We start from the raw sequence: 72,089 nt of genomic DNA, 5'->3' as shown, positions 1-72,089 counted from the left end.
ATCGATCGATAATTTTACAAATAATAGTAATTGATTAATTATGTGATATGGCTAAAATTCTTAGCAAATTCCTGCTCGACAGCGATGAATATAAATATAGTATTTAGCAAATTAATGTCGGTATCGATCGCCTATTCGATAACCCGATAGTAAATGCTTATTGTATTGTCGTTTTGTTGAAAGCCTATTTAAAGCATTGGGCTGAGCATATCGGTAACTGAAAGTTCGATAACTGCGTGGCAACTGAATGTTAATCAAACATGAAAATATATACATATATATACTATATAGGTATGCATGTGTGTGTGTGTGTGTGTGTGTGTGTGGAGATGTGTATATGTATTTGGCAAATGTCACCTGACTGCGACTACAAATGGAACCTTTTGCTGGCTGTCTAGCGATCTCGTGCACTGCTCTGCCCTCCAGCTTAGGTTGTGGCATGCCCACGGACATGCTCTGACTGCCCACTCATTCAAGAGTGCCGTTGCCGTTCCCAATCCCTCCCCCTGCCCCTCCCCACCATCCCTGCCTTTGTCGTCGCTGCCGTTTGTCTGCAAGTTCATGTCGATAAGCATCAAGTTCTCACGAACTTTTATTGTCCTCTAGGTAGGTACGACTAGCGCAAACTGTTAAAGCTTAAGTCTAAGTCTAAGTTGCAGTCGCCGTCTCAGTCTCAGTCTTGGCCTCTTAAGTGCTGTTAGAAAGCTGCCTCTGAGTTTTGCACCCATTGGTGCAGTCGCCGTCGCAGATGCTGTCACGTTGCTTTATTGGTAGCGGCAGCGACATTGTGGGCTGTGGGCCTGCACCGATTTGCCCCATCTGCTTCACAACAGCGCCCCCTCCCCCCACCATTCATACCAATACCTTGTGAAAATTTACGTGGGCACTGCACGAGCTGAGCGTCCATACAAGCGCCCCAAAAAGTAAAGTCGCCCCGCAAGTCAAATCGGGGGCTAGAGCGTCGACATTTCAAGCAATTAATGCCAAATTTAGACAAACGTTGTCTCTATAGTAGTAGTACCTATGTATGTACGTATGTACGTGTGTATGTATGTATTCATGTATCTGCGATTCGGTCTCGCATTGCGAGCAAACAAGATGAAGACGACAATTTTATTACGTTCGGCCAGAGGCAGATTCGAGACTGAGACTGAGACTGCGACTTAGACACATGCCCAGACCCAGAGACCAGGGTCCGGTTCGCTCGCTTGTTTTGGGACACGCATTGAGCCGTGAAATATGAGCGCCAATTAGGCGTTGGTGACGATGGAGATGACGACAATAACATCGGCGCACACCCAAAAAACCAAAAAAAAACAGAACTCCAAGCCCCTGCTCGCCGGAAACGCTGACGCTGACGCCAGCGCTGATGGCACTGGCGCTGCCCCTGAGCAATCAGCCAAGCCAGCCATCAGTCCATCAGTTTACTGGTTAGTCAGTAAGTCGACTAGAGAGGTAGAGGTGCCGACTTGCTCCACTTCACTTTTTCTGGGCTTTTTGGGTTGTCTTTATGGTTGCCGCGCACCCTGACCCAATTAACTTGGCGGGTGACTGCCTAGCTGGCTGACTGGCTGGCTGGCTGGCTGGCTGGCTGGCTGGTTTGTGACAAATTCGCCGGCTGAATCATTTGGCAGATAAGCTATCAGGCGGTGCCCGCGTTGCCGGCGCTGCCGTGCGTTTAAATTCATGGCGCATGCGCGGCAATATAATTTTGTTGCCGCCGCACAAACAAACACACGCATGCGGGACATGTGGAAAAATCCAAACTAATTAAATTGTAAAACAAAATTAATAAAAATTTTGTTGGCAACCCTTTTGCCTTAGCCCGCATGCGTCACCCTCTCTCTCTCTCTCTCTCTCTCTCCCTCGCTATCTCTCTGACCTAATAATGCATCAAATGGAGTTCAAATTCGTTATGCATCGAAATGCATTTCGATTTCCCATTCCTCCCCAGCAAGGCAGTTGCAAATAATTTGATTAATGATTGCGTCGCACATGTCAGCTTCGATAGACGATTTTCATGCTTTCATTGATTGAGAGCTGAACCGCAATGGCATCGGGTATTGGAGGGATTCTATATGTAGATATGGTGTCGAGTTAAGCGTTTTTGTGTTGGCAAACAATCGCGAAGATTCCAAGAAGTGTTCACTACAGCGAAGAAATTTTATTTTCCAATCAGACAAAGTCTGTTCTATGAATAAGAAGAAGAACTTATGAACTTAGAAACATTTTAGAACATTTTAAATATATTGCATGTTTCTTGTTTTCACTAAAAATGTTTACAAACATAGAAATCTCAGATAAGCCACAAAAGCTGTTCAAGAAAATCGAGAAAAAAAATTAAATTAAATATTTGTTTTGCTTTCAATTTTCAAAAACATTAAACATTAAAAAAATCGAAAATTTTCAATCATTTTTAATTTTTGAAAGTTTCATTAACTATTTTAAAATAAAATGTAATTTTGTAATTTGTTTAATTTCTCATCTAGAGTTCATTACTTATTTGCATAAAAGTAAAACCTTGTAAATATTTGCTCTATTTTTAAAAAAACACTATGTTTTTGTGACTTTCTGATTTTCAAAATATACATTTCCAAAACTTATGTAAGCTGATTTAAGTTCATAGGGAACAAAGTTTATATTTCCTGAGACATATATAAAAATATTATATTCGTGTCTATTTAACTAGAAACACTAGTCCGTAGTTGATTTGACTTTGAAAAAATATTTGAAGCCTTCCAGAAATCAATTCTGCCTCTGTTCACATTTCCAAATTCTATTCTAAATGAAGTTACAAGTTTTCCAGTAGTTAGTCGCGCTTTTCCGACAACCTGCAACTTACTAAGTGCTTACTACCTGATGATACCTTTTTAGAGGACTACTAGCGAAGGCACTTGTGCGATTCATTGCCAGTTAGGGGCCAACGACAAGAGCCCAACAAAGTCCAGTGGCGGCTTCCATTTTAATGGTCACGTTGTGGTCGTGTCCCCGCGTGCAATTTATTTACGATGATGCTCGCCGACTATGTTTTGACTTTACCTTTCGCCTTCGCCCTCGCGCTCACCTTCACCCTCGACCATCGACCATCTAGACCATCGACCGTCAACAGAAAAGGGGCAGGCAGTTGGACAAACGAGCCGCTACCGTTGTCTTGGGCGTTGCTGCTCTTCTTCTGATACGGCTGTTGTTGTTGCTGTTGTTGCTGTTCTGGTCAACATCACGTCCTAAAAACAAATAAGCGCGCCCACAAGTGCCGCAACAGTTTGCACATTGTCTGCGACCCGAACCTCTCCTCTCTCCATGAACATCCATCGGAATAATACTTGTACGAATAAGTGAGTGTGTTTCTTTGACATCCTTTCGTGTAGTTTCTCTCTACCGTTTGTTATTATGGTTGTTGTTTCTGCCTTTGATTTTATTGCTTATAAATCATTGATTGAAGATGTTAGATTGCGGCGAAGCCACACACACACATGCACACCCATGGGTGGGCAGCACATGTTGCGATGCGTTTGAAATTAAAGCAACAGGTCAAGCAGTGGATAAATATAGAAACCGAATACTACAAGTTATACCGATAGACAATTTAAAAAGTAATTGCAAACATATTCACATTATATAAAATTCACCGATCGAATATACGATGAATGGCATTAAAATTAATATTCCTTAATTTATATTTTCAAACAACTCATGGCTTCAAAAGTTTTTAATTCATCATCTTCTTCTTCAGTCTATTAATTCGATCAATTAATCGAATATACTATAAGATATAAGTATGATATCTAACAATCGAACATACGATGAATGGCATTCAAATTAATATTCCTTTATTTATATTTTCAAACAACTCATGGCTTCAAAAGTTTTAAATTCATTGTCTCCTTCTTGAACCAATCAATTCGATAAATTAATCGAATATTATATAATAATATATAAGTATGATATTTACCAATCGAATATATGATGAATGGCATTTAAAATTAATATTCCTTAATTTATATTTTCAAACAACTTAGGTTTCAAAAGTCTTAAATTCATCGCCTTCTTCTTCAGTCTATTAGTTCGATAAATTAATCGAATATAATATAATAATATAAAAGTATGAAATTTACCAATCGAATATGAATGGCATTAAAATTAATATTCCTTAATTTATATTTTCAAACAACTCATGGCTTCAAAAGTTTTAAATTCATCATCTTCGTCTTCAGTCTATTAGCTCGATCAATCAATCGAATATTTGCTGATATATCAAATGTATATATTTAAAAGAAATAAATAAATAATTTTACAAAAGTTTATTGAATGCATATCCTATAGTTTATTTCAAAAGTAGCTTGAAATTCAAAGCCTCTAAATGAAAGCCTATTAATACGGTAAATTAAGCGAATGTTTGCTCGAATAATAATACAATAACATCAACCATAAAGTCGTTAAACATTTAATGGTTTTACGAATAATTGAAAAGTCTATGTTTTATACTTTCATTTAAAAGAAATGCGTAATAGTATGAAATTATTTAGGCTGAATTAAATGATTAATTGATGAAAAAGTGCAGCTTTCAAACAGAAAAATGTACAAAACTACTTACATATTTCAATTACAATTGCATATTTTTTTGTCTTTGAAAAATTGAATATGAATGAATCGAATATGTTGTTTTGACGACTGATTTCTTTCTTTTTTCTTTCTTTCTTTCTTGTTAGCTAAATAATTTATCTATTTAATGTGTTAAGTTATCTAATATGTGTTTAAAGACTGTTTTCATTTTCAAGCATAAGTTTTATGTATTTTTTAAAATTTATATGAACATAATTTTTATAATAATAAAAAAAAAAAAATTAGACACGCCCGGTCTTTCTTGGGCAACAATAGCGTTTGGTCGTCTTTCTTTCTTCTGCCCAGCCATTAGACCGTTCATCCGTTCAGTCCGTTCAGTCCGTCTGGTCAGAGTTATATATTCAATATGCCGTACACGTACGATGGCCGCATTGAGGCTGCGAAGACCGCGAACGCGTCGCGCCCAGTTGTGCGTATAAATCGAATGACACGTCCGCGGAGAAGACTGCCCCAAACGCGTTCGAGAGATCTGTTGATGGAGATGTCATTTGAGTAATTGTCAACGTCATATGCTGTGGGCTTTAGTTCCCTATCTACTACGACTATATACTATAGTACGTCCGTCCATACATAATTTCATTTTCAGTTGTCGTTTTTGTCTTGCCCAGCCGTCCCAGCAGCAAAAGCCGTTGTCGAAGAAAGTAGTATTTTGTTTTGTTTTGAAAGGCAAAGATGCCGAAGTTGCAGGTTGAGGATGATGATTATGATGAAGATGGTGATGATGATGAAGATGATGAGGTTGAGGGGCACTTTCGTTGGCGTTGGCGTTTTCAGTGCCGTTGGACATGTGCAGCAAGCGCCTTTGTTTGTCGCATTGGGTCGCTCGCCCCCGTCCAGCAGTAGTTGCACAATCTGCGTGTCAATGCGTCGCTTGATCCCATCACAACAACAACAACGGTCAGGCAACAGCAACACCCGAAGGCGGCAGCGACGCTCCCAAGAGACCAAAGCCAAGCAGCCAGCGAGCAAGCAAACAAACCAAGTTGTCTGTCTAACTACACAATCATATAAATGCACACATATGTGCGAGTATGTACAGATATATATGTATGTATATGTATATACATATGTGTGTGTGTGTGTGTGAGTGTGCAATTGTTTGGCATGTCCAAAACGCTGGACGCAACTTAACGTGCAGCTATTTAGGCACTTTGTCACCGCAGCCGCCCGTCTCTTGGCCCGTTACTGAACATCAGTGTAACCATGTATCTTTGCATCTGTATCTGTATCTGTATCGGTGCGTGTTTTGTATCTGATTGTGCTGCACTGCATACGTGAGCCGCAACATTTGTCCATGCCCAGGCCCAGGGCCCAGGCCGAGACCAAGACCGAGCCGACCTGTGTCCACGTCCAAAGACAACATTTCATCATCGTCATCATCGTTTGTTGTTAATTTTTTGTTCTCTACTTCTCCCTCTCCCTCTCACTCTTGCTGTGCAGTCGAAGATGATGAGCAGTAGAGGAAGAGAAAAAAGGAGCACCTTAACAATAATTGTCAAAAAGATATTTGACGAGCCCTGAATGGACAGCATTTTTTCATTTTTATTTCTTTCAGTTTATTATGCATGAGCCTCATATATTATATGTATGTATGTATATATGTATGTATGTGTGTGTGTGTGTGTGTGTGTGTGTACTTATGTATGACATATTTTTCTTATTTTTGGGAATTAGCAAAGCACCCACAACCAACGTCCCGGTTGTAGCCACTCAAGCTGATTGATTTGGCCCGACAACGAGATGCGTTAAAATTACAAGAGCCGGCCGGCCTGTCTGTCTGTCTGCCCGTCGGTTGACACATACTCGTCGAAGTGTGGGCGTAAAAGGAGCAGAATCCTGTGAGGATGCGCTCATTAAACAACATACACAACCATGAACATACCCATGACATCACTTATATTTCGATATTGCTCTGAGTTTTGGACTCTCTGGAATACTGTGATCATGAACTGATGGAATCTTTTTTACTAGAATTCTTTAATTCTATTCTATTCTGCTATATCCAGTCGACTATTAGCGAGATATACTACATTATAGTCTTCAGCCCGACCATAGGCATTGCTGAATATGGAGCTCTGTTAAAAAGAATTTATTTTGCTGACAATCCGAGTACCCTTTAAGCAAGCTTCTTGAGACAATTTTCGCGTAGTTCTTTTTCCTTCTTCTAATATGGATATGATACAAAGGCGCATTGATGTTAAATGGGAAAGATTGCTAAGACGCAGTTGATTAATTTGTTAAGCAAACACTTTCATAAACATTATTATCTTTAGCTAACTATCTAAAATAAACTAACTTTTGTTTCTAAAGCTAAGAGATTTGAAGCATGCTTCCTATATCTATTGAAAGAAAAGCGATGTTAATCAACTTTAATCAATTTTTTAACCCAACTTGATCAAATTATATTAATTGTTTGCGTGAATTTAATCGTTTTATCCACTACTACAATATAATTTTTAAAAAAACGCGTATTGCTATGAAAACAAAGTTAAAATCAATAAACAGTTAATATTTTAATCAAGAAGATAAATCATACTCATATTATTTTTTAAATAATTGTAGTTAACTGTTCAAAGATTCACATTTGCAATTAAAATTGCATGGATGATGGAAAAACAGAATTTTAATCTCTTTCTCCTATCTCGTATTAAACTGAACTATTCAAAGATGAACTATTTTAGATGAAAGTGATGAGCAAAGTTCAGTTTAAACTGTTATTAATATTACAGTAAATCCTTAAAGTTTTACATTCGCAAAAGTAAACGTGAACAATGTAAATTTAAATCTCTTTCTGCCTTTAATGTAAGCTTGTATAGATTAACTTTTTGTTCAATATATCTAATCTGCTGCAGTTCTTATTCCAGCACTTTCCTAATAGAAATCTTTGCTCATTTGCATGACCGTTACTTTGAAAATGTTACCCACCGTGATCGAATTTCTATGGCACGTTTTTTATTTTGATAATTTTTATATTGTTTCCACTCTTCTTCTGCCAGTATTTCTTGCTCCGAAATACGTTACCTTTCTTTCAAATGCGCAACTCCCGACCATTGCGAGTTGGCCACAGGATTTCTATCTGCAACACGCAACTCTAATCATGCTACCAGAAAATTATGCAAAACCCCGACACATTTTTTTCGGAAAAAAGGGGTTGAGCCTTTTCTGTGCCATAAATTTTCCGTTAAAAACTCATGCATTTGCTCATTTAAACGAAAACTTTTGAAATAAAATTAAATATCTGCCCAAAATAGATGTGTGGCAAGAAATGCTGGAGATTGAAAAAAAAACGCGCCAAAGGACAAAAAATCAGAGACGACAATTACCCGTCTTGTCGAGGCAGGGTGGCGTTTTTTTCTTACGCATATACATATTTTTTTTTCTTTCTTGCTGGGCTTCCTTTTTATCACATTGAATTGAATTGAATTAAAAAAGCGGTGGTAATCAATGCAATGCGCTACCCCCGAGCAGCATCCTGAGGAGCATCCCAAATAGCTATCCTGACTATTTTGAGCAGCCGGCGCAGCAGCAGCTTTGCCGCCTTGCCGCTTTTTTGCATTTCCACTGAGGGTCCTATCTGTAGAGTTAGTTCCCTGGGTGGGTCGCTCCCTAAATCAAATGCAAAACCTTGCCGCTGTCTGCCTGTCTGTCCTGGATGCTTCGCATGTGACAGTTGTCGCCGCGCCGGTTCCCTGCCCTCCCCCTTTTGGTAACTACATTTCATATCTTGGGAAAATCTTACAACACCCCAAGACGGGCAACTGACAGCAAGAAAAACAATAAAAAAAAAAAAACAAGGGCGCATTCACACACACACAGACACACATGCTGGGCGACGTGAGCATAAAAAATTAATATATAAAAAATTTGCATAGAAAAAACGCCGTTACACACACGGTCTGGCTACCTGGATGCCAGGACACAGTACACAGTATACAGGACACAGGGCGAAGGCATACACAAAAAACTAATTCGTTTACTTTTGCAACGAAGGGACAAAAAATGAGGAGGCAGCTCGGGCAGCCCGAGCAGCCGTCGATCCACAGCGGCACCCTCGAAGACGCAGGACCTCGGGAGGGTTGCAAATCTGAGCGCCGCGGGCCACGTGCAAAAAACTCGCACACACACACACACGGCTAGAAAAGTTTCTGAGTAGAGCGAAGAATAAGAAAAGGAAATTTAAGAAAAAACAGACGTCGATCGGCAAATTGCATAAAAAATTGCAAGCAGGCAGGACACGCAGGATATGGGATATGCAGGCTCGCCTCGTTCTCCGTGCCCGGCCCATGAATTGCGTTTGATTAAACGCACAAAGCACGAAACGAAAGAAAACAAGCAACGACGATTATGTGTTATTGTCGTTGTTGTTGCCTGCCAGCAAGGACATTAGCAGCATCCTTTTACATGCTGTCAGCTACATTCCCATTGTTGTTGTTGTTGCGCTAAGGCGCCTGCGCGAAAGGCTGCGGCTACGTCCCAGCCTTAGGGGTAAGCCCGAGCAGCAGAAATGCGCGCGCAAAAAAATTTACCCCCTAAAGGATTAAGAGCAGAAGAAGAAAAAAAAGACAAGAAAAGAAAGAAGAAAAAAAAAACGCACAACAAACAAAAGAAAATTCTTACGGCATCCGCTCGTGCGCATCTCTCCATCGCTCCCTTTCCCTCTCTCCCTTTATATTTCGCTCTCTCTGTCCCACTCACATTGGCGAAGCAGTCACTTGTATGCCCCGCTATTTGGCTCCGCACATTGCGTTAGGTTAGGCCTCGCTGGTTCTATTATTAGGCGCATGTTTATGGCGGACCCGGAGTGGTGGACGTGAAACGGGGCCGGTCGGTCGCCACACACTTCTTATTGCGCAGCATCCGCGTCTTCGATACGAGCTCTCTTTCAAAGGAGGGCCGCGGCTGCTGCGCACATCCGTTGGAGCGATGGTGACTGAAACTGAGACTGAGAGAGGGCAACAAACTCGAGAGCATCTGTGTATGTTTTTTTTCGAGAGATACAGTACTGTCCAAGAGTGTCCGAAAGCAATGCGCAAATGATTCAAATCTTCACATAGAAATACATCTCAATACTATGCACCCATAGCTGGTCCTATCTATGTATATCTAAGATTCCCCATGCCAATTTCATTAAACAACTGAATCCTTTCTTAGGTAGATGACACGGAACAACCGTTTGGTTTTTCGAATTTCAGACAACACGATGCAGTCCGAAACTGAACTCTTCACAACTATTTTAAAACGATAGATTAACTTTATTTAAATAGCTCCAAAGCTATAGCTACTTTGGAAGGTTTTCTGAAATGATTTCAAGCTATCTGCTGAGAGTGCTGATCAAGAAAATGTTCAGAAAGTCGAATTCATTGAGCTTTTTATTTTTGTTCATTCGATTGGAATTGATATCCAAAAACATTCAATTCAATGAGGTTCCGTATTTATTGAGAAAGTATTCAGTGTTGGAGGCTTTTGTCTAAATACCTCTTGCTTGTGTCGCTCATACAACTAAATGACTGTAATTATGCAATTACTGGGTATTCATAGTTTCAAAACGTTTCTCGATTCATTTGCATATTCTCTTTGTTTTTTCAAGTTTTGCTTGCTTGTTTCCTGGGTTTAATTATTCGCATTCACTGTAAAGTAGAATGAATGTGGGGAATGTTTATGTGGAAGGTGTATTGAGAATTATACATGGATGAAAGCATTTATAGATTCGATAACTGCATTTATCTAACAACGAGCTTAGCAGAAAGGTAGGCTAGGGAGCTCAACAGCTCTAGCTCTTGCAAGGCTATCGTTTAGATAAGTCTAGTCTAAGGTGTAGATTGTATTTTTGATTGTATTTTTGAGATTGATTGCAAATATGAGTTTCATTTTATTAAATAGATTCCGAATTTTCTGATAGATAGCTACTTAAAGAGCATGGTCAGGCTTGAGAGAGCGCTTTAGCTAGAGAAGCTAATGGATAGTCTCAATCCGCTCACTACTCATCTAGTCCTATCTAGTCTTAGATTGTATTCCATTGTCTATTGTCCATTGCCATAGCTAGGGTATTCCTTAAACAACTCAATCTGAATCGGGCACGCATGTGCATCGACCAGAGAGGTTGCGTCGGCGTCGTGGGGCAGCGCGACCCATTGGTCCAATTGCCAAGTGAGATGAGAAGAGAGCGGCGCGCATCGAACGTCGAACGTCGAGCTGGCAGCGGACAACGGACAGCGGACAGCGACGCTAGCGCCAACTTAGGCAGCGACGTACACATGTATGTCCACGGGAGCAGTACGCTCTGCTTGGATGAGAAGACGATTTCATCCCCCTGTTTCTTAGAGCGACGGCGCGCGCACTCACACACACACACACACACACATAGAGTTGGCAACAACAACTACCCTGGCTTGCCACTCGTATGTGTAGTGGTGACTACACACATTTTTTTTCCTATAGTCCGACTCGAGCGACCGTCGTCCGTTCGCCGCTCACACACGCACGCACACGCATAGAAAAGACGAAACAGAGAAAAAAACGTTGCTGTCGCTGTCGACGGCCGCGTCACAGCCTCAGTAGGCGTCGACGTCAGCGCCAGCCTCAGGACCAGCGACGGTCACAGGAAGACTTTGAATTGTCAGTTCACGTGAAACCTCTGTGGGGTCAACAACACACGCGCTCTGCCCAGGACATTAAGAACTACTTACCCTGGTCCGATCCAAAAAAAAATAAAAACGAACAACAAAAACGAGCGAGAACGTGTAAAGAAAGTGATAAACAGTTACAGTTATGCACAGTTTGACAAGCACTCATCAATTTATGGATTACCCGTGAGCGCCGCTCTACTGTGCACGTGTGTGCGGTTTCGTGTGCCTTGGAGAGATTTCCAAAAAAAAGAAGAATAAGAAATAAATAAAAAAGAAGCTAATTTTTTTTTTGAAAAAAAACCCAAGCAACCCAAGTTTTTTTTGTCAAAACCCATGTGATGTGCTAAAAGTTGCAAAACTATACAATAAATTTTTTTTTCAACAAACAACTCGTATGTGCCACAAAAATGTACAATAAAATGCTGTCGATCAGTGAGGATCATGGATTCCGTTCGCTGAGTCGTAAGTGTTCCAATATATATATAAATATATATAAGAGAAACCAAAGCTTTTGAGAATTGTGGCCAATTGTGTGTCTTATCGTGTCGGCATATAATTTTTTGTGTTTTTTACCAATGTACTACCAGGTAGTATGTCTTTCTATCTGGTTGGTTGACAGATAATACAGATAGAATTTCTTAGAATTGTTCGCTTTCTTAACTTTTCCGCTTGTCGCTCAGGCTAGGAAGTTCAACTGCTCGCTTTAATCATTCGCCGGCGTTTGTGTGTTTTATGGAAGCAGAAGTGGGGGGGAGTGGGGCTCTATGTATAGAGAGGTCTAGCACCAAAATCGAGTCACATCTGAAGAGTAGAAACGGACAGAAGAGCAGAAAAGCACACACAGTGTGTGTGAGTGTGTGTGTGAAGGAAAATGTGCAGACAATTTGTGTTTCAGTTATTTTTCTTCTTCTTTTTTGTTGATAAGCGCTTGTGTTAAATACCAAGAAAACCACAACAGCAACAACAACAACAACAACAACAACTAATAAGCAAACGCCCGCCCGCGCAATGCACACACACACACATACACTTACTCGCATAGGATCGCACACTTTGTGCTTATTTACATACACACATACATACATACAGATATATATATATATGTATGTACACGGTCTGCTGTCGCGTCCAATGTTTCAGTTTTATTTTATTTTATTTTTGTTGTTGTTATTTTGTCGTCTGTCTTTGACTTTCGGGAAATAAAACAAACTCCTCACCTCAAAATACAAACACAAATACAAATATTTTAGCACAAAAAAATGAAAAAACATCAACAATAACAAGAACTGAGGCGACCTGAATATAAATACACACAACTACAAATGCATGTAAAACATGTCTTATCAAGAGCAACAATACCAACAGCAACAACAACAACAATAGTTACGTTTCATGTGAGTGGGCAAACAGCGGGCGCTGCAGTTGGCCTTTCTAGCCCAGTCGGTCGCCCAATGCAACATACAAAAATCCAAACATACATACATACAAATGTACATATGTACTTGTATAGTATATATATATGCATGTACATACATACTTCATAGACAGCTCCAAATGGGCGCCACATAATCCCCAAGTACAGTCATGTGCAGAGCCCATCAATATGACAAAATGTAAGCCACAAAGCAGAATATGGGATAAATGAGAGTATATACTTGTACTTAGATTCTATATACATATGTATATTTGTTGTGGTCAGTGCACAAGTAGGATATGATATAGTCATTCAATTACATAAGCGCAAAAACTGTTGAAGCTTTGCAGCTTAATGCGATGCAACTTAAGGAATATCTATGCATTCTATTAGAAATCCAAATAATAGAATATCTATACATTCTATTAGAAATCCTGAGCGCACTTACGCTGCACAGACATCAAGGAAATGTTTATGCAAATTATGATGTCTATAGCACTTACAATCTTTTATATTCAGGCGTTCATACTGTCGAACGGTGGAAGCAACAAACTAGTCAACTGAACTCAAATATCAACCAATTTCAAGTCTAGTTAGAATCTAAACAGAACTCAAAAAGATAACTCTATCACTATACAAACGGCAGATGGTTAGTGGAAAAATTCTAAGCAACATCTCTAAGCGTTATTAAATATTCATAACTGATATAAGTTTGACTAACACTAATTATAGATCTACAATTATAGACTAGAAAGCGTACATTTTAGAAATAAATGTTAGCTTTGTAAATTATATATTTATAAATTTACATTATTAAACTTATTTGTTTAAATAATGAATATTCTGTTTAAAAAAGGAGTTGTTTTGTAATTGAATTGGACAATTACAAATTCAACTAAATATTAGAAACATTTTATTTTTAATTACAAATGGAATACAACAAATGTTTATAAATCTAAAAAATTTTGATCAAAAGTAAAAGAATGTAAAATTTTTTAGATAGGAAATAATCATAATTAATTATAATTGAAGGCTATTCATATTCCTAACCCCAAAGGGTTAAAGTTTTTTGTTTTTGCTTAAACTGTGAAACAAATGTTCGCCCCTCACTTATAGTATGACATGGAATTCTGATTACAATTGCCTTGCACTCTGATTGCCTTATTAAATATAAAGATAATCCACTCCCATATCTATTACTTCTCACCACAATAGTGGATATTCAAAGTGAAGACTTCCATTAAGCGCATCAGAAGAGTTCTATTCATAATATATAGAATATATATTTTTTGGTTTGTAGAATTCTCGATAACTGCCGTGGTTATCTGTGGTACACCCTTTCCGACAAAATAGTGACCTCGGCACGCGCCATTAACCACCGTTAAGCGCTAATCAACAATCAATGCCCGCCAACTTGATGTTTCGCTCATTTCGCCTCCTGGTTTTGCTTCTTCTTCTTGCCTTTATCAAGGTGTGAACTATTTGTGTGTCCATGTCCATGCCTATGTCCCTGTGTCCAGCTTTGGGCTGTTGGCGGCCCATGAAATCGTAACGCTCGCATACTATACATACGTACATATATATTGCTCAACTTTTGTTGTTGTTGTTGTTGTTGTTGGGTTGGCATGCATGTGTTTTAAATATCGGTCTGCCTATATTTGCATACGGCTCATTCACTCAACTCCACTCGCTGACTACACAAACTGTTTGTTTGTCCAGATACACACACACACACACACTTGTGTGTGGCATGCGGGTGTTATCAGACAACGCTAGCTTTTGGCTAACCGCTACATATACAGCTATATACGAGTATAAATATATATATATATATATATATATATATATATATATATATAGTATGTGTACATATGTATATAACACCGCCCTCAACTCAAACGAACGTCACGGCCTGCCTGCGGGCCAAACAGCAGCGGTCGTCATGCCCAGAAGTGTCTGTCTGTCTGTCTGTCTGTCTCTGTGTGTCTGTACTCCAGCAAAAAAAAAAGAAAAAAAACAACAGATAGCCCCCTATGGCAAGGCAAGGGTTTTGGGGCACCTGGTTGGCCTGTTGGCGTCCCTAAGCGCCTACTACACTGTCCGAAAAGATAAGGGTAAAGGGTACAACCTTTCCAGAAAACCTATATATTATCATAACGATAATTATATTCCTAGAAGTTATTAGGCTAGGGTACCTAATAAATTGACAACCAAACAATTATAGCTTTTAATTAAGAAAAAAAGTTGAACAAGATTTTAAACACAAATAGTTCCAATATTATAAAAGATATAGATCTATTTTCCACATTTATACAGATGCTCAAAACTATACAAATCAATGAGAATCGTGCAGAGTCTATTTCAAATAAAGCTCCACTGTCTTTTAAAAATAATCGCTCGTATCGACTTAAAATAGTTGCATTATTTGAGGAAATACAAAAATATATAATGACAATCAGTTGCAATCATATTTATGCTCAAAAAAATGTATAATTTGATTATAGCTTGAAAAATATGGTATGGCTTGTATATTTTAACTCGAAAAAGTACCTTAATAGTTCTTAAAACGTAAATATTAAAAGAATTCAAATTTTGCTAATTTAACAGCAATATATATATTTTTTTTTGGGAAAATAAAAACCTACATACTAATTTAATAGAAACTAACTAACTAGCCTATTAAATCATTCACAAAAGTAGTAAGGCTAAGCCGAGGAAGTTTTAATATCAATTGCTCTGAAATCGATAGTAACATATTTATAAGTAGCTTAATTTTCTGTTAATTCTATTCATAATGCAAAATATGAATGTTTTCCTTAAACATAGAAAAGCAAATTAAAGTATTAAATTGAAAGTTAAGGATGTTTGCATTTTTCAAATTGCTGGCCTATTTAGTGCCCGTTTTTCTCAGTGTATTTGTGGGTACTGCCGGGTAAAAGAAATAGTATACAAAAAAAAAACAAGCAACTCGTACATATGCGTTGGCAAATAAAACCAAATTTGTATGCTAAAACACTTTGCGTAGCCCGTACCGGTCGTGGTCGTGGTCGCGGTCGCCGCCGCTGTCCCTGTCCCTGTCCCGCTCCGGGTCGCGTCATCGTCGGCAGCGCTGGCCGCTGATAAGACGCCCGCCCACACAAAGTGGGGCAAGAAGAGGACAAGAAGGGGCTGTGGACAGGCACAACGGAAACGGGAAAGGGAACGGGAATGTGGCGCTGGGCAAGGCAATAGTGTGTGTGTAGTTTCAGCTGCCACACACCTTTAAAATGGACGATGTGTGTGCATGTGTGTGTGCGTGTGTGTGTGTGTGTGTGTTTGTTCATTGCTATGCTGGTAATTTGTTTAAACAAATTAAGTTGGCCGCTCGCCTTTGCAGCTGCCGCTGCTTGTGACGCTCGCTGTCGCTTTGTCACTGTCATAAATGCACAATACACACACACACACACACACACACACATACATATATGTATGTATATGTAATGGACACATAGTATGTACATATGTGCGAACGCCCCCGCTAGCTGCGGCCGTTATCGCTTTTGTAACGGCAACAAAATACAACAAAAACAAAAAAAAAGTGAATTTGTTTAACCTTTTTTTTTTGGTCTGGTCTGGTCTGGTCTGCTCGTTCACAACAACAAATAATAAATGAGCGAGCCAACAACGGCTGGCCAAAACAATAACAACAACAACAACAACACCAAGCAGCAGCAGCAGCAGCAATAACAACAATAAGAAGAGCGCGCAAACAAAATGTGGCTCACTTTTTTAAATATTTACACAGCATTTCTTTTTCGGCAACTTGTACAGCAATAACTTGAACTTCTTGTTATTGTTGTTGTTACCTTTTGTCTTATATATATGTACAAGTATATGCATGTGCATGTAGATATGTACATATATATTTAGTCATTTATTTGTCTATAGACGACCAAAATGGAGCACTTGGTGTCATAATAATTCTTCACTCTTTCTTTCCACATACTTGTATGTATGTATTTCTTAAACTTCGCCTTCAAGGTGGCACAGCAGAGAACTTTGAACTCAGGCGAGTCGGAGCTGTTCTACTGGAACTATATTTGTGTAAAGCTAGTCGCCCCATTGCTACCTAATATATTATTTTAGTGGTCATACAATTTTAAGCATTTCTTTACACCTTCTCTGCAATTGAACTTCACTTTTCAACTTTTTTTCAATTTTTTAAAAATAATATTCAATTTTTGAACAATTTGTGGAGCTATAATTAGCCAAGAGTCTTGGCAAGTTAGTTATTCTACTTGAACTATATTTTCTAAAGCTAGTCGACTGATTGCCACTTAATATAATTTTTTAGTGGTCATACAATTTTAAGCATTTCTTTACACCTTCTCTGCAATTGAACTTCACTTTTCAACTGTTTTTCAATTTTTTAAAAATAATATTCAATTTTTGAACAATTTGTGGATCTATAATTAGTCGAGTGTCTTGGCAAGTTAGATGTAATTTTTTAGTGATCATAGCTATTAAGTATTTCTTGTCTTCCGTTGAACTGTAACTCTTTTTGAATAATACTACATATAATATATTCAAATCCTTGACAATTTCTGGAGCTTTAATTAGCTAGGGTTCTCAACTCTCTCTACTTAGTTCTACTATTATAAAGCGAATCATGTACATACTTTTACATAGAGCGCTATTTAATCAATAAAGTTCGACTTTAGTTTGGCGAATTCTATTTTAATTTTTGTGCACGTTCTGCAGATGAAAGCAGCACCACTTGAAAAAGTGCCACGCCCCCTCTCCCCCCACCTCAACCAAGCAAACAATCGCCCACACATCGGCCCACTTTCTGTGTGTGTGCGTGTGTGTGTGTTGGTTGCCAACAGAGAGAGAGCGACGCCATTTTTCATTTGAGTTTGGTGTGGCACCTAAAAACAGTTCGCATGGTTTTTATGGCCAACACAGCACCAATAGCGGCAAATAGGAGCTACAACAACAATAACAACAACAGCAAGAGCAACAACAACAATAGCTATAGCTATAGCATAGCTTAGCCCAAGCGGTAGCCCAAAAGCCATTCCAATTCCAATTCCTATAACCTTGTTGGGGCGCCACACGGCCGTAAAATGAGGCAGCGAGTCGGGCTCGCATGTGTGGCATAAATTAGCGCAATCAACGTATTGTTTTCTATTCTATGCTATGTGGTTAAGTGAGGGCGGGATGTGCGAGGAGGGTGAGTCAAGAGGGTGTATATATATATATATGTGTGTGTGTGTGTGTGTGTGTGTGTGTGTGAAAAGGGAAAGAACGCTCGACCAGTTGCCATTTGGCGCAGTCGGCAGTCAATAACATGAAAATGTTATAAATAACAAAAATACGAGTACGAGCACGATGCTGCGAGTCCTGCTGCACAGCTTTAGTGTCTCTCTCTCTGTGTATGTGTGTTTGTGTGTGTGTGTGTGTGTGCATATCTGCCTGCTTGAATTTCATATTTGTCTGATAATTTGCGCAAAAGTCCTATTAATATGTTAATTCTTAATTGTCCTACTTTGCTCAAACACACACACACACACACACAGCATACACAAGCATACACGAAAGGATCTCAGGCACGCACACAAACACACACTTACAGTTACTTATGCGCATATTAATAGCCCTCTAGCCTGTCTTCTATATTTGTGCATTGAATGGGACGCGATTGCGAAGGCCAAAGTTCTATATCGTAAATATATTTCTTAAGCTGCCTGCGGTTTACAAATCGACGCACTTCAATTCATTCACTTTTCGCGTGGAACGGGGGAGAGGGGAGGGGGTGGTGGTCGAATTAATTACCAACTCATACACACACACACACACACACTGATACGCACATATGGCCACCAGTCGATGACATCATCAGTTAAGCAGAGAATGGTGGTCCACCATTTTTATTTCGAAAGTGCCATTTCATTTCATTTCTTCAGCTTCGATAGAAAAAAAATTGACAAAAACTGATAAAAGTGGCAATAAAGCTGGTCAGACGCTGATGGCGTTGACAGGCAGACAGCAGATATCTATATGTATATATGTATATATATGTGTGTGTGTGTGTGTGCATATCTGCCTGGTCATGCCCTTTTCAAAAGGGTTATGCAATAATGTCGCATGTTAGTTACATACATATATCCTTTGCTTATTGTCATCATGTTTGATAATTCAATTTATGAGCCAACACAATGGGCAGCGCACAAATGTGAAAATCACAGCGGCAGCAACAACAACAAGAACAAGAACAGGAGACGCATACAACACATTTATGAAATATTTTGTTTCATTAGCGCGTTGGCAAAGCCAAGGGGTGCCAAGGACTTGAACTTTTGCATTGTCTGCCAAACACACACACACACACACACACTTACACACATGTATGCATATGTGTGTTGACACTTGTCATTGCCACTGAGTGACATTTGACAGTTTCAGGCACTTTCAACACCCTTTCACCTTTGTTTTTGCTTATGGCAGCAGCTGCTGCTCTTGCCGCACATGCCTGCAGCAGTTGTGCCACAATATTGCAGCAACAACAACAACAGCAACAACAGCAGGAGTAGCAACCACACACTGTCAATAAGTTTTCAATAAATTTTGGCGCTGCACACTAATCTCTACAAACACATCGCAACTAATCGTTTAGGCAAATAAATAAGCGGCAACGCCCAGTCAAACGGCCAACAAACAGTGACATGTTGCAGTGGCAACAACAACAACAACAGTAGTAGTAGCAGCAGCAACGCCTACAAACTGCTACAACAAAAACAAGCCGAGCAGCGACGGCAACAGCAACAGCAGGTAAAAGAATTGACCGGCCAGCCGTCTGCTTACCTGTGTTGATCTCCCTGGGCATTGGGCACGCACCTCAATGGCTGGCCAATCGGAAGCGCGCGCACACACACACTCACACACACGCATACACCCGCACACACCCACACACACACATGTATAATTCATGTACAGCTGCTTAACTAATTGCGTTGAGCGACCAAATTGTGCGTTTGTCGTCCTGCAGGGCGTCGATTTCACGCCAATGATCGCCAATCAATAAATAAAAAAGTGAGAATATATCCCAACAGAGGGGGGGTGACCATAAAAAAGAGACAAAAAAAAACATATTTATTTGTTGTTTGGTTGTTGCCGCTGTTGTTGTTGTAGTTGCTGGCATTTAACAGCAAAATCGAAACCAAAACGAAAGGCCAACAAAAAACAAAAATCCACCCATGCAATCAAAAATTACCAAAGCTAAATAAATACATGTGTGTAGATCCTGACTTCTGGCCTTGTTTTGTGTTGTAGTTGTTGTTGTTGTTGTCACCCCAGCAATCAATTGTTAAAAAAAAATAATAACGAGGAAGCAAACTAGACTTGAAGGCAACGCACTCTGCATACCCTCAGGCTAACTGGATTTTCCAAATTGCTTTTCAATATATATTTTGAAAGCATTTATGAAATATTACCAACATTTTTGGTAATGATTTCATATTAAAGTCGTCTGCAAGAATGATAAATGGCTGCTCACAAGTGTGATTATTATTATAACTATTTTGGCTACATTTTAGGATCTTTGGCTTTTTATATTTTAGTTTAGTTTTACTTTGTTTTTCAAGAATAAATAAATGAACAATTTTGAAAAGCAAATCAACTTGTACAAACCTTTCAATTCTTGACACCTTTAATTGGCGATATAAATATATTTCATTTAAAGTGGAAAGAACATCGATTAGTTTTAGATTTCAAGCCTAATTTTTAGTTTATTACTTAAAGATATAAATAATAATATTATAAGGACAGCCTCTGTAACACAATACCTCGTATATAGTATTAATCGATTAGTAATTATGACGAGGAAGTAAAAAGAAGAAACAACTGTTTGCGATCGAAATAAAGTGAATTTATATAAAAGAATCTTAGAAGCGATGTTCTACAATTTTGACTTTCTTTCCGACTGATGGCCACTATATCGAGTTCAATTGTAAAGCGACTTCTGTGCCTGCCAAACAGCAGCATAAAGTGCCAATACTCTTTGCTAGGGTATACAAAAAAACATATCGCTAAAAAGGCGAAGCAAAAAATTGAATGTTATGCGTTGGTGGGTGGGTGGTCGGTTGGATGAATGGATGGATGGATGGATGGATGGGCAGGGGAGGGACAAACCCCGCACGCACTAACACCGCCGGACGTGGACAAACTTTATCGCTTAGGGCGCATTAAGCATTGCCGCTGCCTGTTAACTATAATACCCAATTGTTGTTGTTGTTGTTGCTGCTGCTGCTGCTGCTGTCAATATTGTCATTATACGTGTGGCAACCGCAAATTGCAGGAGTCACCGGCCAGCCGCGTCGACACTGACAAGTGGCAGGAGTGCAGAGCACAGAGCGTCAATAATTTGCCGGCTAGTTGACAGACACACACACACACACACACACACACACACATATAGCTATACAGATTTATGCATGTACTGGTATATGTGGCTGCCAACGTGTCATTGCCGTGTGCAACATTTTCATTATGTTTATTAATGCCACAAACACACACACACATAGACAGTACAGAAAACATCAACGAATTTTCGAAGAGACAGCAATATTGATTATGAAGCTATTGTTGTTGTTGTTGTTGTTGTTGTTGAAGCTGAAATTAAAGACTGAACATACATGTATGCCGATTTAAATTTTCGTTTTTGCATAAATACTTTTATTCCTGTACTTACAAAAGCTACAAAAGCTTTTCCCAAATTTTCCAGTTTTGAGAAGTTTGTTTTCTTAATTGCCTGAGCCTCTTAATTTTTCATTTTATCCACTAAGTTCAATACTTGTATAGTTGTAGTAATATCTCGAATTTACAACTTAAATAGAGTACACAATTTTACAAAAGTTATTAAATAAATAAAAACGGAATTTAAAATAGCCAGCTTGTCGATAATATTTTCTCGAATTTACAATTAAAATAAAGTATATAATTTCACAAAAGTTAACAAATTGGCGTATTTGTAGTAAAGCTTGTTTCTTCTCTTGCCACATATGATTTAAATAACTTCCCGGCTTATTTATCGCTTAAGTACAGTTCTCAAAACATAGATCACTTAATACATAAAAACATTTTTAAAAAGAAAAAACTCAAAGGCAAGTTTGGTTTGCAACTTCTGTCTACTTTAGAATCTGCTGTTTATTGATTTCTAGATAAATTTTCCGATCTTCTTCTTCTTCTTGTGCGATTAGTGTTCAATACAATACTCTATTCGATGGCTTGACCAGCGCCGTTGAAACTTTTTTGTTTTCACTTTTGCTTGACTTTTGACGTTTGGGTTTTAAAATCAATTCAAATTTGGGGATATGAGTTTGATTTCTTTTGTTGCCTATCCCCAGGCGCTTGACAACATATGTATGTATGTATGAGTACACACATACTCACACATATAGTACATACATATGCTTATTTGTATGGCACATAAATTGGCACATGGCCCGCGGGCCGGACAAGAACTTTATTGTTTTGGTCAATCAAAACTGTTTGGAATTGTCGCAGGAACTTTTCGTTGTTATTGCCGCAACAACAACAACAACAAGAACAACAAGAACAAGAACAACATCAAAACCAACTCGGGTTCTCTTTACTCTTCAAGTCCATTGCGACTCGAATTAATTGCAAGCCGAACATTTTTGCCGCTACTGGAATTTATTGCCACACGCCTCGCATATGCAAATGCATATACATGAGGGGGTTGCTGCCTCTTTTTTTCCAATGGGGTGGGTGGCATGGTTGCTGCCACTGCCACCGCCACTGCTATTGTTTTTCGGTTGAGTTTTAGCAGCAAGCCAAATAATAAATTAAAGTGCATAGATCGGGAATAAACGCCCGCCCGTCCGACCGACCGACCGACCGACCGACCGAATCAACCGTCTGCCCGCCCTTCTTGTTGCGTTACTTTCCCAAGCGCTTATCACTATGTCTGTATTGTCTGTATGTGTGTGTTTGTGTGTGTGTGTGTGTGTGTGTGTGTATGTAAATAAGGGGGGAGAGTGCTGGTGCTAGTCCGTTACGGTTTTGGTTTGGTAAAAACCCCAGCATAACGCAAATTGTCAGAAAAACTAAAACGCAAAATTGCGCCGACTTGTTGTTGTTCTAGTTGTTGTTGCTGCTGCAGCAAATCAATTGTGACAGCTCTGCTGCACATGTGTGTATTTATGTGTGTGTGTGTGTGCGTGTTCGCATTTAATATTTAGTAGCTATTCGGGCCCTAATGAACGCCAACAATTTGCGCGCGCCTTCAAAGTACGATAACCATGGGCAGAACAGCGTTGTAGTTGAGTGAAAAAAATTGTTGTTCGCTTCTTGCTATGACTATTACTAAGGCAAAATAAAAATTGAAAAAATCGATAACGATAAATATCGATACCGATAGCAGCTAAATAAAGATAATTAAGCCACAATAAAATAAATGCTACACAGTTACAGCTGCAACTTCTGTGAAATCACGTTTATCGATAACACTACAACATGAGCTATCGATAATTGGTAGAAATACTTTAATTGTATCACTGCATATATATACAACAAACACTTACAGCTCATATCGATTTAAACAGAAAACAAAATGAAATCTTTGTGACGAACATGCCTTACAGTTCATATCAGTTATCGATTAAAAAACAAAAAATAAATAAAAATAAAAACTTGGTTGCAATCAAGCCGTTGAGAATTATAACCTCATCGAAACGATGAGCCTGTTATCGAAAGGTTGCCTCAAAGACTTATCAAAAACAAAAGGTACCAGCAATGATTTTAAAAATGTACTACCACGTTGTTTACTCATTTGCTCCACTGTGCCGCCGTTGCGAAATTATGCATAAGAGGGCGTAAAGCTAGCGCCCATTTCTTGACTGTGCCAATTGTCGCAATAAAACTGACAACAACAACAACAGCAGCTACAATCAACCGCAGTATGTGGAGAAAATTAGAGACATCGACTTTAGACGCCTTATAAGCAATGTTAGGGCATTTACTTAGCCCATTACTGCACACAAACACACACACACAGCAATGTGTATATGTTTGAGGTTGAGCGCCAAACGAATTAAGCCAAAATTGATGGCCACCAAAATGCTTGGCCATAAAATGTGGGGGGAGAAGTTGAAGAGTCGAAAATAAAAGGAGATAAAATTTATGAACAGAAATTCAATTCCAAGCATACCCATGTACATACTTGTATATACTATATATGTATATACGTGTATATATATGTACATATGTATTGACAGGCACTCACACCCCCGCCACTACCCACACCCCTGCTAGCTCATGTTCACTGATAATTTGTTGCCCGTAACCTGCCATTAAACGACGCACTCTCACCATTGCCATCTCTCTCTCTCTCTTTTTCTCCTCTCTCTTTTCTCGATATTTGCGCTGGGACCACAGATTCCGATTCCACAGAGAACGATGCCGTCGCTGCGCAGGACATTCTCACGTGCGGCGCGTGTCAAAAGACCTTCGCGCTCTCGGACATTGTCAAGTTCATACAACACAAGGTCCTGCAATGCAACAAGGAGAACTACGGCCAGTGCACGACGCAAGGTGAGTACCGAGACAGTACCCCCCGGTACCCTCTAGAAAGTCGAAACATATTGTTTCGAAATAGATTCAATTACAGACTGCATCATCCCTATTCATTCTTGTAAAGATCCTCGGTAATATTTGATTTAGGTTTGCCAAAGATACATATATTTTTACTATTATTCAAAGAAGATTAGTAAATTCTTCTTCATTCTTGTAAAGATCCTCGATAATATGTATTTGATTGCGGAAGATACATATATATAATATTCAAAGAAGAATTAGTAAATTCTTCTGTAACATCTCCAACAACAACTGACTTAGGTTCATTAGAGTTAGCAAAAGATCTTTCTATTCAAAATTATTTATGTAGAATGGACATAGACTCCATCATCGCAAATCATTCTTGTAAAGATTCTCAAAATTATTGTTTTAGGTTGGCTGAAGATATATTTTTCAAAGAAAATAAGTTAACTCTTCCGTAACATCTGCAAAACCAACTGACTAAGCCTCATTATTCAAAATAATTTGAAATGTTACCTATGAAGAACCAAGCTTAAGCTTAGAAAAGTGGCGATCTGATCTATGAAATCTTGTTATTAGAATAGAAGAAGAAAAACGGAAGAAACAAACAACAGCAATTTTCAACGAAAGCTAGCAAAAATTTATATTCAATAATGATTCACAGTTGGATCTAAGACTGAGTGTAAAAACCTAAACTAATTTCTAAAACCCATGTCTCTTCATTTTTCTCCGTGCAGGTCCCACAATGGATCGCGATGCGGAAGAGGGTCGACCGCTAAGTCTGGTCAATCGCCGTCCATCGATTTCGGCACCCATTAGCAGTCGGAAACCCACAAGTGGTGCCGGCAGCGCTGCCGCCGCTGCTGCTGCGTCCGCAGCCACGGCTAGCGCCAGCAGTACAGCCAGCGCCAGCGGCTCAAGGATACACACACCACCGCCCAGTCCTGCAGATTTGTTGGCCGATGGGGCCAGCAGTACGCCCAAGCGTCTTGTAGATGGTAAGCCTCTGCACCCAACACTTAACACTGATTGCCCAACACTTATTCAGATTGTGATCAACACTAATTTGTGCCTTCAACACTCTTTTTGCTTTTTTTGTGCAGAGAACGACAACACAACGCCCAAAGACAGCGAAACGGCTGCGAATGCCTTGGAGGCGGGAGCGGCAACCACAGTTGTTGTTGCCAGCTCGGGAGCGGACATTGGACGCCGCTCGGCAATCGTTGACGATGACGACGACGATGACGATGATATGGATGAGGATGATATGGCGCTGAGATCTCGTAGTCGTCACAGCAGCTGTGAACTAGACAACGTCGCCGCCAATCAACACAACAACCATCATGTTGACGATGATGAGGATGCTGATGAGAATGCTGACGATGACAAGCCAAAGGTTAAACAGGAGCCGTATGGTGAGGATGAGGAGGCCGAGGAGCTATTGCAAGCCCATGATGATGATGATGTGGACGATGGTCATAAGCCTAGCACAAATAATAATAACAATAATAATAATAATAATGACGATGGCCAGCCGCTGGCCAAGCGACCCAAAATCGAGGTCTGCGATGCCGAAGCCAATACCGTGCATACAGGTAAGCAAAAATATCCTGCCAATATCCTCTAACGCAAATATTTTTGCGCTCGTTATTAAAATTTGCAAACTCAAACTCAAAGCCAACCCTACCCCACCACACCGCCCAGTCCAGTCCAATTCAATCCAAATTATTGGCAGTGACCAACTCATACAAACATCAAAAACATGCAATTTTGAATTTTCCGAAAATTGCGAATGCAAAAAATGTTTTTGATGTTTTCAAAGGATGACAATGAATTATGTGTTGCATGCGCGTAAGTCGCTGCTGATCAGCCCGCCAGGCAGAATGTCAGCCAGCGATAAGCTGCAGCTGTCCCTGCCCCTGCCCCTGCCGCCTCTGCGTCGGCTGTTTAACAATTTTCTGACCAATTGCGCTGCAAAACAAAAGCAAACAAAAAAACACAAAACAAAATTAAAACATTGCGCGTTATCCTTGTCCGAGAAATAAAAGCAGTAAAAAGCGTTTGTGTGATAAAAAGGCAGCCACGCAGGCATCAGGCATCAGGCATCAGGCAACATCAAAGCGCAACAACGCAAATGCTGATAACTGAAGTGCAACAGGACCAGACCAAAAGGACAATTGGACAGTTTGAACAGCGTGACAATCGAAGCTGGCCCCAGAGGCTGCTGTCCTGACAGTCCTGACAGAACAGCCAGCCAGCCAGCTGCCCTTTGACATTTCAATGCAAATGATGAAAAGCCAAAGACAACAAAAAGCAGAAGAGTATAGAAAAAATGAGTAGGTAGCGGCGGTGGGTAGGAGAAGCTGAAAAGCTGAAAAGAGGGCAGCAACAACAACAACAGCAACAAGAAAGCAAAGCAAAGCAAAGTAAAGCAAAGCGAAAGGCGAGCTGCCCTGAAGGGTAATTTGAATACGAAACGAAGCGCAGGAGCAAAGGAATGCTGCTGCTGCGACCAACCAACCACTTAACTGGACAAAAGAACTCGCTTCATGTTGTTGTTGTTGTTACTGCCAAGACAACGAATAAAGACGGATAATGCCAAAAGGGGTGGGCAACGAAGCCAAAGAATCGCGTTCAGCTCAGACGCTGGTCACTCGGATTCTGACTCTGCCTCTGACTTTGACTTTAGCTTGACCGCTGTGTGGTGAGTGGTGAGCGGTGCTGAGTGCGTGTGGCACGTGCCACAGCTGCTGGCCAGCGAAACAGCGGGGTTCAAAGGTCAACAAGCGTGTGCTTACAGGTAAAAAGTCGCATACGTCGCGTGTCCAGCTGACCAAACAATTAGCAAACCAATTGAGTGAATGATTGATTGCAGCCACAAAACTGAGGCAAAGTGTTTCGAAAGCGATTGCATATTTATGGGCTATTTAACACTAAGTTGGCTTAGTAGCATTACAAATTCATAATCATTCATAAATCTGATGATTTGAGTAGCTCATTCAAGCCATTCCTGCTCAGAAATGATGATTATTCGTTTGATTCAACGAAAAAAAAAAAACATTTTCATTTGTTTCATTTCGAGTGCTCTTTGATTAGCTCATTCATATTCATAAATGATTCATCAACTCCATGCATTCACAGCCGTTTTCAATGAGTATGAATTCATTGAAATATTCCGTCACATTTCAGTTACAATTTAATTCATAGCTTGTGCTCTTTTAGCTCTTTTCATTCAGTTCGTCTATTCTTTTTTTTTATGATAACAAACTTTAACTGAATCTTATTCATGCTTTTAACTTCTTTGATTCAAATGCTCTTCTACTTAGCTAATTGAACTGTGACTAGTTTTTGAAGCCGTTTTAAATGTAGCTATGTATGTCTTCATTTGATTCTTACATTTATTGAATGCTTTAGTTTCATATTCGCTTGATTCAAACATATATTCAAAGAATATTCAAAGAGTCAGCATGAAACAATTGGTATTTGGTATTTTCCAAATTTTATTCACTTGACTGCGGGAGCTTATTATTCGAGCTTAAGTTATTAAAAAAATGCATTAAAATGCACTCGAATAATGCACAGTTATCATCATTCAAGATTTCACGCATTCATTTCACTTTCTACATAATGGCTTATCCATGTTTGAATCCTTTCCCTTAGCTACTTAGCTTACCTGGCAGCTTAATTATGGCAAATCGGTTGAAGCCAAAGCACTTTTTATACGAAAGCCAACAGACACTCAAACACTCACATGTCACGGAGACACATTTTTATTGTCACATTTAACCCTTGAACTTAGCGCGCCGTTTGACACGAGCGCGAAAAAAAGAGTAGAAGAGGAAAACAATGACAACGAGACAACAATAATAATACAAGTTACTGATGGCAAAGTTGTTGTTTGGCTTTGACTCTGACTCTGACAACGCAAACTGTCAGCAGCTCAACTAACAAACGCACATTGACATGCACACACACACACACACACACACACACAGAGAGATACAGATAAAGATACACAGATACGTAGATATACTTGCATGTATCTGTATCTGTAGCATGTTAATTACGCATTCTTGTTGTGTTTTATTTTTTTCTCCTCGCTCCTCTCTCTTTTTGTAGTTTGCAAGCGTACGTCCTTTCGTCCTTGTGGCTCCAATTGTTGTCCATTTGGTAATTATAAATATGGAGTCTGTGGAAGTCCTGGGCATGGTGGTCCTGATATGTGGTTGGCTGCCATGGCAATCTTTCTCTCTCTCTCTTTCTTTCTCTGGCGTTGACATGTCGCTTCGCAAAACTGTCAACCAAATGGATATTTCTGTGTCGCACAGTTTTTTAAAATTTAATGCGCATTTTGTGCGGTTGCCTATCCACACATATCATGTGTCTGTGTGTGTGTGTGTTAATTATCAATTTGCTGCGCGTTACAATGCACAGCGTGTCGCGACCGCAATGACAATGAACGAGCCGACGGTCGGTCGGTCGGTCGGTCGCTCTGTTGGGCAATCGGGGCTAACGGGGTTCACAAAAAATGCGAAAAAAAAGGAAAAGGACAATGTTGCTTAAATCCATTTGCTCATCACACACACACACACACACACACACAGGCACAAAAAGAGGCAAACATACACAGTATCTCATTCATTCAATTATTGACTCATGCTGGCACTAAGCCAGCATTAGCACACACTCACTCAAAAAAAAAAAAGAAGAGAACCACCCGCCCACACACTCATCGAATGAAAAGTGAAGGAGGGGAGAAGGACAACAACAACAACAACAGCAAAAAACACATTCGAATTCAATTCAATCTTTGACGAGAGCAAGGTCCGTCGACCGGTCGGTCACAGTTCAATGGCTAATGCGCCCAACTTATGCAATTTCACGTCCACACCTAACGACCGTCGTACCAATACGCCTTTCGGCAGCTTAGCGCCCAATGTGGGGCCCGGCCCATTGGCTCGAAGTAGCGAAAGGATTATGCGCCTTTGTTGTTGTCGCCAAATCAACGGCCAACGGAAAAAACCAAAAGGACACACACAGCGGCTTAGCGACCGGGCAAAAGGTTTGCTCATGCAAATGTTTGTTCGTTTTTACTTCTATACACATCTTTTTTTGCTGTCGTTCTTTTAGCAGCCCCATGTTGGGCGCTAGTGTATGGCTGTGTTGCCATTGTCTTGCTGTGTGTGTGTGTGTGTGTGTGCTGTGTGCCGCAAAGCTGCCAGTTGGCAAAGCTGCAACAATTATCCCATTAAGGACTGCAAACGTGTCTAACCCTTTGGCTGGTAGCGCAGCGCTATGCTCGTATATCTTTGTCTGTTTGCCACCCGCTGATACGCATTGCTCATACGCAGCGTCTGCCCATCAACAGCGCTTCCTGTGTCTGCCTTGTCTATCCTGACTGACTGAGCGGCCAGCCTTTGTTGCGCTGCGCTTGAGTTGCGTTAAGTACAGCAGGCGGTCAATTTGCCATTTCCGTGCACTACTACTGCACTGCCCACGTGTGTGTGTGTGTGTGTGTGTGTGTGTGTGTGTGTGTGTGTGTGTGTGTGTGTGTGTGTGTGTTGGTCCTGTCGTTGTCCTGTCTTTGTGCCTGCTTCTGTTTCCGTCTGAGCTGCTTTGAATATTGCGGTCACTTAGCGGGGGTGGCAGCAACGGCGCTGACGATGGCGATGACGATGACGACAACGTCAGCGGCATCTACTGCACCACTTCAATTTGGTTCTGCTTCATAACTTAACAACAAAAGCAGCCCGAGGCAACTGCCGCATAACAATTGCCCGTTTCCACTGCCCTTATCTGCCAGATATACATACAGTCAAGCCTCTAAGAATTACCCCATTGGCGAAGGCTTAAAAACGGGAGAGAAAAAATCTACCACGAACCTGCAGTCCTTTCTAATCAAGAAGAAGTATATATCCCAAACTTTCTCAAGTATTAAGGTCTCTCCCACCTCCATGAGCTCTAATTTAAGGAGAATACAACACCAGTACGACTTGTGAAGAAAGAGCTGCATGTCGAGTAAGGAAAAGGATTCCAAGAGTTAGTGCAAATGGGAATCCATGCTATCAGACTAATTAGGAATATGTAAAAATGTTAAAGGTCTCAGTCACGTTTAACCTCCAAAAGGCCACACTGTATGTGCGGAACGGATAGAAAGGATAAAGGACGCATGCTGCACATGCCTTTTAGCTTTGCTGTTGTTGTTGTTGTTGCCAAACAGCTGAGCTGCCAAAATCAGAACGTGCGCTCTTTGTCTGATCAGGAATATCAGCAGCAAAGGGCATCAACTCGTAAAAAACAGAACAGAAAGGAATTTAAAAATGTGAATTGAAAAAAAGTCGCGCGTGCGCGAAACGCGACCAAAGGATCCGGATCCTCGTGCCTCCTGTCCTCCAATGACAATAAAAAAAACTAATAATAATAAAAATAATGCCCAGCATTTTTGGATAACTTTTACCTTTTTTTTCCATGATCTTTGGCATGAGATCGGCGGCGCATCCTTTCAACCCCTTCTGCTGGCTAACCAGACAACAACAGCAGACAACGAAAAGCAACCCCTAGGGGCATTGAAAACAAATTATCTGTCAGATTCATTTGCATTTCCTGCGTGGCTATGCCCGCATGGTTAGATTTAAGCGAGCGGCGCTTGCCGGCAACGCGTCTCGAAGGTTTCAATGGCATCGCGAAGGTTTCGAAGGTCTCGCGGCCCCGACGAGGTCATGGCAAAATCATGTTAAACATGTTCACCTTTGACAGCAGCACGAGCGGGCGTGGACTGATGCGGCTGATGTTAAAGCTGCAGTCGCGCGTAACGCCATAAAATACAAAAAAGGAGAAAACATTTTTGAAAAAAAAAAGTGAAAAAAAATTAATAGAAGAAGTGAAAAGCAAAAGTGTGGAGGAAGCGCGCCATGCGTTCACTTTTTAAAGCATCATTTAAATGCAGAGGATGTCGCTGGCCAGGGTAGTTGTTGTGGCAATAGTAGTTGCGCATTAACACCTTGTTGCCCGCATGTGTCGTTGCTTGGTGACATGTGTGTGACGGCGACGGCAGAACCACATCCATATCCACACATCCACATCCACTTCCGCATCCTCATCCGTATTTGGAATGCGGTATTTGTATCCGCATCGCATCGTATCGCCGCATCCCCATTTCGATTAGCGTCTACGTGCGTTTAGCCAATTTTATGTTCGATTCTCAATTTATCGCCCAAGCCGTGGCAAATTTCACATTTTTCATTTTAAAAACCGCATCTGTTGCTAACAAATATGATAGTTATCGCAACATGTGCATACATGTGTGTCTCTGTATCTGTCTGTGTGTATCTGTGTGTGTATCTGTGTGTGTATCAGTCTGTGTGTGTGTGTGTGTGTGTATTTGCCTGCAATTTCCGTTGGGCGCCCATCAAATTAACAAAACTGCAAACGCAACGAAGAAGAAAAACGTTACGAAAATCTGAAAACTATTACGCCCAAAAAAAAAAAAAAAATACACCCAACAACAACAACAAAGTAGATAGTAATAATAAAACAACAACAACAACACACGTGTAAACGAATTTACAATCGCGGACATGCAGATATGAACACTCTTTAGCGTACAGAAACAATTCAAAGGCTTGCCATCCTGAAGAAAACTTCAACTTTTCAATCATAAATATATTAATTTTTTTTATAACATTTCATTGAAGGCATCCAAAACTTTATACATATTTTCTAATATTTTTTTATATAAGCAACCATATCAATATTACATTTTGTATGAAGCTCAAAACTTTCATAATGTTCGGGTATTCCCAGATATGAAACACTTTAGAGAAGAGAAACAATTTCAAGTCTAGACATCCTGCTATTGGCTGAAGAAAATGTAAGCTTCTCAAACATGATATGATTTTAATCAACATTTCATTGAAAGGATCCAAAAATTGAGATCCTCTCTGGTAGAGTTACATAAAAAATTTTACATTTAATAAATATTTTCATATTTTTTAAAAGTTTAAAAACAAGAAATAATATCAATGAAATCTATAATGTTGTACAACTTCATATATATTCCCTAAATGGTAACAATTATCGAACCCATCTCTAGAGCTGAGTATATAGCTTATATACCATATATGCTTATATATGAAGGATAGAAATTAGGTAAGAGTTGTGCTGTGCTGGGCAATAATCGCCCGTCAAGGCTTAAAGTCCTTTCCCAATATTTGATGGGCCAACTTTAAAAGGGATATATAGTATAATCCTAAGAACTATTCTACTTGTCAAATGGATTTCAATTCTTGAATAAATCGATACGTGTTTCTAATTCTAAAATTCTAAAATAAGCGAAGAAATTTGTTTGCAAATCTTTGCAAATGTAATGCTTCGACGGACAGAGAAATGAACTGTAACTGCTGTGCACATTTCAGTGTCCATCAGTGTATGCCACATGTATGTTTGCGTGTGTGTGTGTGTGTGTAAATGCGCATATGACAACATGCGGCGCCATATTTGGCAATATCCTAGCGTCTGCCTGCGGCGTCAGCAGCCATAATAGACAACATCCTCATTGGCGTCTGATGCGCGGGCCGCGTTATTACAAATTGTGTGCACACATCCACATATATATATATATATATATATATATAGTATACGTATATATGTATATGGTGTGTGTGTGTGCGTGTGTGCGTGTGTGAACAGGTTTACACACATTTATATGCTACGCACACCACATTCGATATGTTGGCCAAAAATCAATAAATAAATAAATAGCACAACCGACCGAAAAGTAGGCAGTCAGGCAGGGAGGCGGGGAGGGAATATAGGCAGGAAGACGACACACGCCCATTGTCCACCCCACGCCGAACTCCCAGCTCCCCACTCTCTACTCTCCAGCTGGCACAGCCGAGTGCCGACTGAGTGCCATTTTTGGCGTGGGCCTCACGACGACTGCACCCAACACACAGACTCTCGTATGCGTGCAGTACTTGTACGGGAGGAACCAAGCCTGGAGGTGTGTCGACCACTCAGAGCCAGTCAGCAGCTTACCAGCTCGCCATTACCATTTGAGTGGCAACTGCAACATTGTGACGCATCTCATGCTGACAGCGATTGCCCACACAGCCAGCGTCCATGGCGCGCCCAGAGCCGCAGAGCCCAAAAACAAAAACAAACCCAAGCCCCAGCCCCAAGCCAGGCGTGATAATGACACGCGCCAATTGTAATTGTAAATGATTTCAAGGCTGGGCTCAGCTGGGCTGGGATGGTCTGATCATAGACTTCTGTTCAAATCAAACCCAACAGAGACATCAATCGGAAAGAAAATAAACTTGCACTTACCGATGATAAGTGGAGGCAGCTTGCCAGGTTTCGTGTCACTTGGTCGAGTAGTTTCCGAAAAACATTGGCTCAGACATTCAAACAAAATGGTTGGGCAACTACATTTTGTTCTTGCTTTGGCTTGGAGCTAATGATCCGCGCCGATTATAATTGTACGCATTTCAGTTGTTTCTGCTCAAATCAGACCAATCAGAGACATTAATTGTAACGAGCGCACACAAGACTGTAAACTTGTATGTACTGCTTTCTAGTAGAGGTAGCTGACGAAGTTCGGTGGCATTTGGGCGGGTAGTTTGAAAAAGATTGACGCTCAGACAGTCGAACAAATGTGTACCCAACTTCATTTTATTTCTCTTGGAGCTATGCATTTGGCTCCACTGTGCAGCCCATTAATTATTTTAATGAAATTGCAAGCGACGCGCCACAACGGGACTCGCTGCGGATGTGTGTGTGTGTGTGTGTGTGTGGTTGAGGATGCTATGAGGGAGGGGAGGAGGGATTGAGTTGCGTCCTACAATTTCCTGTGCTTAGAGTGTTAATTGCATTTTTGGCTTATTGACAAATAACTAATAAACGTTTCCCTCCATCTAATTGCAGAGCCCAGTAACTACATCTGCTCGACCTGTAAGACCCGCTACACGAGCGCCTGGCGCCTCATCCAGCACGTGCAGCATTCGCATGGCGTCAAGATATACGTGGAATCGGGCATGGGTGCTGCCACCCTAACAGTGGCCACGCCCGCCTCGCTAAACAGCAGCATAGCCGCCGCCGCCGCCGCTGCTGCAGCCACTGGCACCACCTCAGCTTCGCCCAGCGCCAGTCCCACATCTTCTGTGGGTGTCAGCGCTTTGCCACTGCATGCGCTCATGCAGTCGACGCCGGTGCCGAAACGCAGTGCCAGCAACAGCAGCGCCGCCGCCAACAGCACCACCCATAGTGGTGGTAGTGCCAGTTCACCACCGGCCACCACATTGGCTTCCCAGCAGCAGCAACAACAGCAACAGCAGCAGCAATTGCTGCAACAACAACAGCAGCGCGCGGCTGCCGCTGTGGCTGCTGCAGCTGCCGTCGAGCACCACAAGCAGGCGGCGGTGGTGGCGGCACAACAACAACAGCAGGCAGCACAGCAACAACAAGCCGCAGCCGCCCAACAACAGAGCCTCAGTTCAGCAATGGCCGCAGCAGCCGCCGGTATGCGCCACCATCCGCTGTTGCCACCGCCGGAGGCGATGCACACGAATCCCTTCAATTTGTTGCGCATGCCACTACCACCGGCCCTGGCCCAGAGCCCCGTAGTTCCTAATGTGGCACCGCTCTTCAGCCGCCCCCATCCCGATCACTATCGCATGGAGCAGCTGGTGTCCGAGCAGTTCCGTCATCACGGCTTCAATTTGGCCGCCGCTGCGGTGGCTGCCGCTAATACCGCCGCCGCTGCCCAGTTCAGCGCGAATGGTGGTGGTAGTGGTGGTGCTGGCGGTGCTGTTTCCAATCAGAGCGGCAGCAATGTTCCTACGAATGTATGCTCGAGTGGTTTGGTGGAGCAGCGTCCGCCATCGAGCAATAGCAGCCACCGTGGTTCGGTGCCACCTGCCTCGTTGCCGCCACCATCGCTATCAGTGGCAGCAGCCGCTGCCGCGGCCGCCGCTGCTGCAGCCACCACGCCGGTAGGTGCTGGTGGCACTGGTGGTGCCCTCAGCCTGGAACCACAGCAGCAGATGGATTTTTACTCGCAGCGATTGCGTCAGCTTGCGGGCACAACAAGCCCTGGAGCTGGCAACATTGTTAACTCGAGCTCGCCGAGTCCACGACAAAAGCAATCGCCGCACTTTGCGAGCCCCTCGCCCTCCCAGCTACCTCCGACACCCGTTACCGCCAATAATAATAACAACAACAACAACAATAACAGCAGCAATAACAACAACAATAACAGCAGCAGCAGCAGCAGCAACAACAATAGCAGCAGCAGCAGCAACAACAGCAGCAGCAATATGCGACCCCATTCGCTGACGCCGCCAGAGAAATGCGAACTGAGCGGCGAGAACGGTGCGCTGCACACAACGCCCCGCTCCGCCTCCACACCACCCTCGAAGCCCTCCAGTCACGCCGAGGCCAGCTGCTATGCCTGCGGCTATTGCGATAAGAAGTTCCGCTTCGAAAACAATCTGATCATCCATCAGCGGACGCACACGGGCGAGAAACCCTACAAGTGTACCGCCTGCGACTTCGAATGCTCGCACATCCAGAAGCTGATGAAGCACATGCGTGTGCATCGCAGTCCTGCTGGTGCCGATGGTCCCGATGGTAATGGAGGTGATGGCCAGGATGGTGGCAGTAATGCGGATTCGTTGGAAACGAATGAGGCCGATGGCGATCCAGATGCGGATGAATCAGAGCCAGAACAGGATCTGGACGACGAGGATGCTGATGCGCTGGACGAGGAGGATGATGATGAATTGGACGAGGGTGATGATGTTGACTATGAAGCCGAAGATTTGAGCGTCAATACACGCATCGATGGCAAGAGCCAGAGTCCAAAGACCACCAGCTCGGGTGCCACCTCTCTGGTGGGTGAGCTGATGGACAAGTTTGGACTCTCGAACATTGCCCAGTACTCGGAGGCGTACAAGCAGGCGCTACAGGAGTCTGGCAGCCTCAAACATTTGACCAGCAGCGCTGGTGGCAAGGATTCTGCCTCGGTCTCTGCCGCGGCGGCCGCTGCGGATAACAACAATCGCAGCTCAAATCGTTCGCCACTGCCAGCGATTAGCGACAAACTGAATGGTTTGCCGGTGGCCGCTCTGCGATTGCGTGACGAGTTCGCCAAGAACTGTTCGATGTTCCAACAGCCAGCGCCGCAGGATGCGCCCGCACAGGTGCCACTGTTCAACCCCTTCCCCAACCCCTTCGAGCTGTCGAAACGCATGAAAATTGATGGCGGCGACTGGTGGGGCATGTCCGCTCTTCATCGCAACGATGCCCTCTTCGAGAACCTTAAGCTGAAACCACTGGGACTGGGCGGTGCCAATTCCCTGCTGCAAGGCCCACTGCTTAAAAAGGAGAGCCGACAACGCAACGACACCTGCGAATTTTGCGGCAAGGTGTTCAAAAACTGTTCCAACCTCACCGTGCATCGACGCAGCCACACCGGCGAGAAGCCCTACAAGTGCGAGCTCTGCTCCTATGCCTGCGCCCAGAGCTCCAAGCTGACGCGTCACATGAAGACGCACGGACGCACCGGCAAAGATGTCTACCGCTGCCGTTTCTGCGACATGCCCTTCAGCGTCCCCTCAACGCTCGAGAAGCATATGCGCAAATGTGTGGTCAATCAGGGCAAGGCAGCGGCTGCGGCAGCGAACGCGGCCAATGCTGTGGCCGCTGCACAGGCGGCGGCTGCTGCGCAACAACTGCAAGCAGCTGCGGCACAACAAATGCCGGCGCAGTCGCAACTATCGCCACCCTGCGCCTTGGGCTCCTTTGCACCCCAGTTCGGTGGTCACAATTTATCGCTGCCGGGCAGCGTAAGTGGTGACAATGATTCGAATGCATCCTCCAGCCTGCCAGCTCATCCAATTTCGCTGAAGGAGGAGGCATGACTTTTTAGCGGCTGGAGTGGCGCTGGACCACCGCCACCGCCGCCACATACGCATCTCCATGGCTCCGCCGCCGCTGGCACTGTCGGAGCTGGAAACCAAGCACAACACCCACCACCACCAACAGCACCACAACATCTGCAATTATCGCATCACCACCACCATCATCATCATCATCAGCAGCAACAGCAGCAGCAGCAGCAGCAATTGCAGTTACGTGGCGCTCTGCCTCATCCAAATCATCCGCTTACGCATCCGCATCCACATGCGCATGCGCACCATCAGCTGGCCAGCCGCAGTCGCATTATGTCGCGCATCTTTTAAAGATGGCGCGCCTAAAATACCCTCCTCTCCCACTTCGAGCAACCAGCCAACCAACCCTCTTGTACATACACATACATACACGCACACACGCACACACACACACATATTGTAGATGAAGCGGTTGCCTTGTAGCCTCAACACCACTTGCCCAGTTAATCAATCGTACGGTTATGGCAGCCCTAGCGCCCAAACCCTAGACCCTAGACCCCAGCCCCCTTCCCTGTCCCGCTCATCTTTTTTAAAAAGATAAATCGCATTATCCAGAGAAATCTTCGCCCCCACTCTCCCGTCTCTCGATGATGTCACACACTCTCACGCTCTGCCCGCGAACAGCTGACAGTTGACAGCTGATAGCTGTTGGCTGCCAGCTGAGACTCAGCCAAGCTCCTTCAAGGCGACAACCGACCAGAGGCATTTAATACCAAAGCAATAACCGTTATGTAATATAATTTTAAAGCATTTTTCATTTTTTTTCACAATTTTTTTTTTTCTAAACTAAATAACACGTGTAATTTATATGTATCGAGCGCTGCTCCACTGCGCATTAATTAATAAACTCTATTTAAATATATATACATATATATATAAAAATTTAAAATAAAACCGAAAGAAACCTAAAATAATATAAAAATTAGGCAACGGCGCTCGCCATTGTCCTCGTCGCACATTTTCCAGTGTATTTCTAGGAATAAGAGTTTTGTATAAACAAAAAGTAATCCAACTAAAAGCGAAACAAATATGCATACACATAACTGTATAGTATGTTTATGAAAACAAAAAGAAAAAAAAAAACATTTTAAAAAACACAAAAAAAAAAAACAAAAAGCAAGTTAAACAATTAAGCAAATTACACATACTCTAAAGATTTTCCAACTTTTGTTAAGAACGCGCGTATTTGTTAAAAGTATTAAAGGAAAAAACAAAAAAGAAAGAAAAAACAGACAAAAAACGACAACATCAATGTACATTTTTTTAGTAAATTTAGAAGATTAGCACTAAAAAGAAAAGAGGAAAAACTTGTAAAAATTTTTTTTATTATATATTGAATATGATTTTTTTTATTATAATTTCCAAGAATTTTTTTGCCTAGAAAATAATTACAAAATGTAATTTAAACAAAAATAATCAAATTTTTTACATACATAAATAAATAAATATAAATGTAAACATTTTTTTTATTATTATAAAACTAGTATTAAGCAAAGAACGAACGAAAGAAGGAAAGAAAGGAAAAAAATAACAAAACTAAAGCAGAAAATTTGTACGCAGAACTTCAAAAATAAAAAGCAATTCAATTATTGGAAATTTGAAACAACACAACAACAAAACCTAGATTTAGAAGACTGAGGAACTAACGTATTTGTTTTCTTGCAAAACTGCGAAACATTGAGAAAAGACAAACGTATGGTGAGGGGCAGAATGAAGTATGGAAATAATGTTAGGGGAGAACAAGAAATTTTTTTGACAATGTTTTTTGCTGTTGATTTTCGTTATTTGATTGAGACAAACATTTTGATTAATATTTAATGATTGTTTTTAGTAAAAATTTATTTGTGAGCCAAATTCAAATGCACAAAACAAAAATGGAAATTAGTTTAAACCTTGTTTCGATTACGTTTTAATTTGAAAAGCGCTTCTATTATTGCAAACACATACTTGTATGTATGTATTCTTGCAATAATATGAACCACTTTTCAAGTATTCTTTTATTATGAAGTTTAACGTGCATAATTTTTAAAATTAAACAAAAATATAGATACATATATAAATGTATATTGTAATTCATGAAGAAAATGAAATTCTAAAAATTGAGCTACAACGCATTGTGTTTCAGACAAACTAAAAAAGTATATAACTATGTTTAGTATATATACATATATAAAATCAAACAAAAACTGAATAAAAAACAAATATGAAAATTTAAAAAAAAAAACCAAATTTTGTATTATTTCTTTTATTTTCAACGAAGCAACATAAGAAGCACACTTTTTCTGTTGATTTCTTTTTTGGTTTCGAGCAGCAGAAACGACGCACGCGGAAAATTTGGACAAAGAACAACAACAACAAACAATACTACACAAGAAATAGCAAGCAAGCAAAGAAACTAAAAAAAGTATAAAGCAAGACAAAAAACCTATCATTACAATTTAGAGAATTAAATGTATTTATAAAGAACTTTATACCGACAAAAAATACCAAATTGTTGTAAATTGGCAAAAAAAAAAAAAACCAAATTAATATTAATAATAATAGCGAGAAAACACAAATTAAATAAAATGCGTAAATATTTGCAACTATAAAAATTAAAAATAAATTACGCGTGAACAAGAATGAAAAACAAAAAATTCAATATTTTTCAAATGTGTGTAATTTTTTGAAAGTAACAATAATAAACTAAACAAAAAGAACGTAAATTAATAATAATAATAATAATAATTAAAAATAGTTGTCTGTGTTACAAAATACAAAACAAAACAAAAAAAGCGACAAAAACAAAAACGAAATACATACAAATTGCAAACTGTAAAATAGGCATTTTTTTATTATTCGTTGCGATCGCTATAAATTTTATAGCAACGCACAAAGGTAGGCTATGCAAAGACAGAGCGATCGAGCCAACTGTCAAAATATATCGCAGCATGCTTCATGGCGCACATGAAACGAATTCAACCACCAGGTGTCGCTATCGCTACCTTTACAGCTCACTTATTCGAATTCAGACAACACATGCACGCACACACACATCACGCACAGCGTCGCCACCACACATACTCGTATGCCGTACATATGAGCTCTGCTGCCCAAGTTGAAGTTGAGTGAGCGAGAGAGAGAGAGCGATGGAGAGAGCGAACCAACGATAGCATTTGAAATGGACAGCAGTCAGCTTCATATATCCTTGTGTGTCCAAGCATATGAGCTGTTCATATATGAGCTGTTGTGCCGCCCAGTTTGGCGCCCACTGGCCGCCGCCATTGGCCATTGGCCGCTGGTCATGTGCCTGTCAGCCCCAGGACTCCCCCAGCACTGGTCACAACATGGAGAGCTCGACCAGCAGTGACCAATCCAACAGCATTCGCCGCCCCAATTGGTGTGTGCGGAAACATGAATTCGAATGAAGACGACTGTAACTGTGCGAATCATATGAGTATTTCTGTGTAAATGTGTGCGTGCGTGTTGGTGAGCTCCACACATGGCGCAGTCGACGCCCGAAAATATGCAGCATGGACACACACACACACACACATGGCCATACTGGCCGAACGTTAGCCGTTGGGTAGCTTTGCTGTATCCACATGTGTCCGTGTGTGCCTATGCGCTTGTGTGTGTGTGTGTGTGTGTTTGTACGAAAGTGCCGTTTCATTTGCGCACACATATGAGTGGTCTCTGCGCTCAATTCTGACCGCTCGTGGTCAAACGCTGCTGGCGCAGACAGCGCAGCCAACTTCGCAGTCGCCGTCATATTCGTCGGCGTCGTCGTTGTCGCGTTAGAGAAAGCAGCGTCAACACCCCCCAAACCAACCCACCCAACGAACGTATGACTGTTGCGTTCGCCGCACTCGAACTTGTGCGTTACAACTCGGCGCGTGGCCAAACATGTTCGTTGCCGGCAAACATGCTTTGAGGGGGTGGGAAGCGCTCTGTAGCCGCCTGGCTGCCAAATTAGTCGACAATCGCTTGGCCTGACATGTTGCTTGCACGCAGACATAAGTACAGGATTTAAATTACAAGGTTGAATCGCAAGGTACAGATACTTTACAATTCGACGTCTTACAATGATACTTGCCAGTTAGCTTCTTTATCTTTAAATCAACATTTTATGTAGCCTTTTTTGTATTTGACATGCCGGGGATAACACATTTTAGATCCAATCAATTGAGTGAGAAAACTAGCTAGATTATAAAAACTATTGATTATTTATTTATTTAAATTTTTGTAACTTATAATCAATCCGTCTGCCTGTGTCTATTTCAATCAGTACTGCTTCCACAGTCTAGGAACAGAAGCTTAGGCTCAGAAATTCTAGCAACAATTGCTTTTAATAAGTACTTCTAAGGACCTCAATCTACTTATTTATATTATGCACACTATTCAAATATTGTACCAAATACAAATTCAAACTACTTTATATGTATACAATTTAACTATGACTTTGGTTAGCCTTGTTTTGAAAAACAAAAATTGATTGAAAGTTCCGCCAACAAAATTAAGCATTATATCATTAAACCGACTTTATAATATTATTATCATATCGCATTTCGAACAGCAGAGTCTACAATGACCTAAAAATCCCATCCAAACTCTCACTTGAGAAACATAGTTATGCTTAATGGCTTTCCGGTACAAATTTGAAGAGAAATGTTCTCTCCTAGATGACAATGTTTGCTGAAATGCGCTTTCAGAGTAGCTCTTCTAAAAGTCCATAAATGGAACTCTCAAAATCATCAAAAATCTGAGGAATCAACATTTATTTATTATAAAGACAAAATACAGCCGATTTTTGTCCTTGAGAATGTCATGAGTTCAGCTCGTTCTACTTCAAATGAATCATGGCTCTTGCTTTAATCTTAGCGTAATAAGAGTTTGTGTACCTAATTGTGTTTCGAGAACTGTGTAAGTTTTCTAAATTAATACTTTGATTATGCATTTATAAAAATAATTATTAAGAAATTTGAAAAACCTGACAAGAGAACAAGATATGATATTTTTAGTTGTATGTATTATAGATAATCGTCATCGACAGCTTCGCAGCTCTAGATCTCAAGCCAGTTTACGGCTCTGTTCTAAAGTTTAATACAAGTATATAAAAGGAAACTATTTCGCAATAACTTCGAAATATCGAAAAGGAGAATTAGCAGCCAAAACATGACATTAACATTAAGCAAAAGAAGAAGAGAAACTGACAGCTGATAAAAAAGGGTTCATATCCTAATCTATTCGTTCATATCTGTTGGATATATTTAGTATAAATTTATATTTTGTAAGCAACAGTTTTAGCAATCTGGGCGATGGTTTGCAGATGAAAGCAAACTTTTATCTCAAGTTCTTGCCAATTCATCTCTTCACTATTATTATGGCAAGCCAAAAAAATTACTTTAACTCTGAACCGTTGATACTTCACTGAAAGGTATGTGATACCGATTTCAAATTTGTAAACATCACGAAACATATAAGAGTTTTGGTTTGGAAATCGAATCATTGAATGCTACTATAGTCCTTTTTATACCCTGTAAAAAAAGGGTATAAGGGTAAGAAGGGTATATTAGGTTTGTGCACAGTATGTAACATGCAGAAGGTAGCATCTCCGACCCCATAAAGTATATATATTCTGAATCAGCATGACGAGAGAAATCGATTTAGACATGTCCGTCTGTCTAAATGAACGCAAGGATGTCAGAAACTATAAAAGCTGGAATAACCAAAGTTGGCATCCAGATTCTCCTAGGTCCGAGAAAGGACGAGTTTATTTTTTTTTTTTAATTTTCCCCCGCTATAGAATTTCGTCAATAGCGTCCACATTTCAAATGCTACCTAACAAACAAATTCTCTCCAGTGCACCCCCCTCCTCCTCCCCCCCCCCACCAAACTGCAGCAACAAGTTCGCTCTTCTTCTTCCTCTTTTTGCTGCTGCTTTGGGCGCATATAACTCAGTGACGGAAGTTTACCTGGGTACAGGGTATTACCCTGTCGGGTTTGCTCGACTGTAGCGTTCTCTCTTGTTAAAACTATATTTTTAGCACTAATATCCCTAGATTTAACTAAAACGAAATATTGATCTGATCCGGAATAAATATATTGTATGAAGACCTACAGACTGCTGCTCTTCAGTCATGCATCAACCTTTTTAACGAGGACCAACTAATTCCGTTGTAATACACGGGGATTGTGTAGCATTAAAATTTAATTATTGTTACTCATTCTCGCTTGTAAAGTATCTGTTGGATGTAGATCTGAGGTATGTTATTTCATTTTTCATTCTCCATTGCCATATACTTGTGCTATATGTATGGCGATGGGAAGGATGGATGGATGGATGGATGGATGAGAGGATAGTAGGATGGCTCCAGCGACTAATTCAAGTGAATATGTCTGATACACACACACACGCACACACAAGCCTATATGTGTGTGCGCCATAAGGGTGAAACTTTTACTGCTTGCTTACAGAGATTCTTTTCTGATGATAAATTAATTTATTATGTTCGAATTGAAGCACTCGGAATAGCTACCAATGTGAATGCGTATGCGTGCGGATGTAATATGGCCATGGCCAGAGAGTCATGTCTGGATTCGGGGTCGGGTTCGGGTTCGGGTCCGTGTCTGGGTTTAATAAATGTGTATGTGCGTGTGTGTGTGTGTGTCTCTTTCAACCCTATCGGCGGAAGCTGCTGTGTGTGTGTGTGTGAGTGCAACTACAGGAATAATGAACAACACCATCTGACCACTTGAATAATTTCAAAGTGGCGGGCTGTACCGGGCGGGTGATGTTTTAATTGAAACCATTGCGACGAGCATGGCTGCTTTTTCAACACCCCCAGCCCGCCAGTAAGTTGGTCGAACATGGCGAAGTCAGCGTCCAGGGAACACAACATGCAATAATTGCAAAACGCACGGCAAATTCCCGCAGTATTGGCAATGGGAGTGTCTACACATATACATACATACATGCATACATATATGTACATTTATATATGAGACTGCAATTGTTTTAAGGCACTAAACACCACCAGCTATAGTCACAGATTATATGTAAGTATGTACATATACATATATACATATGAGCTCAAAAATTGTCTCATGTAATCACAAACTTTCGCACTTTTATCATTTTTGAAACCAAAACCATAAAAAGTCCCAAATAAAATGAAAGACTAGACCAGGGCCAGTGTAAAGTTTTTGTGGTAGGTTGGCGGTAGGGGGGAATGGGGGGTACTGGCGTTGGAGACGAAGCCGGAAAGCAAAGAAAGTCAAAGAACAAATATGTACTGCTCGACGCGCACATGGAGGAGGCATGGACGGTTGAACGGTTGGACGCATGGAGAGCCGCACATTCGTAAAGGAAAAACCAAAAAGGATGCACGCGCGCTGCCACCGCAAGACGACCCCAGAACCCAGCGTCCCTTCGTCCCTCCGTTTCGACCAACACGTCAGACACACACGCACAACACCCACACTCGTCCACACCCTCTCCCGCCCACCCATACACACACGCATATGTACTGATGTCCATGCAAAGCAAAGGTGCAGACAACAATATATGTTCGTACAGTGATAGCTCGCATTCAAAGCAGCGGCCATAGAAGCATGGGATTTCAAATCCAGCTCAGAAAAAGCCATTTTGTAAATATACAAGTATATCTATATTAATTACTACGTAGACATTTGTGATCGATCATTACTGATTTCACCTGCTGACCGCTGTGATTTATGATTCGGATAAGTAAAAATGTCAATCGAAATCACAAAACACAAATCGGGAAAATATTATGATTACCTGATTTAGATTTTTCGATTTTGACACTACAGAGTCAGAAATTTGTCGAAACCGGACTCGACCTATTACTTTTCGACCAAAAATACTAAAATCAGAATATTTTATTAAAACGGTCATCACAAGCGGTCGGCAGAGGCAAATCAACAATCTAGTATAATCAAAAATCACATATCGCTACGACCTGCTGACGGCGTCCATTACTTTCAAGTGGTTTCCAGAAACGATGCTCATAGAAATTTACTGTTCCTTTGGAAACAAATCAATTAACAACTCTAGAGCTTTCAGATATTAGAAGATATGGAATGCATCGGTACTATTGTGTACGCATCGATGGTATCGCTGAATCAATGCCAATATATGACACCAATTTATAAACATTAGAAAATGAACATATTAATAGTGATATAAACAGAAGCACTATGTTTCCCTTTTACAATGAGCATCGCAAAGTAAAGAGGACTTTTTAAAAATATCCCTTTTCTGCTGGCGCCATATATTGATGAATGTCTGCGTTAGTCAGGTACATCTTTTATCGACACCTCGTCCAGTTTTCGCACACAAAGTAACACTGTGTTTCTGCTAACGGTACAAAAATGACGACCAAACAAAGGGAAAATATAATGTGGTCCCAAGAAGCCATCGATAATTTATCGATTGATAATTTACTGGCCGAACTGTTAATGCCGTTTTCACTCCATATAACGCAAAAAAAAAGAAGTTGGAAATAAAAATAATTTGAAGTTTAAAAAATGGACCCATTTTGCCAAAAATAACAACTATGGGTTCTCATTTTTAAAAAGTTCTTTTTACTTTGTTATTCAATAATCCAATAATTCGTACACGCTTAGGAGACAAAGTTTAGACCATATGATAGAGGATTTTGATAGCCGAGGGGAATATTTTTACATGTTTATAATTATTTCCCCTTATTTTAAATGAAAAAAAAAAAAACAGTTTTTTTTTTACCAAGTCTATTGCTTTATTATGATAATATTTATAATAAAATTGTTAATACATTTAATCGATCAATTGCATGTTGAGTAGAACAACAATTAAGTAACAAAATTGACAAATAGAATTGTTATTCCTGCTGGAGTCTCGGCTGATTATTATTACAAGTCTGAATTGGTTATGTCTGGGAATTCTTAATTAGTCGGTATTTTATAATTTGAGATGGCTATTACACATTTTACAATTTCACTTTCATGATAATATTCGAACGCCATACATTTTCAAATTTTAAAACTAATGCTAGAGTCAAGCAGGCAAATATTTTAGGAAGAAACGGTTGAGGCAGTTTTTTTTAAGTCGAGCTCTTCTTCTTGTATAAAAGTGTTATTGACTCTTGACTGAAAGAATTTTTAACTGCCTTACGGTTATTTAGAACTATTTTCAAATGTTTGCTGAAAGCCCACAAAAATGCACTTTGAAATATTTTCATTTTCGAATTTGAGTATTTGTTGATTATTGAACCACACAGAGACTTCCGTTTAATTTACTTTGATCTCTCAAGAGAGATGCCACTGTATACATGCATGTATGTGTGTGTGTGTGTGTAGCTGTGCGTGCAAGTGTATGTTTGTGTGTGCACACGTCCTGACGCTGGATATCGTGCTCTAGAGACCAAATGGAAACTTAAGCCTTTCTTTTGTGCCAGCTAAGGACTCTCATACTGTCCATGAACCTTTGTGGCGCTTTGGCTCCGCTCTGCCACCGCCCCTCCTCCACCCTCACCCATCATATTGCCATGCTCAGCTTCATCCAACTGCTTACTTGTATGCCTCCTCTGTGTGATAGACAGAGAGAAGTCCTTTCAATGCATCCTCCTTTTTGGCGCGCGCAAATTTTGTTCTGCTGCTGTTGTTGTTGTTGTTGTTTCTGTTGCTGCATGTGTGTGTGTGTGTGTTTGTAGGTGTGTGCATGTGTGTGTATTTGTTTGTTAGTGTATGCTCGGTTGAAAATAGCATGTGGAGTGCACTGTCCTTACATTGTCTTCTCCACACACACACACACACACACACAAAAGTCGAGGCACAGGACGGCAGGACAACACACGCTCGCTCGCGCGCTCGCTGGTTCGTTAATAAGAGCCTCAAGGCCCCCGACCAGCCCCCGATCCCCCAGTCCCACACTTCTCCCTCGCGGCTCCCACTTTCCCCGGTTTATCGCAGCCACAGGCGCTCCGTCCGCACATCTCTGTGCGCTTTGTACTCTGCATTTTACTAAATGCGCTCCACTGTCCAGAACACATGCGATATATACTATATATGTATGTATATGTATGTATATACATACGTTGTATATATGCAAGTACACACATACACATATATGAAGAGTAAAAAAGGAGAAAATAATGAATAAAAGAATCATTAAGCTGGCGAGTGTGTGCGACGTTGGCTACTGTGGAACCGGAGCCACAACCGGAGTCTGTGTGCCACTGTGTGTGTGCGTGTGTGTGTGTGTGCGTGTGTGTGCGTGTGTGTGTGTAGCACACCTGACCCCCACCTCCACCACCATCGTCAGCCTCCACCTCCTACAAAGCTAACGCGTGCGTTTGCTGCATGGCTGACATTCAATGACTTCTCTAACTTTTTCAGTGGGTTGTTCGCATTCTTCCTGCTCCGCTTTTTGTTTAGCTGCCTTTTTCATTTGTATGTGTATGTGCGTGTGTATGTGTGTGTGCTTGTGTGTATCAGTGGTAGGTGTGTGCTTTGCTTTTATTGTTGTTATTGTTGTTGTTCTTTCTACTTTTTTAAGCAAATGCGAATACGAATGCAATTCTCAGCTTCCTCTCTCCTACATGGCTTCGCTTATTTGGAAAATCCATTTGTCCACCTGACTCAAAGAACCAAATGCATCCTCTGCTGCCCCGCCGCATCTAGGAGTACCAACCCGACCCCATCACCATCCATCCCATCCGAGCGGGGACTCTGCTGTGCTTCCGCTTCTAAATGTCAGACGGACTTTTGCTTTGTTGCTTTCGAGTAGTAAGACGAAGAATAACAGTTAGACGGTGGGAAAGAGGGCGGTCGGTAAGGAGGTGGGTCTTATTTGTGTCTCTGAAGTGACCTCAGCTGGTATAGTTTCGAACAGAGGTGCAACAATTGGAATTGCAACAATGATTTCCCTGCCAGTGCATTTCAATGTGTGCATTCACTACAGTACCCCAATGGTGAGAAAATTATACAAGTCTTGCGTACCTGTCCAATTATAAGGCAGCTTTAGTCTGATGAGTGCATAAACAAAATTATACATATGTATTTGCAAGGGCGTAGGCAGCTTTTACCAAATAACTTATGCACATGATCAATGAGAAAAAATGAATGAAAAAATGAAACAAACAAATCCAACTCAGATCCATTTTGAGGCGAAATAGTGCGACATAATAATGAATGTGTTGTCGACTTTATATGGCACAAATTTTTGTGGGGGAGGAGGGGGTGGGACACCCTGTCCCACCATGCCCTTGTGTATATGTATCGAACTTATTAATCAGAAAATAAAATGAGAAATGTTTTTTTTTGTTTAATTTAAAAATAAATAAGACTTTAAATTGGGGGAAATGAAAGTTAAAGCCCATTGCTGGCGAATGGAAATAAAACATTAGAATATTATGTTTAATCAGAAAATAAAAATGGTGACGATGAGCGTCCCATTACTAAGACTTTAAATTGGGGAAAATGAAAGTTAAAGCCCATTGCTTGCGAATGGAAATAATTCAAAAAATTGCAAGAGAATAGGGAAAAGTGATGCCCACTTTAAACTGGGAAGGATGAAGGATAGCTGATGCACCCAATCAGTCAATTAGTTAGGACAAACTCTTTCATATATATAGAGAAATATAAAGAAAGCAAATATCGAACTTATTAATCAGAAAATAAAATGAGAAATGTTTTTTTTTAATAAAAAATAAATAAGACTTTAAATTGGGGAAAATAAAAGTTAAAGCCCATTGCTGACGAATGGAAATAAAACATTAGAAAATATTGGTTAATCAGAAAATAAAAATGGTGACGATGAGCGTCCCATTACTAAGACTTTAAATTGGGGAAAATGAAAGTTAAAGCCCATTGCTGGAGAATGGAAATGAAACATTAGAAAATTATGTTTAATCAGAAAATAAAAATGGGGAAAATGAACGTCCCATTACTAAGACTTTAAATTGGGGAAAATGAAAGTTAAAGCCCATTGCTGGAGAATGGAAATGAAACATTAGAAAATTATGTTTAATCAGAAAATAAAAATGGGGACAATGAACGTCGCATTACTAATAGAAATGAAGAATTGGAAAAAAAAAGGCCATAGATGTTGAACTATTTGTACATGCACAGTAAATGCCAACAAAATTAAAGTTCAAAACAAAACCAAACTAAAAAACAGCCGTATTAAAAAATTGAAATATTTAAATAAAAATAAAATCAAAATAAAACAGAAATTAAAGCGAGTGCTACAAGCGCTCGAAACCGAATGAGGCTTCAATCTGATGACCCCCTATATATAAGGGAAAAGGGTCAGTGTTGGAAAGTGTCATGAGAAATAATGCTATATTAACGCGCAGTTGGCGTTTTTGTGCAAAATTTGCCCAATGATATATACTTATAACACTTCGTTGCCAGCGAAAATAGCTGGAAATGCCAAGCACTCTTGTCCATTTACAGCATTTCAAAGCAGTACGGCAAATAATACTCCTTGAGTTTAGATATAGTTATGTGTAATTCCTCTCTAGTATGTGGTGATGAAGCTTAGGCTTTGGAAAATGTCGCAATGATGGAAAGTCTAAATAACAGCTGTGCTTGCGAAAAATTAGAGATTTGTTGATTTGACCATTACTGATAACATGGTGTGAGGAGCACACAATAAAGATAGCTCAAAAGATATTGAATTCTTTAAAATAAATGAATATTATAATTCATTCAAATATGTACAACTTAAATAACTGTAGAATTTTTAAAACTATAATTTTAGAAAGTTTTGTTTCCTATTTTGGACACATATTATATTTGTATTGCCCTTCGTCTACAAAGGATGAAAGCTTTACATTTGTGCGAATCGCTGTATTTAAACAAATACTTTAATATAATGTATTGCAACGTTATATTTTTCTAGTTTATACCACAGATCTACTCGAAATATCGTACTATACTGTATATGTATTTTCTACTCAATCAGAACTAAGTTCTGTTATATTTTGTTGAGTTTATGCAACAGTTCTATTCGAGAAAGCGTACTATCTAGATGTGTTTTCTATCCAATCAGAACTAAGCAAATTTTGCTCTTGTCTTTCCAGTTTATAGTACAGTTCTGCTCGAAATATCGATGTATTTTCTATTCGATGAGAAAAAAGTAAAGTGATTTTCCATTATTCAGTGCCTGCGGCTGACACAGTAAGTAAGTTTGGTAAGTATTATGTTGTGTGGTCGACTTTATATGGCAAGCATTTTTGTAGGGAGCCGTTTCACGTTAAAAATACTCTTAATAATTTTAAGAAAATATAAATTATTATTAAAATATAAACTCACGTTTTATGTGCAGTTTGAAAACATTCTTATTTGCCAAGCCAAGTTCTATTCTTGCTGCTCACCGTACATACATACATTCATACATACAAGTATGTAAGTGCGAGAATTGTTTGCAAACTAAAAAAAAATATGCAACAAACGAAAGACGAAAGAAAACAACGAAACAAGCGCGCGGCTGATGTTATCGCACAGTTTCTTCACACAAAAAAAATATGCAACAAACAAAAGACACACAACAACGCAACAATAAATCGCACTCGGCTGATCTAATCGCACAGTTTTTATGAATAACGGTTAATGCGATATAGCAAATATCAAGGAAATTATTTCGCGATGTTTCGCGAAAATAATAGTTACATGCCCGGCCGACAAGTGCACTGCGCATTTAACGAACAGCTGATCGCAGTATCTTCAGTGTGACCACACGACCTACAGAAAATAGGGTAACACTCTGTAAACACGCAATCAGGTCGAAGGCTAATGCAAATTTTACGATAATGTAGCGTTTTCTTAGCTAAAATGAATTGCGAAATTAATAATAATTTGTATTAAACAAAGCACTTCCAGCGCCGGCCTTAGGTCTTCATTTTTTCCTTCTGTTTTTTTCCTCGTAAAATGGCTGTGTCGTTAACTTTAATAAATGATAATCACACTTATTGTATTCTGTTTGGTAGCGCACACTAGTTTATTATCTTTTATGCAAACCATATGTACATACATATGTATGTATGTACATATACGTAATACATGTCTGTTCATATATTCTGTGCACCTTTGTTGGCACAAAGTGGACCATTTTTTACAATTTATATTCATTGGCATTGTGATATTTTAACTACTACACTTAAAGCTTTTAGCGGTTATAATTTGTTCACAACAAAAAAAAAAAACACAAAAAAATGCAACAAACAAAACACACGACAACGCAACAATAAATCGCACTCGGCTAATCTAATCGCATTACTTATTATTAACATTACTTATGAATATCAAATACTAAACCAATTATTTCCCGGTGTCTCGCGAAAATAATAACAACGTGCCCGGCCGACAAGTGCAGTACGTATGAGGCGAACAGCTGATCGCAGTGTCTTCAGTGCGACCACGTGGCCTACGGAAAATTATAAAAATTATATCGGATCGAAGGCTAATTTAAACTTAAAGATTCTAAACTAGCGGTTTTTTTTGCTAAAATTAATTGAGTAATTACTACTACTTTTTACTCTTAAAAGAAATAAGTATAATAAATAATGATCAGACTTTTTGAATTCTGTTTGGCAGCGTACAACATTATGCTATTTTTTTGCAAGCAAAAACAAGCTCAGCATTAATGCTCGGACGGCTCATATACATACATATGTATGTATCAGAATTTGAAGAACCATAGACCTTGTGAATGGTATTGCCCGTCTTAACCCGGCTCCATATAATGTTTCAAATTGTATTTATTTTGTGTGTGCATGTCCTACCCATATGTATGTTTTCACCTTATTAGTTACCAGTAGGAAGGTATTTAAATGAACATTTTCTGTTCTAGACAAATAATTGTTCAGTAGTCCGTTACATTTTTGTTCTTGCCAAAATATTTCGTTAAACGTACACACACATAACCACTATAACTAATATTTTTTAAGCCGTTTTCCCCCTCTTGGAGCTTGAATTTTCCAAAAGTCTTTGTTAGCGTGCCCTACACTAGGATGGATACTATGAAAGGATACTTGAGTCCAAATTTCAGCTTCCTTGCTCTTATCGTTTAGGCTGTGCTTAATTGCCAATCAGTCAGTCAGTTAGGACAAACTCTTTCATATATAAAAAAGGAAATATCGAACTTATTAATCAGAAAATAAAATGAGATTTTTTTTTAAATAATAAATAAATAAGACTTTAAGTTAGGCAAAATGAAAGCCAAGCCCATTGCTTGAGAATGGAAATAATTCAACAAATTGCAAGAGAATAGGGAAAAGTGATGCCCACTTTAAACTGGGAAGGATGAAGGATAGCTGATGCACCCAATCAGTCAATTAGTTAGGACAAACTCTTTCATATATATAGAGAAATATAAAGAAAGCAAATATCGAACTTATTAATCAGAAAATAAAATGAGAAATGTTTTTTTTTTTTAAATAATAAATAAATAAGACTTTAAATTGGGGAAAATGAAAGTTAAAGCCCATTGCTGGAGAATGGAAATAAAACATTAGAAAATTATGTTCAATCAGAAAATAAAAATGGGGAAAATGAACGTCCCATTACTAAGACTTTAAATTGGGGAAAATGAAAGTTAAAGCCCATTGCTGGAGAATGGAAATAATTCAAAAAATTGCAAGAGAATAGGGAAAAGTGATGCCCACTTTAACCTGGAAAGGATGAAGGATAGCTGATGCACCCAATCAGTCAATTAGTTAGGACAAACTCTTTCATATATATAGAGAAATATAAAGAAAGCAAATATCGAACTTATTAATCAGAAAATAAAATGAGAAATGTTTTTTTTTAATAAAAAATAAATAAGACTTTAAATTGGGGAAAATGAAAGTTAAAGCCCATTGAAAATAATACATTAGAAAATTATGTTTAATCAGAAAATAAAAATGGTGACGATGAGCGTCCCATTACTAAGACTTTAAATTGGGGAAAATGAAAGTTAAAGCCCATTGCTGACGAATGGAAATAAAACATTAGAAAATATTGGTTAATCAGAAAATAAAAATGGTGACGATGAGCGTCCCATTACTAAGACTTTAAATTGGGGAAAATGAAAGTTAAAGCCCATTGCTGGAGAATGGGAATGAAACATTAGAAAATTATGTTTAATCAGAAAATAAAAATGGGGAAAATGAACGTCCCATTACTAAGACTTTAAATTGGGGAAAATGAAAGTTAAAGCCCATTGCTGGAGAATGGAAATGAAACATTAGAAAATTATGTTTAATCAGAAAATAAAAATGGGGACAATGAACGTCGCATTACTAATAGAAATGAAGAATTGGAAAAAAAAATGCCATAGATGTTGAACTATTTGTACATGCACAGTAAATGCCAACAAACTTAAAGTTCAAAACAAAACCAAACTAAAAAACAGCCGTATTAAAAAATTGAAATATTTAAATAAAAATAAAATCAAAATAAAATAGAAATTAAAGCGAGCGCTACAAGCGCTCGAAACCGAATGAGGCTTCAATCTGATGACCCCCTATATATAAGGGAAAAGGGTCAGTGTTGGAAAGTGTCATGAGAAATAATGCTATATTAACGCGCAGTTGGCGTTTTTGTGCAAAATTTGCCCAATGATATATATAACACTTCGTTGCCAGCGAAAATATTTGGAAATGCCAAGCACTCTTGTCCATTTACAGCATTTCAAAGCAGTACGGCAAATAATACTCCTTGAGTTTAGATATAGGCATGTGTAATTCCTCTCTAGTATGTGGTGATGAAGCTTAGGCTTTGGAAAATGTCGCAATGATGGAAAGTCTAAATAACAGCTGTGCTTGCGAAAAATTAGAGATTTGTTGATTTGACCATTACTGATAACATGGTGTGAGGAGCACACAATAAAGATAGCTCAAAAGATATTGAATTCTTTAAAATAAATGAATATTATAATTCATTCAAATATGTATAACTTAAATAAATGTAGAATTTTTCAAACTATAATTTTAGAAAGCTCTGAAAGTTTTGTTTCCTATTTTGCGGCTGACACATAGTAAAATATAGTAACTATTGTTGGATAGTAAGTCCCATTTCCTAGCCATTAACAACATTATTGCCTATGACTTTCTGTAACTCTGTTTGTTGTAATTGCAGGACACTTTTTACATACGAAGCAAGTGGAACTACGGGGGGAGGTTATGGCGACTTTTAATTAAATTTGAAGACTGAGAGTGCTGTTTGATGGTTGCATTTAATTTTGTTTTGCCTAAAAATTTATAGGATGCGTGCGTATTGCTTGGACAACGACCGATGGATGTGTTGTTGCTCGTCGTTCGGGACTCTGTCCCAAGGGCCATTGCAGGCCGCGGGTCTCAGCTCGCAGCTCGGAGCTCGGGGCGCACATGTTGCAATTTTTACAGCTCGACAAAAACATACAGTTAAAGAGAGTGAGAGAGAAAGATTGAGGGAGTGAGCTACATTGTTGCACGTCCATCTCGCATCCTGTGTGTACCTGTTTGGAGGAAGAAAGGATTGACAGAGGGCGGCAGGGTGTAACACTCATTTGGTAACGCTCACCTGCCATTTCCGAATTCTGACACATAGTTATACCTTCCATCAGCTTGAGGATTTGAGTGCGGTGTGAGGGCGGGATGGTCGGGTTCTGTAATTAAATTCTCAACTATGCTAACTACTTGCACTGCTTGGCATGTTACATTCCTGCATTGTTCCCCGTGTTCCCCTTGACGACGGCCTTCTGCTCCTTCACCGATTTGGCTCGCGAAATGGCCATATAATTGCGTAAGTTGTTCGCTTCCTTGGGTGGCTGCAAGAAACGCGGCAGACTGCAGGCTCGAGCACGCAACTTGGCCTTGAGCTGATCCATTTCTTGGCCTAGTGGCACATCCCTAGGCATCGATTTGCGCACTCCTTCGCGAAAGCTCACGGACTTGGAGCGCAGACGGGCGCCCCTGAGGGTATACTCAGGATACAATTTACGACTGGACGTGGACATTGGAACAAACTGTGTAACAAAGGAGACACATTTCTAATTAGTTTTCTTCTTTTTTTTTGTGAACAAATTTTAGTTTGAAGAACCAATATTTTCCATCTGTAAAACTTTTTTACTTCTTAAAAGATTAGAAATAAGAAATGTTCTAAAAAAAAAATAGCGAGTGATGAACTTTATATCGAAAAAGATATATCGGTGATTTAAAAAGAAACTACAAACGAAAAACCTTGTTAAAATAAAGAGAAATTTTTTAAAAATATTTCCCCCATTTGAGAGCCTCAATGCTTCAGAATGCGTTTTCAGCTTTACTCGATTTCATCGATTCATCTCTCTATATGAGCTTTCCAGAGCACCTAGTAAAAATTTATATACAATAAAAGTTTTTAAAATCAATTTTGGTCATTTGAGAGCCTCAGTACATCCGAAAAATTCCAATGCCTGCGAAAAACAGAAATCAAAAAAATCATTTCCCCAATTTATCACTTTTTTTAAAACTTGTTCTCAGTGAATTATTTTAGAAATTTTTGGGAAATTTATGAGCTGCTCAGGTAGAACGGAAAACCTAGTTAAAACAAACTGTATATACTCAATGGAAGCTTTTGAAAATTATTTTCCATTTCAGTTTTACTGAGAACAACAAAAATCTTAATTCTTTTTTTCACGATTTTTTCTCCGTGTAGTTTTTTAAAATGTTGCAAAATATGTGAGCCTACGTGAATGGAAAACCTAGTTAACATAAAGGGTACATAGACAATGGAAGTTTTTGAAAATCATAATTATTTTTTATTAACGTTTTTTTCTTCTTAAATTCTTTCAAAATGTTGCTTATATATGAGCCTATCTGAGCGGAAAACCTAGTCAAAATAGAGGGTATATACACAAGGGAAGTTTTTGAAAACTATTTTCCTCATTTGAGAGTCTATTTCCCCAATTAATCACTTTTTCTAAAGTTTTTTCTCTGTGAATTCTTTCAGAACTTTCGCGAAATTTATGAGCCTACCCCCCGGGGCATACAGAGCCAATGTCGCATCCATTAAAACTGTCATACTTTATATATTTATGTACATATATGACAGAGTCAATTAACCCTTTGAAGGCAAAGGTCAAGCACAAACCGCTCAAAAGCTGCCCAATAATAATAATAATTGCACAAAATGTGTGGAAAAAAATGAAAAACTAGTTTTCTCATTTTGCAGCATCCTTTGGCAGATCACGAAGGTTAATTGCTGAAGCAACAGGCAAACAACAGCCTCATTTGCAATTGCCGCAAAGCTGCTGACCATCACACATCCTCGTAATCGTGCATTGTTTGAGAGACCCGGAGAGCAGACCCAGTTCGGGTCACTCAAGCGGCCTGTCTATGCCGCTACGATGTGATTCTGTGTGATGCTGTGAAACGGCATTGAATTTTGCCCTTTTTCCACCCAGAAATAAATAAATACATACTATAGATGAGCAGCAGCAGTAGAAGAAGCAGCAACCCTTGTACGACCGGTTAGGCCCCCCCACCCCTCTCCTCGCGGCCTGTGTGGTTTGCTCCGTTCGTGTCCTAATGTCGCACTATTTATTAGCCTTAGGATTAATAAATTTATTTGGTCACCGTCTTAATGAAATCAGCAACAAGGGCAAGCATTTTAGCTGAGACCGTTTTGCATTTGGAGGGAGGGGTGGGGGGTGGAGCATGTTTCGGGCATATTCAATCTGCTCGAAATCAGTCGAGGCACGAATTTCTTCAATGGGTGTATGTGGATGGATGTATGACCGCAGGGGCTGCCCCATGTGTGTTTGTTTGTGTGTGTTTTTGACGTAACGCCAGCAGATATGTATCTTCTTGAGGCCCAACACACACACCCACACACACCCACACCCACACACACCCTCGATATACATATGGGCAAATAGTCGGGCAGTCAGGCAGGCTGGCTGGCTGGCAGGCAGGCAGTTGGCTAGCAAATGAACCCAAAAAGCAGCAGGCAGCCAAAACAGACAGCGGCCAGGGCAAGGCGGCTCAGAAGTTGCCAATTTGCCTTTTTGAATTTACGCATAGCTAAAAGTATCCTTTCGGAAACCACAAATATTTACCCAGCTCAAGGCTTGGGCTCGTACTCAGGCGCAGGCTCAGGCTCAGGTCTGCGGTCGCCATCGTACCGCCCGCCCCCAAATTTTAAAAGTTGGCGACGCCGCCATAGTCAGAGCAGAGTCGTGGTCGTGGTCGTGGTCGCTCTGGTCCTAGTCCTGCTCTGGTCCTAGACATGCTCGTAAAAGTGTCCTGTCCAACCCCCAAGGCTACTACTACAACCATGTTGTTCTTGTCGTTGTTGTTTGCCGTCGTCGCCGCTGGCTGCTGGCTGCCGGCTGACTGGCTGGCTGGCAATTTTCAAAATCTGTCGGACCATCATTTTCAATCTCATGGCCCACAACTACAACAAGGGCGACAAGGACCCCAACCAGCATCAACTCAGCTTCAGCGTCAGCTCAGCCGGCACCAAAACCCAAAAAGCCGTCGACCAGAACTTATTTTTCCAACTGACACTAGCCAAGTTAGACCAATACTCATATTTACACCACACACACACACACTCACACACAGAGCGGGATAATGTGTGGGCTTGTGTGTGTGCGTGTATGTGTGTGTGTGTGTGTTATGTGAGCACTTTGCGCCGCTTGCAAAGGACTTTTGAAATGAGATTAAAAACGGTAAATTCCTGCAAGGGTTCACTCCTTCGTTGCTTCGTTCGGCTAAGAGTAATGAATGCGGTTTCTGCCCAAAGTCAAATTTTAGAAAGTGTTTTATTTGACTAGGTTATATGGCACACACACACACAAATACACATACACACTCCCCTTCACCTTCCCCACCCCCCACACAGACAACACAACACACCCAAAACACTAACATAAGTAAATACTTACATGAGAACGCAACGCGCAGACAAATAAAAATTTCCGGAAATTTTTTTCAAACTTTTGAGCCAAATTCAAAAACTATATAATTTTTACTTCTCTCTTTTCTCTCGTTAGTTATGTACATTTATTTATTTCGAATTTGTCTTCTAAGCCTCTCATGTCAGCCTGCTGGGTTCAAAGCTTTTCGGCGTTGAGTTTGAAATTTTGAAACTTGAACTCAACGCGCCTTCCAATTAGGACATGATGCAAGCCTTGAATCCAAAAATTTTAATGTGATCTACAAAATATCGATACCCAAAATATTTCTATCTTTTCTCTCGTTAGTTATGTACATTTATTTATTTCGAATTTGTCTTCTGAGCCTCTCATGTCAGCCTGCTGGGTTCAAAGCTTTTCGGCGTTGAGTTTGAAATTTTGAAACTTGGACTCAATTAGGACATAATGCAAACGTTGAATCCACAAATTTTAATGTGATCTGCAAAATATCGATTATGTGCATTTATTTAACATCGATACATCGATTCTTCACCGTTAAAAGTAGCATCGATTTATTGGATTTCTAGTCGAATCTAGCTCTACTTCATGGCTTAGCTACGTCCATCAACAAACGATTTAAGCGAAGGATTATATATTGCAGGGAATAGTCGAAATTAAGGATGTACGTCGAAGGGAAAACACCGATGTTGATGCCCTTCGATGTTCCTTTTAAAAAATCGATCGAAGCATCGCAAAATACATCGATGTTTTAAAACATTGAATTTCCATAGAAAAAGGGGCTCATATTAGGCAGAAAATAAAGGGAGATGTTTGTATCAAAAGAAGCATTTAAATCATACTATTAGATATATAATAAAATATAATAAAATACAAATAATGTTTTCATTAAAAAAAATTAAAATACAATGTACCTTCTTCGGTAAACCACACAAATAAATATGACCGCTCGATGGTTGAACAAACATCGATGGATCGACGATGCATTTTAAGCAACAAAAAAAAAACATCGGAAACATCAATCGTGTTAAACAATATCGTGTTAATAACATCGTCGATACATCGATGTTTTTTGCATTCCTATTCCAGCTCTACTTCTCATCTCATCTCGTCAATCAACATTTTTAAATCGATTTAAACGATCATATTTCATTGAAGGATTAAACAAATATTAAAGGGAATGGCCGAATTAGTCAAATGGGCTCTTAAATTTGTCTAAATATTCTATAGTTAAGGCTATAATTGAATTTTAAATAAAGCTGTTTGTTTCTTAACTGCCGGGTACTTTAAGGAACATTATAGCTGGCCCTACGTAGTCTGGAGTCTGGGTCTAAATGGCTCTAAGAGCTAGTGTTACATACATATGTTTAAGCAACAGGACCATTAAGCCAATTTAATCTAAAATATATATTCTTTTGATGCTTTCATAGAACCACAAATAACTAGTTCATAAGCTGTCGGGTACTTTACAGAACATTAATTTCTGGATGTAAATGGCTCCATACAGTCAGGGGCCCGGAACAAAAGAGAACCTTGAAATCGTTTCAATCTATTATATATTTGTTTGCATATTTTGTAATATTTCATGCAGGTGTAAGGTTTTCTGAATCTTCATACTTAACGGCTTGATCAAAGTACAAAAAATATGTTAGTTTCTTAGTTATCGCATTCTATATAGAGCTTTATAGCCTGGCGCAAGGAGCCTAGATCGTGGGCTTAAATGTCTCCTATAATTGGCATTTCATACAGTCTTGGGAAACCTTTAAATTGTTTCAATCTATTATATATTTGTTTGCATATTTTGTAATATTTCATGCAGGTGTAAGGTTTTCTGAATCTTCATACTTAACGGCTTGATCAAAGTACAAAAAATATGTTAGTTTCTTAGTTCTATATGGAGCTTTATAGCTGTCCTTAAGGAGCCTAGATCGTGGGTTTAAATCTCTCCTATAATAGGTGTTGCATACGCTTAGGGGCAAGGCATGAGGACACTCGTTTCGCCCGTTTGCGAAATCAAAAACATTTGAAAATTTGTACACATTTATGCAACTCATTTGATTTACGATTCAGCCTAATGGGTTGGCCGGCTTAGAGGCATCGACAACGAGCACGTACATGCCACAAGCTGCTTGCTAGGCTGCTACGACAAGGTCGCGAGTGCTAACCTTTAATCTCTGCGTGCGTGCCTGCCTAGGCGCCGCATATTTATCGTCGTCGTCGTCGCTGTTATAGTCGCTGTCGTCCACGTCCACGTCCTCGTCTTCCTCCACAATGCTGCCATTGCCAGCTGAGACGAGCGGCGATTCAAACGTGCAATGTTTTAAAACATTCGCCCAGCCGTCGTGGTTCGACCCGGTCTCGGTCCCAGTCCCGTTCCCGCTCCCGGACCGCTCCAATTGCAATGGGTGGTTCCAGTCGCAAAAAAACAAGTTTATAAGGGGTTGCAAAAGCATCCGACAAGCGAAGCTCAACAACAAATTACCAAAGGCCAGCATTGTAGCTGACCGGCCGACCAGGGACCAGCCACCATCGGCCAACTGGCAACGGACATGAGGCAGTCTCGGCCCGTTGTGTGTAAATATTTTGAGGCACGCGTGTGTTCCTTGCTCTCATTAAATAGGTTTTGCCAATCAACCCCTTATGCTGACTCTTCTGATATAAATGAGAATGCATGCACATTTAAAACAGCCCGATATTTTCAGATGTTTATAAAATGAATGTTGGATTCGTGTAGCAAACAATTAAATACAAAAAGTTTATGTAAATCCTTTCCTTGGCTGAATGTAGTTCATATAAGCAATTAATTGTAATTGAAAAACCTGAATAGTGTTATGTATTATAAAAAGTTTGTGCTGGTGTCTGTTAGGAAATAGAATCAAGAATTTGGTTATAAATACAAGCAAGCACGAGCGATTCCAATAATAACTACAACATCCAACATTTAAATGCATTTAGTACAGTCTCCAGCCTAGTACTAGACTCGCTGACTAATACTATTCCCCCGCCAGTCCGAAGATCGCTTTTGACCTTGATCGGACATCAAAAAAATGCTCCAAACTTTGTTGTTTCATAAGCGGTTTAGTTAGTTCGAGTTTTCGCCGAATTTTCGTTTATACGAGTATATCAAGTATATCAACAAGGATCGATGGCATTTCATCATTTCAAAACCATTAACATAATGTTCTGACAGGAATAAACAGGATACTCAGCTTACTAGTTATTTAACCGGAAATATAATTACTTTGAACATTATTCTTCTTTACCTAAAAAAACTGTTTTTCTCTAACGCCCTTCAAGAAAAATGAGCTAATTATAAAATTATAGGTGTTGTTCTTCTTCTTAATAATAATAATAATAATATAATCAAATTTATAATCTTGTTAGAAGTGTATTACACGATAATGTTTGTAATCGTTTCCTTAGTTGTCCGAAGCATTTAAAAATTACCAAAATTAAACTTAGGACTTGCTTACAAAATTATTAAATATATACATATAAGTATGTTGAGTGTTAACCAAATAAGCACGATTACTAAATACATACAATGATAAACAAAATGTTTTGGGACTTCCCGGTTAGAGCTACCAACGGAGTAGAGTACTCTCCAGGAGTAGAGTACTCTCCAACTCATTTAAAGGTTTCATAGGCTCCTGTAAGTCTACAAGAGTTATGAGTAGAAATCTTTTATGTTGTAGAAATTTTGGCGACCATGTCTCTATAAACTCTAGAGCGTAATAACTTTCATCAGCACGGATATATAAATATATTAAGTAATAAGAACTGGAAGGGGGCTTGCATGGAAGCATTTCGGTATAGTTAAAAAAGTATTGGTTTGAAAAAAAAAAGTTATTGTAAATTAAACCTAAACGTGAAGGAGTTTTTTGGTTCATAAATGTTATTAATTTATTTGGGGCTGGTTTTTTGACACAATCACGACGAAATAACTATTTTGTTGCAACATTTAAGTTGTAGGAATTAATTAAGCAGACAAGTTGAAATAAAAGCTGTACAACTAAATGCTGCTCTTAAAAGCTATACTTAGAGGTCCTCTAGACACTAATAGCCCTCAAAAGCTGGTCGAATTCATGGGAAGACTTTGTTATATCTGAAAATGTTCGAAAATCAAATTGAGTTCCCTTGATATTTTAATATTTATTTTAAGCAGATATTATTGCTCTATGGGTCTTTATATTGAAAACTGATCGATTTAAGTTAAGCTATTTAGGTCTTTATTTTATTCAAAAATGTTCGAAAATAATGTAGTACTTGAAATTTTTACTTCTATTTAAGTCACGTTTTGAAATAGTTTATAAATAAAAGCTGTGAGTATCGCCTTTGGGGATACACTTGGAACACTTTTGGACACTAAAAGCCTTTAAATTAAAACCTGGTTGCTTTCATTAAAGGCATGGAAGTCTCTGTTTTATCTAAAACTGTTTGAAACTAATGCGAAATTCCAGTTTCCTTTTTCAATAATGGAAATTTTTACTTCTATTTAAGTCATGTTTTGAAATAGTTTATAAATAAAAGCTGTTATTACTGCCTTTGGGGATACACTTGGAACTCTTTTGGAGACTAAAAGCCTTTAAATTAAAACCTGGTTGATTTCATTAAAGGCATGGAAGTCTCTGTTTTATCTAAAACTGTTTGAAACTAATGCGAAATTCCAGTTTCCTTTTTCAATAATGGAAATTTTTACTTCTATTTAAGTCATGTTTTGAAATAGTTTATAAATAAAAGCTGTTAGTATCGCCTTTGGGGATACACTTGGAACTCTTTTGGACACTAAAAGCCTTTATTTAATGCATTGAAGTCTTTGTTTTAACTGGAAATGTTCGAAAGTCTTGAGAAATTCGAACTTTGTGAGTTCCCAAAGGGTTCGTTTACGGCCGGACATCTTGAAATTTATGTTGTATTGGGCAGTGGGTGGGCAATTCATTCAAAAGGCTCACGAACATACAAATCCACACACACACACACACACATATATACATACACACACAGAGACACCCATAGACGACATGGATGTGCTCCATAATGGCGGCTGCGGGTGGATTTACGGCTCGACGGTCCGTTAGCAGGCAGCAGCAGTATTCGGACTTTGGACATGGGACGGGAGGCGGCGGTGGCGGCGGTGGCGGCTGTTGGTAGCCGGTGGTGTTTGTTTGCCTTCGGCAATAACCCTTTTCTGTGGACAGCCATGCCAGCCACACATACATACACACACATATACACTATAAGTGTGTGTGTGTGTTTGTCCGCTGCTGTCCTTGGCTTGTGTGTGCTCGCTCGCCCACCCGGCTGGGTAGTGCGCCTGTCCGCCATCAACCCAGCAAGCCAGCAATCCACCTAAAAGCCCATCTCATTAAAAGATTCTGACCATTTGAAAGCGAGTTTAACCTTTTGTTCTCTCTCGACGAGAGCATTGCGAGGCAGCCATGTGAATATCCAGCCAGCCAGCCAGCCATATCGTCCTCCCCATATGTGTGTTTATGTGTGTGTGTGTGTGCATTTGAGAAGAAAAGGCACAAAAATACACAAAAAACAATTCAATACGAGCACACACATAGAGATATACACATATGTACACATCATAGTATTTGCGTATATATATGTGCGGGTAATACGAGAAAAGCCGACAAAGCTCGTTGGCGCTGCCTTCTAATTGTTATCGTCGACGCTGTCATCCGATGTCACCCGTTCCTTGGCGGGCCGCTCTCCGTGCCGTGCCAATGGGACACACGTGTGTGTATTGGGTGTAAATTAATCTGAGACCACTCGAAAATTATTTAAATATGTGAACGCTGCATGGATAGGATGGGAAAGGAAAGGAACGGAAATGAAAGGAGAGGAAAGTATTCTAAACAAATCACAAACAGATATTTAACATTCTTTGTCTTCAGTCTAGACATTTGGCAGCTCGGGCGTAGAGATCCAAAAATCCCCCTTCCCCCCTCCCACGCACACACTGGGCTCGGGCCGAGATGGGACGAGATGGGACATCGTTGACAAGCTGTCGTCACGATTTCAAGCGTTAAAAGTGGCATCATATGTACTTCTTCTATACTACAAGTAGTATCATGAAAAATGCCTCTGGCTGTTTATTCTGGAAACTTTTGATCCACCTTTTTACAAATGTCTGCGAATGTCTACTCGCAAGTGTTAAGACAAATTAATGCTCCTTTATATCTAATTAAAAAAGTAATTTAATTAAATGGTACATTTCTTCTACTGGCAGGGGGGTGCAGGGGTATAGCAGAAGGGGAAGAGACCATTTAAAATATATGTATATGTGAACAAAATTATGTCACTATTGGATCTGGACATATCCGTTTGTTTGGCTACTTTTCGAAACAAGGAAATCTCATTTTAAAAACCGGGAATATATAAGCAAACAAATAAAACAATTCAAAAGTTAGACAAACCAGTATTGTAGGTGGTTTGTGTGGAAGGAGGATTAGAAAAGAAAGCTAGTTGTAGCTCTGTCATAAATAACTGCAATACCTTTACTGTTATTTTAAAATTAAGCTTTTTTTCATAAAAAAAAAATGTATATACAATTTATTAAACCAGTATTATGCTACCAATATGGTAGCTTAAGTCAGTTTTAAATAAAATTAAGCTAAGCTGCCTTAAAACTTATTTAATTAACCTTGGAGTTTGACCATAAGAAGGGGATTAGTTGAAACTGTTTTAACAAACTAATATACCAGACAATGGTACAATGTTATTAATATTATTATAATTAAAAGTAATATTTAAGTCTCTTTCTGTTTCGATAAGAAGGAAATGGATATACCCTGGCTAGCTTTTGGTCCCTTTTATTTCGGCAAAAGTTCTGTTTAGGCTTCTGATCCGAAGCATGTATGCCAGGATTGGATCTGATCACCACAATATACCAGATCCAGGCATTTCTACTCATACAAAAATGTAGAATTTGTCGCAGCATTTCGAAATACAAATGCTGGTGCAGCAGCTTTATTTAAAACCAGGGACTGTTATTATTATAAGTGTTTTATAAAAATGACAAAATAATGAATATACATACATATATCCCTAAGCAATACTTAAAAAAGGTTAGGCTATTTTTATATTTGTTTAGTTTTAAGGTGCTATGCTTATATTAAACATAGAAAAATATGCATAGAATATGCATAGATAATCCTAAAAGAAGGATGTTGGTAAAGTCCTCCTAAAAGTTAATAAAAATGAATGATTTTTTCTTAATTATCATTATTTGTGGTTCCTGTTGTAAACATTATTTACAAAAAGTGTTTCAAAACATTTTCGAATCATAATGTTAGTTTACAAATAAGCAAAAAAAAAAGTTGGTGTGGATTTAAATTTTTGCTCTGTGTATAAAAATTTCAAGCTGTCGCGTTCTGGCCGATTCGCAATATTTTAATAATAATTATTATTAATAATATTGTGATTCCGCCGTATAAGTGCAAGTATATATGTAATTTTATAATTTGTAATTACACAGAAATCGTGGGATATGCAAAATATACTCAAGGCCCTTCATTCAAATTTGAGCTTCGCTCGATTGCTTGTCGAGCATGTTGCACGTTCATGACGTCATCACTTGAGCGCACAACGGCTTCATACACAACTTGCTCGATTTGAGCATTTTACCGAAAACTCTGCCTCTGCTTAGAATACCTTTGACTCTACTTGGTTAGTTGAGACTAGCCTTGCAGATCAGTTCACATTGGCATTAGTTTATAGTTTATTTAGTTCCATTAGTCCGAAGAGTGAAAATCTCATTTAGTGTGTTAGTTCCGATCTGTGCTAGAAGACTAGTTTTAGTTGCGTGTAGAAGCTACTACGCTCTTCTCGCTCTTGCTCACTACTTGCCCTCCACCGTCGCGATGGTCTCTCCCTTGCTCTGGGAACTAAACCCTATTAAGGGTGGATTTTTGGTGAGGGAAGGATCGTCAGCCACCCTTAAGAAAACTTCAAATGCTCACGATTGGCTCAAACAGCATTCTTATTAGAATGAGGAGTTTACTATTTGTTGACCTTTGTAACTGCAGATAGATCAATATTTTAGACACGACTGTACTGCTTGCAAAAGGGATTAGAAACAGAACGACAGATGTAGCCTAAATATTCGTTCAACTGCCGAGCAACGAACAACAATCAAACGATCCGTGAGTTAATTTCAATTCAATCTGGTGCTGGGAACCAAATGTTAAGGCCCTTGGCTGTGAAAGGAATGTTTGTTAATATGTTTGGGAATATGTAAATAATTATTAATTGAAATTTGTGGCTATGCACCTGGCTTTATTTATTTAATTCTTACAACTGAATTAAACCACATTCTGTGATACAAGTGGAAATAACATTTTTTAGTCTATTTAGTGAACTTTATTGGGAAACGAATTAAGTTTGTTGTGATTTTGATCAAATAAATAAGAAATCAATATTTTTTGCATTATTTAAAAACTGTTTTCAAATTTTAAAATATAATTAATTTATTTTTGGATTGACAATGTTTTGATATTTTGGTAGAGCCTATAGTCTAAAAACGGGGCAGCATTCCACTTGATGGGCTTATTTAAGCTCGATGCGGAATATTGCCGATCAGTGCCAGTGAGTTTCGCAAGCACCGTCCTTTTCCATCCAGGCACCTAAATTATTTGATTTATTCATACAAAAGAACAATACAATAGCGAAAGTAAAAATTACAATAAGGTCCAATAACGAAATCGACTCGATGTTAGTAATTCTTCTTCCGAAAATCCCCCCAGTTAGTTGAGTCCGTATGCCAAGTTTCATAATGATCGGCCGATCAGGAAGTTATAGCCATATATGTATATATTACTTAGTAGGCTCTGAGTCGTTCAGCTCTGTTCGGCAAACAGTTCACAACTGCCGCAACAATACTTTTTTTTATTTTATGTTTTATTAATTGATTACGTTTTATTTTATTTATTTAAACAATGTTCAGGGCCTTGGGCTTTGAATTTGTGTACGTATGTTGGATTTGTCTTATAATTATACGTGCTACTGTGGCTCAGTAATTATATTGGGTTAAATATTTTTATACCCTGTACCCGTAGAGTAAAAAGGGTATATTAGGTTTGTGCAAAGTATGCAAAAGGAAGCATACCGATCCCATACAGTATCTATATTCTTGATCAGCATGGCGAGAGTCTAGAATCGATCTAGACATGTCCGTCCGCCTGTCCGTCCGTCTGTCTGTCTGGATGAACGCAAGGATCTCAGAAACTATAAAAGCTAGAATAACCAAAGTTAGTATCCAGATTATCCTAGGTCCGAGAAAGGACGAGTTTATTTTATTTTATGGAATTTTTCCCCGCTACAGATTTTCGTCAATAGCGTCCACATTTCAAAAGCTTCTTCAACCTAACATTGTTCTTAGGGTTTTTATGAAATAATAATTTAATTTTTGATTAAATTTCTCCAGCTTCGGCTTTCCTAGGTAATGGGGCTTTTTTTAATTTTTTATATTGTTTCCCTATATCGACAGTCATTGTGTGTTGACATAAAAATATAATACATATATAAAAATGGTAAAACAAGTGGAGAAAGTAACTTGAACTTGAAACTTGAAATACTCTGTACATTATGCGTGTCTTTGCGAGTTTGTGAGTGTCTCTGCATGTCTCTGACCTTCAGGTCAGACTAATTGCGTTCTAACTGTTGTAATTTTTAAATTATTCGCGGATGTGGCAGCTTTCTTTTCCAACCACTAAAGACAACAGACTGCCAAGTGAGATCTTAATGTCAGAGCTGCTGTTGATCTTAAAGGTGAGCGAGAAGCGCGACCAAAGTTCTTGCAAGGCGCAACGACTTGTGACCTTCATGTGCAGGGCAAGATATTCAGTCTTACGAAAAGAAGAGGTAGAAACAACCCCAAACAATACACATTTTGTATGCCCACCTCTGACCAATTTGGAGAACGTGTCCGGCCTCGGAAACTCGTTTCAGTGTCGATCATTTTGTCCCGAGTTGAGTTCAGTTGCTTGAGATGCGGTCAAATGTCCGGCGGGACTTGACGACGAAAAGTGCGGTCAGGCCAAATGCCAGAACCCCAATTAGGCGGATATTTTAATTTTGCAAGCAGTGGAGAGAGGAGGGAGGAGAGAGGAGGAAAAATGATTGATTTTACTTTCAACGTTTGGCTCAGAAATGATTAAAATAACAAAAGACAGCTCTGAGGCTGGCTGGGCTGACTGACAACTGCGTTGAAAGTGTACCAGAAATCAAGGGTAAAATTAATCATGTTTGTCCATCAAAATTCCACGTTGCCTACTTTTGAGCGGCACGACCTTGCAAACGCACACACACGCACACACACGCACACACACACACGCACACACACGCGCTCTGGTATCAAATTTCAAGGATAGTCCCCCGGACGAACGGGGAACGCACGTTCCGGCGCTTGCTATTGCCATCGCCGTTGTTGTTATTGGTTTTTTATAAGCCATAAAAAAGCATAAAAATTGCAAATTTGGCGCGTTGTCCATTTGCCAGATGGGCCAATTGACGGCTCCATATTCGCCAGGGGACTGCGGCAAACTTTTCGCTATAACTCTCCAATATAATTGACAGATCGCAATTAGAAATCGATGCACTGCCGGCGACCAAAAAGTATCGAATTACATTTTATTTTGGACATGGAGGCAGGGGTTAGGGTTCAACTAACCACGCCACACCTCAGGCATACTCTTGCAACTACTTGTAAAATATCTGACAAATCCAAAAGCTCACACCGACTTGTAAATGCAACAATTTATCATCTGCATTCAAGTATATAGATGTCAGACTCTAAATATTGTTTTGGAAGAACTTTTTTCGCTTTAAATCAAGAGTGTTCCCCGTTTAGGAATTCGTTTAAACATTTTCGAAATCGTTGCTTACATACTTATATCATTATTTATTTTATTTTATTTTATTTTTTTTATCATCTGTATTGCAAATAGAGGTCAGATTATAAATATTCTATTGGAAGAGCTTTAAGTCGAGCATATAATTATGTACAAGAGTGTTTCCGTTTTAGGAATTCGTTTAAACATTTTCGAAATCGTTGCTTAGATACATATATCATTATTTAATTTATTTATTTAATTTTATTATTGCATATATTGATATAAAAGAGTGTTCCTCTTTGACGAATTCGTTTAAAAATATTCGAAATCGTTGCTTTCATTATTTATTTTATTTTTTTATCATCTGTATTGCAAATAGATGTCAGATTATAAATATTGTATTGAAAGAACTTTATTCGCTTTAAGCATATAATTGTATACAAGAGTGTTTCCCGTTTAGGAATTCGTTTAAAAATATTCGAAATCGTTGCTTATATATAGTATATCATTACTTATACTTATTTATTTATTTTTGTACTCTCTATTCTAAGTAGAAGTAGTAGTTTTATTAACCCCAGATGGGTGCTCATCATCGAATCGACGACATACACTTTTCAATGTGTTTTTTTTTAGAACAACTTTAGTAAAATGTCACTTTTTTAACAAAATATAATATTTTATATATTTTTTATTTAAATATTTCATCAAGTTGCTTGATTAATTTTAAGTATTATTTATACAATTATATCACAAATTTTTACTAAAGCCTGACTCAAGCAACCAATTTTCGCGATTACAAAGAAGACGTCCAAAAAATTAAATCGCCACGAATCTTCAGCCACGGGACTATTTTAAATATTGCCACAAAATTTAATGAAAATCGGTTGAGCGGTTTCGGAGTCTATAAGGAACATGCATAATTTCATTTTTATATATACTTATGTATGATGATAAAATAAAGAAACATAAACATTTTAAAAACTGAGAATATAGTTCTTATGGGATAATTTTAAGAACAACCTTATTAGTGCAATTAAAATAAGATAAAGAATTTTTGTTGCTAGCTGTAGAGCATTTGCTAGTCGTATGCTCTCTAAACACACAGTTCACACATGTTGTGGCATGGCAGGAGGTGGGTGGGTAGGTAATTGAAGAAATGGACATGCGGCGACTATTCAAATGAGGGCGAGCAGCCAAGCAGCCAAGCAACCAAGCAACCAACAAACCGACAACCGACCGACGTCAAAAGGCAAAACAAGAAAAGAAAAAATAATAAAAAATAAAATTTGCTGTTGCCGCAAAAGCTTTAACAGTGGCCATAAAATGTTTCTACACACACACTCGCACACACAAATAGTCCCTTTACATACATATAAGGGATATGGAGAGGCAAAGGAACATGGAAAAGAATTACAAACACACATCCATGTCATCTCGTCATCGTCCTGCCCGGCCTGGCCCGGCCCGGCCTTGTCTGGCCTGTCTTGGTCTGGTTATGGTCTGGTCTGGGCCAAAAAAGGACCAACTTAGGCGGCACCGTCCAAAGTGACCGGAGAAATCGTAAAAAGTGAGACGAAAACGAGCACGAAAATAAAAACACATTAGACACAAGCAAATATCCTTTCCTATCCTATCCTTTCCGTCCTTTGCATTTGAAGCTCGTGGGTGGCTTTTGCATTACACACGTACACGTATGTAGCTCGGTCGACCACACACACACACACACACACACACACACATGCGTACAAATTTATCTCCATTTGACCCTCTTCAAAGTGCTTTTTATAGTCATTTAGTGTGTTGGCCCCTCCCGTCAAGTACTTTTATTATACACGTATAAATCCAATTCGGCATTCAGGCCATCGCATGTGGGCCACGTCCAACACACACACACATGCACACACACACACACACATGCACATAGATGTAAAGGTAAACGCAACTCTACAGAGTCCGTCTAATGAAACGGAACCAAGCACCAAGCGCATGGACCGAAGGACCAAAAGGACCACAAAATATACCACCAACAGTAAACTTTTGGCCCAATCCTTGTTGTCAAAACTACACCCAAACGAATGAACATCCACATATACATATATATGTATGTATATATATATATATATATATATATATATATATATATATATGCATACATATGTATAACAAAAACCCACACATATGCAAAACAGATGCCAAGGTCCTTTTTGGCGAAAACGCCAACGGTCGACGGCTCTTGCTCTGGCTGTGGCTGTGGCTCTGACTTGGTCGCCGCTGTGTCCTTTTTAAAATTTTAAGACATGTAAATATAAAACGTCCCACCTCACAACCCCCCCTCCCCCCTTCTACGTCGCCCCTCTACTACTTCACTACCCATTCAACTCGTACGTCCAACCCCCAGCACGTCGTCCTTCGACCATCGTCCGTTTTGGACCTGAATGTAAATGTCTGTATGTGTGTGTGTGTGTATCACTCGATCTAGTGTGTGTGTGTGTGTGAGGTTGTTTTTGGCGTCATGTGTGTCTGTGTATTTGTGTGCACGCGTGGGCAAATGGTCGCCCCTCCATTCCACTCCCCCTACCCCTACCCCTACCCGTATTCCGCAAAACTCTAGCAGAATCCCCCTTGGTCCGTTTGCCCCCAAAACGAGAAACGAAAAACGAAAAATATCTGCAAATGTTGTTTTCCTTTGGGTTGTTATTATTTTAAATTTGTTCATATGTTTATCCGTTTGTCTGTCCGTCCATCCGTCCGCCTGTCTATCTGTTTGTTTGTTTGTTTGTTTGTGTACTCGTATTCCTTGCGAATGTTTGTAAGTTTTCCGACAACTTCCGTTTCATTCGTTCATTTGACTGCCTCTTCTTTGCTTTCTTTCTTTTAATTTCGCTCCCTTTTGCGCATTCGGATTCAAATGCAAACCTTCCACACACACACACACACACATGCGAAACTCTTTATCCTTTTTAGAACGGTTCGATATGAAATCATAAGCAACCTATAGGCATGCCTTAAATTCCCTAATCATTTCTCAATCGAAACAAAATACATAGCAGTGTAAATCTTTAAAAATATCATTAATAGATTTCTAACCTGCCATTTTTGGTTCGGGTTTACGCGGGTTGAGTGTCGGGGTCACTATGTGTTCAACATTTTATTTAAGCTAAAAATCGAATTCAA

The 72,089-nt window shown here is 39.6% G+C and overlaps 1 protein-coding gene and 1 long non-coding RNA gene across 2 annotated transcripts; one reads left to right on the top strand and one right to left on the bottom strand.

Annotated features, from left to right (window-relative positions):
* The first annotated feature begins 11,656 nt into the window (after positions 1-11,656).
* On the top strand, positions 11,657-37,178 carry LOC115629639 (pneumococcal serine-rich repeat protein). The gene is made up of 7 exons (XM_030526141.1): positions 11,657-11,711; positions 24,100-24,255; positions 24,996-25,256; positions 25,362-25,853; positions 34,183-34,625; positions 34,713-35,434; positions 35,546-37,178. The coding sequence occupies exons 1-7, from the start codon at positions 11,657-11,659 to the stop codon at positions 37,176-37,178; spliced, it is 3,762 nt and encodes a 1,253-aa protein (XP_030382001.1).
* Positions 37,179-54,395: 17,217 nt separating this feature from the next.
* On the bottom strand, positions 54,396-58,343 carry LOC115629697. The gene is made up of 3 exons (XR_003995942.1): positions 58,087-58,343; positions 54,741-55,185; positions 54,396-54,675 (listed from the first exon to the last, which is right to left on the bottom strand). It is a non-coding gene; the product is annotated as an uncharacterized LOC115629697 (long non-coding RNA).
* Between the last annotated feature and the right edge of the window lie 13,746 nt (positions 58,344-72,089).

The sequence above is a fragment of the Scaptodrosophila lebanonensis genome, unplaced genomic scaffold (genome assembly GCF_003285725.1).
Source record: "Scaptodrosophila lebanonensis strain 11010-0011.00,11010-0021.00 unplaced genomic scaffold, SlebRS2 tig00000161-arrow-arrow-pilon, whole genome shotgun sequence".
NCBI classification, from domain to species: Eukaryota; Metazoa; Arthropoda; class Insecta; order Diptera; family Drosophilidae; genus Scaptodrosophila; species Scaptodrosophila lebanonensis.
Note: the sequence above shows the minus strand (reverse complement) of the source record. Positions and strands in the feature narration are given on the sequence as shown.

What these genes read in the sequence shown, in the direction of transcription:
- LOC115629639 (XM_030526141.1), top strand. Translation starts at nt 11,657, where the DNA reads ATGTACAATAAAATGCTGTCGATCAGTGAGGATCATGGATTCCGTTCG. An exon ending in GCCCAAGCGTCTTGTAGATG is followed by an intron (nt 25,257 to 25,361) that starts GTAAGCCTCTGC and finishes TTTTTTGTGCAG; the next exon opens with AGAACGACAACACAACGCCC. An exon ending in AACAACAACAGCAGCGCGCG is followed by an intron (nt 34,626 to 34,712) that starts GCTGCCGCTGTG and finishes CAGGCAGCACAG; the next exon opens with CAACAACAAGCCGCAGCCGC.